The 70027-nt window shown below is 46.4% G+C and overlaps 5 protein-coding genes and 1 long non-coding RNA gene across 10 annotated transcripts in view; 3 read left to right on the forward strand and 3 right to left on the reverse strand.

Annotated features, from left to right (window-relative positions):
• The first annotated feature begins 4489 nt into the window (after window positions 1–4489).
• On the forward strand, window positions 4490–28743 carry nfic (nuclear factor I/C). Of its 2 annotated transcripts, XM_011614414.2 has the most exons (14): window positions 4490–4704; window positions 7279–7449; window positions 7762–7938; window positions 8137–8320; window positions 8751–8819; window positions 10794–10868; window positions 15281–15413; window positions 15531–15646; window positions 16489–16599; window positions 16717–16874; window positions 22800–22986; window positions 24447–24535; window positions 25346–25384; window positions 25562–28743. In XM_011614414.2, the coding sequence occupies exons 1-13, from the start codon at window positions 4702–4704 to the stop codon at window positions 25364–25366; spliced, it is 1494 nt and encodes a 497-aa protein (XP_011612716.1). In that variant the 5' UTR covers window positions 4490–4701; the 3' UTR covers window positions 25367–25384; window positions 25562–28743. The 2 variants fall into 2 exon arrangements, with proteins under 2 accessions (XP_011612716.1, XP_003973843.1); XM_003973794.3 differs by lacking the exon at window positions 4490–4704 and having other exon boundaries at window positions 7258–7449.
• A 2248-nt stretch (window positions 28744–30991) lies between these two features.
• sass6 (SAS-6 centriolar assembly protein) lies at window positions 30992–39727 on the forward strand. Its single transcript, XM_011614413.2, has 15 exons — window positions 30992–31184; window positions 31349–31406; window positions 31624–31703; window positions 31771–31875; window positions 32657–32825; window positions 32931–33008; window positions 33940–34059; window positions 34145–34336; window positions 35484–35678; window positions 35748–35837; window positions 35961–36140; window positions 36958–37039; window positions 37185–37279; window positions 37371–37465; window positions 39216–39727. Exons 1-15 carry the CDS (start codon window positions 31123–31125, stop codon window positions 39502–39504), a joined length of 1890 nt encoding a protein of 629 aa, XP_011612715.1. The 5' UTR covers window positions 30992–31122; the 3' UTR covers window positions 39505–39727.
• Window positions 35613–36951, reverse strand: LOC115247168 (uncharacterized). Its single transcript, XR_003886220.1, has 4 exons — window positions 36784–36951; window positions 36128–36372; window positions 35848–36002; window positions 35613–35751 (listed from the first exon to the last, which is right to left on the reverse strand). It is a non-coding gene; the product is annotated as an uncharacterized lncRNA (long non-coding RNA).
• Window positions 39494–44436, reverse strand: ahsg1 (alpha-2-HS-glycoprotein 1). The gene is made up of 7 exons (XM_029827842.1): window positions 44194–44436; window positions 43480–43590; window positions 43314–43398; window positions 42557–42726; window positions 41540–41656; window positions 40523–40600; window positions 39494–40413 (listed from the first exon to the last, which is right to left on the reverse strand). Exons 1-7 carry the CDS (start codon window positions 44389–44391, stop codon window positions 40036–40038), a joined length of 1137 nt encoding a protein of 378 aa, XP_029683702.1. The 5' UTR covers window positions 44392–44436; the 3' UTR covers window positions 39494–40035.
• An 8543-nt stretch (window positions 44437–52979) lies between these two features.
• LOC101061069 (leucine-rich repeat-containing protein 24-like) lies at window positions 52980–60048 on the forward strand. Of its 4 annotated transcripts, XM_029828681.1 has the most exons (10): window positions 52981–53322; window positions 53455–53660; window positions 54037–54363; window positions 55065–55249; window positions 56004–56090; window positions 56165–56356; window positions 56477–56645; window positions 57417–57679; window positions 58048–58620; window positions 59050–60048. In XM_029828681.1, the coding sequence occupies exons 4-10, from the start codon at window positions 55082–55084 to the stop codon at window positions 59428–59430; spliced, it is 1833 nt and encodes a 610-aa protein (XP_029684541.1). In that variant the 5' UTR covers window positions 52981–53322; window positions 53455–53660; window positions 54037–54363; window positions 55065–55081; the 3' UTR covers window positions 59431–60048. The 4 variants fall into 4 exon arrangements, with proteins under 4 accessions (XP_029684543.1, XP_029684541.1, XP_029684540.1 ...); XM_029828680.1 differs by having other exon boundaries at window positions 52981–53660; XM_029828683.1 differs by lacking the exon at window positions 56477–56645 and having other exon boundaries at window positions 52980–53660; window positions 56165–56210.
• A 3817-nt stretch (window positions 60049–63865) lies between these two features.
• The window catches only part of lonp1 (lon peptidase 1, mitochondrial), a 12273-nt gene continuing 6111 nt past the window's right edge, over window positions 63866–70027 (reverse strand). The window contains exons 10-21 of the mRNA XM_029828539.1: window positions 68942–69093; window positions 68171–68309; window positions 67894–68072; window positions 66950–67037; window positions 66017–66139; window positions 65830–65946; window positions 65610–65750; window positions 65330–65495; window positions 65141–65227; window positions 64913–65040; window positions 64575–64739; window positions 63866–64500 (exon numbers count right to left, since the gene is read on the reverse strand). Of these exons, the coding sequence (XP_029684399.1) occupies window positions 64345–64500; window positions 64575–64739; window positions 64913–65040; window positions 65141–65227; window positions 65330–65495; window positions 65610–65750; window positions 65830–65946; window positions 66017–66139; window positions 66950–67037; window positions 67894–68072; window positions 68171–68309; window positions 68942–69093 (1641 nt within the window). The 3' untranslated portion in view covers window positions 63866–64344. The remainder of the gene's footprint in view (window positions 64501–64574; window positions 64740–64912; window positions 65041–65140; window positions 65228–65329; window positions 65496–65609; window positions 65751–65829; window positions 65947–66016; window positions 66140–66949; window positions 67038–67893; window positions 68073–68170; window positions 68310–68941; window positions 69094–70027) is intronic.

A 70027-nucleotide genomic window follows, 5' to 3' on the forward strand; every position in this document is an offset into this window, starting at 1 on the left:
CTGAAAACAGGATACGGGGGGCACAAAGCTGAAGGTGAAACCTGCTGGATCAGACTGGGTGGCTTTAAAATCAAAGCTGAGATTTATTTTTTTTCCTCTCTGGGCATTGGAGGGAAATCCACTAGGAGCACTGGGCTGGATTAAAGTACCAAAACGAAAAGAATTCAGATTTCACAGAAACCATGGGATAGAAACCATATTAAAGCTGGAGTTTTACTTAACCCTAAGCCTCAGCTGTCCTTCGTGGATGCGCCTCCCTCTGAGGACTCAGATCCACAACTGGAATTTTCTGGATGAGACCTCGAGACGAAACAAACGAGTGGTTAAAACCTGCTAATTGCTTGGCTCATCAAAGACGTCCAGCATGGCTGTCACACCCAGCAGCTGCAATGATGGAAACAGCTCCGTGAAGTGGCAACTGTGTTATGATGTTACTGCCAGGACCTGGTGGATGGTGAGTGTGTCCTTTCATTTCTGGGAATGAAAAAATCTCTGCATTTATTTTGGTTTAAGGAGAACGACCCAAGATTTGAATGGTTCCTGGGTATTTATTCAGGTTACTGTCACTGATGGGTGAGCACCTTCTCACAATTTTAACACAGTAGGTACGTGCTGCTCCAACTAAATTGCACTGCTGTATCAAACCTACACTGTAAAAACAACACAGCAATGACACAAAGTGGGACCTTCTGCACACCAGCACGATGTGAGTAACCTTCAAGGACTGAATGTGGAGGAAGTATGAGGGTGAGAAACATTCAGTTTCGGAAACCTGATAAGTGCTTTCTCTCTCTCGCTCTCTGAATATATAAAAAATAAATAAATAAAAAATCTCTTCCTCGCCCTCCTGGGCGGTGCCTCCTTCCTTCAGACTCGGGTCCTCTACCAGAGGCCTGGGAGTCTGAGGGTTTTACGCAGGATCTTAGCTGTTCCTAGGACTGCGCTCTTCTGGACAGAGATCTCTGATGTGGTTCCTGGTATCTGTTGGAGCCATCTACTCAGCTTGGGGGTTACTGCCCCTAGTGTCCCAATCACAACTTGGACCACTGTTGCTTTCATGCCCCACATTCTCTCTATCTCCTTTTTCAGGGCTTGGAATTTCTCCAGCTTCTCGTGTTCCTTCTTTCTGATGTTGCTATCACTTGGGATTGCTACATCTGCCACCACCACTATCTTCTGGTGTTTATCTACCACGCTGTCAGGCTGGTTGGCCACCACTATTGTCCGTCTGGACCTAGAAGTCCCACAGGATCTTGGCCTGCTTGTTCTCCAGCACTTTCGGGGGTGTCTCCCACCTGGTCCCTGGGACATCCAGCCCATACTCAGTGCAGATGTTCCTGTACACTATACCAGCCACCTGGTTATGCCACTCCATGTATGCCTTGCCTGCCAACATCTTGCACCCTGCTGTGATATGCTGGACTGTCTCAGGGGTGTCTCCACACAGCCTACACCTGGGGTCTTGTCTGGTATGGTAGACCCTTATGGTTGACCCTGGTATGGTAGACCCTGGTCTCTATTGCTCTGGTTTTCAGGGCCTGTTCTTGTGCCTTTTCTTATCCTTCCATGATAGCCCCTCAGGCTCCTCCTCCTTAGTGGGCTTTTGTTGCATGAGGCATTCACTCAGTGGGTCAGTGGGGGCCCCATCAGTTGCGATCACCTTTCCCCTTCTAGATATCATCCGCCCACATTTGTCTAGCCCGAATGACATCCAGATGTCTTTGCTGTAGATCCTAGTAAGGTGAATCAGGGAGTCAATGTCACACTCATTCTTGGCATACAGCTTGATGTCGTCCATGTAGAGGATTTGATACCTTACCAGCCCAATAGACCGCTCCGCTCTCAGAATGCTGGTCTACTTGTGGTTCCCAGAGTTTCTAGGAGTAGAATAGGGGGCCGAGCATTTAGCTACCAGGCCCCCCTGCTATGGAAGCAGCCCCCTGTCCAGGTACGGGAGGCAAATTATCATACTTAGGGGGTCATCTAATGGAGGTTAACATCTTAGCTATGTTGTTATAGGCCAAGGCTGCCGGGGTCCGGAAACATGATCACCTGACAGGCCTCTGTCACCCCACTGGGTCATGGTTTCCTCTCCTCTCCTCTCCTCTCTTTTCCTCTACTTTCCTCCTCCTCATCAAGCAGACTAGTTATGCTGATTCTTGTGTAGTTTTTCTGCCCCCCTTCTCTATCTATTTACAGGTATCGCCGCCTTCTCCTCTCCTCTCCTCTCCTCTCCTCTCCTCTCCTCTCCTCTCCTCTCCTCTCCCTCTCCTCTCCCTCTCCTCTCCCTCTCCCTCTCCTCTCCTCTCCTCTCCTTCTCCTTCTCCTCTCCTCTCCTCTCCTCTCCTCTCCTCTCCTCTCCTCTCCTCTCCTCTCCTCTCCCTCTCCCTCTCCCTCTCCCTCCCTCTCCTCTCCTCCTCTCCTCTCCTCTCCTCTCCTCTCCTCTCCTCTCCTCTCCTCTCCTCTCCTCTCCTCTCCTCTCCTCTCCTCTCCTCTCCTCTCTCTCTCTTTCTCTCTCTCTCTCTACCCAGCCGGCCATCAGCAGGAGGGTTCCCCTACATGAGCCTGGTCCTGCTCAAGGTTTCTTCCTGTTAAAGGGGAGTTTTTCCTTGCCACTGTTGCTTGTCTGGGGTTAGGCCCTGGGATTCTGGAAAGTGCCTTGAAACAATTTTGATTGTATAAGACGCTATATAAATAAAGATGGATTTGATTTGATAAAGATTGAATTTGCTTTGAATTGGCCAACAAAGTCGTGTTCCACAGCTTCATGGAGTTCTGGATGTGTCCTGTTGATATTATACAGCTTTAGGCACTCCAGTATCAATGTGTGATACTGAGCTCCCAGAGAGTCTGCCCTCATGTATTATAAAGACTACAACATGCACTTTGTCCATGTCGTTTATACCTTCAGCTCATAAAAAATGCAAAGTGCACGTCTCTGTTGCATTGCCAGATTTTGTGACAATGGCTTAAATCTGAAATGGTTCTTCTTGACCATTCTAAAAAATCTGTTGTTACTTCTTGGGCCAGTTGTAGTTTCTCAGTATACATATTGTAGTTCGGTGTTGGGTGTCAGAATGTAGTCTTTATTATCAACGCTGCTTTGTAGCACTAAAGACATTATGTTTTTTCTACACGGAGCAAAAATGTTTCTTCCCATTTTCTCTAAATTGTCAATCTGCACAACTTTCCCCCCTTTTTAGACATTTCCTGACGCCGCTTGTTTGGAAACCGCGTTAACACTTTTGAGTAAATGCTGCCGTCTAGTGGGAGGACTCCACTCCACGGGTCGCGCAGTTGACATGCGTTATGGGAGATGTAGGTTATGGTCTCAGTAATTTTTGAACTTCATAGACAGTTACATATTTTAAGTTCTCTTGGAAAACATAAATAAACACGTCGGACTGGGTTCCTTTTTTCTGCAAAAGTTATCAGAGATATTTTAACTGTGATTAATTTAATAAAATGTAGGAGCAGGAGCCACTAAATCCAAAATTTAAGATTAATTTTCTGACATTTGTGTAGTTACATAATTCATATATATAATTAATATATTTTGTTGTTGTTTACACAAATTGTTAAAATCAATATAGGAAGTAGTAACTACCGGTAAGTGAAACTATAGACTTCAGATCTTCATAATATTTAGATTTTTTTATATGTATATTCTAATTTATACATATATAAATTAGAGTATACATTATATATTTAAAATGTAATGTGTGTGTGTGTGTGTGTGTGTGTATATATATATATATATATACTGTATATATGTGTGTGTGTGTGTGTGTGTGTGTGTGTGTGTGTGTGTATGCGTGTGTGTGTGTGTGTGCGTGTGTGTGTGTGTGTGTGTATCCAGGACAGTATCAGGTTTGATGATGATGGGGGCTGCAGCTGCAGTGCTGAGGGTGCAGCCTCTTCCTCCTGCTGATGTGCTGTGTACCTCCTTCTTCTGAATGTTTCTTCAGCCACACAGAATCATGGAAATAACTTTTTATCTGATCACAGGCACAAAGTCGTAGCACAAGTAACAGCAACAGTAATCAAATACAATTAGCAGTATTCATGACAGACAGGCAGTGAGACGAGTCTGGAATAAAGGTGAGGTACATTTGGAACCAGTTATTAAAAATATATATTACAATAGTTACCCATAACTTCCCATTTTGGCTTCCTTAGACTGGCTTCCTGTTTACGTTGAGATCATAAATCTGGACGTCCACCAAAACATACTAGTGATTTTTTTTTTAACATAAGGAGCCTGGGTGGACATCTAACTAGGTTTTATTGGGTGTATTCTGCACTTTCCATAAAAACTTTATTTTTGACAAGAAAAAAAGTCGGTCCTTTAAATAAATGTTTGTACATGAAAATAAAAACAGTAAAATGGAAACGCTCTTCAGTGAAGACCGAGTTAAAGCACCGACTCTGACTCTGAAGTAGAGGAGAAGCGCTCTGTCGCAGCCTGCGTGTGTGTGTGTGTGTGTGTGTGTGTGTGTGTGTGTGTGTGCGTGCGTGTGTGTGTTGGGGGTGGAAGGGTTCTGCCTCAACGGGACGTTTCTGGTGTGGAGCTGCGCATATTTGCTCCACCTGGCTCCCTCACGGTCATGATAATGGGACAACACCGGCCGACAGCATGAGATGGACCGACGGTAGCCTCAGAAAAGCCCCGACTTCCACAGCTGCTGGCTCAGCTTCAACATGGTAGGACCCACCATAAATATAACACTGTCTCTTCCTGCGGGTCTTCCATATTTCCCAAAGAAGCGCAGGGAACAGAGACGCAATGCGCCGCCTCGCACGGCTGTTTTAGACAGAATGGGTGCGCAGAAAGTGGGACAGAAGGTCCGCCAGCCTGCCACTTCAGCTGCGCTCTATTATGGAATGTTTTCTCCAAATAATGGTGGAATTGCGCTGAAACCCAGATTAGTCAGCCGTGTTATGGCGATCTTTTGGGGCAGACTCAGGACCACTGTGACACACGGGGTCCGGCCTGATGTGGACATTTCACACTGTAATAAAAGTCTCGGTTTCGCCCACTTGCTGTCTTCCTTTGGATTCTGGACAGAGCGGAAGCTGCGGCGGTGAGGCGCTTTAAAATTCTGTTGCTATTAACGCCTGTTGGGGGATTACATAAGCCGAATGTCATAAAACACCGTCAGCTGGGCGGAGATTTAGTGTTTCGCTTCAGACGTTAAATATTCTGAGAAGGGACAAATGAACTGCGAGCTCTCCCGGATGTGACTGGACTTTAGATCAACATCGCTGCCCCGCAGAACCAGAACCAGAGTCAGAGTCTCGGTCAAAGTCGCGACATCAGCGCCAGGATCGCATCGATCCGCCAAAGCGGCGTTTGGACGCTTTAATAAAACGGCTGTTGGGGAGCGACGGACGCGGAAGCAAGTTCAAGTTCACCCCGAGCTTCCTTCCGGTGTGCGGGTGAGCGCGCGGGCGTGCGCGTGCTGTCAACAGAAAATGGCCGCAGAAGGAGCCAGCAGATAGAGACAGACAGACAGGCAGGAAGACAGACAGACAGGCAGCAGGCAGACAGAGATGTTAGTTGATGTGGTAATGAGGGGTCACAGTAACACACACACACACACAATCCTTGTGCGGAGCATCAGCGATGGTGTTCTGGTGGAGTCAGCCGTCTCCTCCCTGATGGTTTAGCCCACTGAACCAGACTGGGACCCTAAAAAGGTCCAGGGAAGCTCTGCAACTACTGAGAGTGTAACACAAGCAGTTTATAATATTAAACTCTTTTGCAGTATTTTAATTTTGAGTCTCTGAATTTGGGGTTTTTCTTAAGATGTTAGTCTTCATCACATCAGCATCATCACATTTAGAATAAATCAACACTTTTTGCTACCCTTGTCCTGTCCAGCAGTGAAGCTGCAGCTTCTGGAGGCCTTTTTGTGCTCCAAAGATGTTGCTTTATCTGTCTGTTAACCTCATCCTGCCTCCTCATCATATTAAAACTCTATTTTATCAGTGAACATTGGGCCTGACTGCTGAGAAACTCACAAACGCAAAACAACAAAAACAGTAACAACATAAAGCCCCAAAACCCAGAAGAAACAACTTCTGGCAAAATAACCAACGACTTCAGAAACTGAGCAAGAAAGAATGGAAAAGAAGGAGGATCAGACGTCGAAGTGGAGCAACATACGTGTTGTATGTGCACATGTTCTGTAAGCATTCAGGCCAATCAACACATGCTGATGGTGTTCACCTGTACAGTAACATGGCCCACAGCTTTGGCCTTTATCATTTGGCACGTTTCGGTCCCTGTGCTGTTCCCCCCTTCAGGGTAACAGCTTGACTGCTTTACTGCCCCCCATCATAGGAAACCACCCCTGGACCCACAGTGCAGGTGTGTAGGTTGTAGTTGTAGTTCAGACGCAGGTCAAGAGTCCATTTAAGACAGTCAGGACGGAGGGACAACTAGAGGAACAACCCAGTTCTTCTGCCAGAAAGTCAAGATGAAGATAAAGATTTAAAGGTCCTTTTATACCATCCCACACATCCAGGTGGCCAGGTGGTACAGGTCCCCAGGTGATAGTGGGCCCCAGATGGTACAGGTTTCCAGGTGGTACTGGACACCAGGTGGTACAGGTCCCCAGGTGGTACTGGACACCAGGTGGTGCAGGTATCCAGGTGGTACTGGACACCAGGTGGTACAGGTCCCCAGGTGGTACAGGTGGCCAGGTGGTACCTGGCCCCAGGTGGTACAGGTGACAAGGTGGTACAGGTCCCCTGGTGGTACAGTTGGCCAGGTGGTACCGGGCACCATGTGGTACAGGTCCCCTGGTGGTACAGTTGGCCAGGTGGTACCGGGCACCATGTGGTACAGGTACCTGGGTGGTACAGGTAACTATGAGGGGTGTAGAGTTAAAATGTCTTATGTATATTGACTTGTCCACCATTGAATCACTGGGGTCTGTGGCTGGTTGGGGCCCAAACTGAGCACAGAGTCTTTAGAAAGGCCGGAGGCCAATAAGGGCAACAACAATAGTTATTGGTTAGTTGGTAGTTGGTTTTTGAGCAGCTCTTTGCAATGACTTTGAGGATTAAAAACCTCAAGAAAACTACAAAAGTCTGACTATTTTACACAGCTACACAAATGTACATTCTTACGTGGCCAAAACTTGGTGGACTTTCCCCCATTAATATGTAGAGTCTCCTCATACTGAAAGCGGTCCTGCCTGTTTACCTGGTGATCACCTGTTTGCTGTCTCAGGTTTGTAGTTAGACTCCATGTTTCTCTGTGTCCTTCAGGATGAATTCCATCCTTTTATCGAGGCGCTGCTGCCGCAGGTTCGTGCCTTCGCTTACACGTGGTTCAACCTTCAGGCCAGGAAAAGAAAATATTTCAAAAAACATGAGAAAAGAATGTCGATAGAGGAAGAGAGAGGGGTGAAAGATGAACTGCTGGGAGAAAAGGCGGAGGTGAGTGTCGCAGCTGTTCACTTATCCACACATCAGCATTTAAGCTTCACACACCAAATCACAGCTCGCTCAAGTGCTGACAAAATCTCGTAAAAACATGAAAACTGTATGAGTGTTTGCATCCCATAATAATTTGCTATGACTTATTCAATATTTCATAATAGGGATTGAATTCTGTAACCTTGTGCCTGTGATGTGTGTCTTAACATTGATTAAATCACTTTGTTCTCTTTGGGTTCTAATCTGTAGTTGAAACAGTATTGTGAGCATTTGGGATCGCGCTTGTAGTCATGCATGGTTTTGTGTTGCTAGGTAAAACAAAAGTGGGCAAGTCGCCTTTTAGCCAAGCTAAGGAAGGACATTAGACCTGAGTGCCGAGAGGATTTTGTACTCTCAGTAACAGGCAAGAAAGCTGCCTGCTGTGTTCTTTCAAACCCTGACCAGAAAGGCAAAATGAGACGCATCGACTGTCTCCGACAAGCTGACAAGGTAAGTGAAACTAGCAGACATTGAGTTCCAGCATTCCTGCAAAAAATAAATACAATAAATACGGTATATATACATTTACAACTCAGGTAAATTCCATTATAAGATGCAGTGAATAGCATGGAATCAATCCTATAGCGTAGCATAGCCTAGCTCAGTCAGGCAGAGCATGCGGGCACTGACTCGAGCATGTGATTAAAGGTATGGCGGCTGGACCTGGTGATGGTCATCCTGTTTAAAGGGATCCCACTGGAAAGCACCGACGGAGAGCGCCTGGTCAAGGGAGAACAGTGCTCTAATCCAGTCCTCTGTGTCCAACCCAGACACATTTCAGTGGCTGTCAAGGAGCTTGACCTCTACCTGGCCTACTACGTTCAAGAAAGAGGTGTGTATCACACATACCATAATACTACTGGCTACCATCATTGCTCTCATGTCTCAGTTCTCTTCACACATCTGGAACACATTTCTCTGTATTGTTTCTGTGCAACACAGATGTTTCATTTATGCTACTTATGCTAACGCCTTTCGTGCTACTATTGCGATAACATAGTAGCCTCCAGTATCCTCCAGGTATCTTCAGCTGACAAGTACGCCACATTTATTGCCTGAACTCTTCTTCTGTTTAATATTGTTGTTCAGGAAAATGGTGGAAAAAAACACTTTTAATAAGTTTCATTTAAGGACTTTTTCATTATAATTGATGTTATGTATCTACCACATGTTATAAACTAAACTAAACAATATTCAGTTGTCTGAGGTTTATAACTTAAAATAATCCCTCCCTCTCTCTCTCTGTCTGTCCACTCCCCCAGAGGTAGAACAGACCAGTAGTCCCAGTCACACAGGAGTTGTCCAGGACCATGAAAGCAGCCAGACCTTGGGTAAGGTAACCTTTGCTAACAGAAGTGCCTTATGTACCAGACTGCAGTAAACAACTGTGGTGCTAGCATGAGCCCAGCTGCATAAAAGGGTGGCTGCTCAGAGAATGTTGAGAGGGGAGGCTGAACCAGCCTTTTTGCCCTCTGTGGGTGATGCCGAGGGCTCCAGCTTCAGCCACCAGTCCCATAGATTTATGTCTCATAGTTCCTTCCCTGATGTGTTCAGTTTCATTAGAAAGCTTAGACATGATGATTGACAGCTGGGCTCTGCTCTTGAATAGCTGTGTGGTTTTAAACACACGTGTTCAGAACTGGATGGAAACTCAGAGATTTTATTATAAAGACAGTAGTTAATCAGAAGCGTTTCTCAACACAACGCCATTTTCACAGCTGATGCTGGCTCCCAAAGATGAAAGAGCAGCAGTGTAAGCAGATAGCGTTAGCAGGCCGGCAGCCAGCAGGGCTCAGATTGCTGCAGACAGGCTTCTATAAGGACACACCTGAGACAAGCAAATGGCTTGATGACCACGGTCTTTACTTGTAGCCGTTGTAGAATGAATCCATCATTCCTTAAGTTGTGGAAGAAAAGCAAAGCATCTGTTTTGGAGCAGACACATAGGGCTGACCTCGTTTTTTTCATACATCCATAAGCAAAATAAGTTTAACAACCACTGCTTTGTGCCTCTCAGGAGGCTCCAAGATGATCAGCCTGGTGTGATTAGAGGTGAAGGATAGTTGGTTGACAGGAGAGTGATAAAAGTTCTGATCCAATACAAACTAAAATTGGAAAAGCAACAAGTGGAAATGATGTACTTTGGTGACCCAATCACAGCTCCACCAGTCTTCCTATGGTCTCCAGTTCCTCTCTGCATCACTACAGTTTTTGGGAGGTGCACGCCACATCTGTGCGGCAGCCGTAGCTCATGTAGCACCGACCCAACCCCCTTTAGGCTGGGTAGGCATAAACAGGCCTTTTGCTGTCGGAACTAAGAGCTGCAGCACATAAGAGCTCCAGTGCACAGCCAGATGATGGCGCTGTGGTGGGAACCAGCTTGCTGTTTGCCAAATCATTACACTTAACTGTGCTTCAAAGGCTGACTGGATGGTGAAGATGTCCCTGAAGGTAGCACAGAATAAAGACAGACGAAGATGGCAAAAAGCACATTTTATATTTGTGGCATGTTACTTTTTTATGGATCCAGGATCTGGATAAAAACTTCTTCCATTAGACCAAATGGAAGATGTCACATTGGAGGAATCCAGTGTGGTTGAATTAGAAGCTGCATGCAAACATAGTGGAAACCACAATCCAGACTACCCTGACTCGGCATCGTTGCGCCTATCAACTATCTCTGAAGCTTCATTTTTGTACAGTGGATTAAATTGTGGACAGAATTAGATTTAAATGATCAAATTATGAATTTGTCTTGCGGGTTGCTGAAAGGTGCTGAAGGATCCAGAATGTGTGTTAGCCTAGACTCAGTATGCTCAGTCTGCGTGGAAAATGCTCGAGTAAATGTTTTCATTTGGGGATTTGCGTGTGTTTGTGTGTGCATGTGTGTGTGTGCCTGAGTGCATGTGCTTGAGTGTGTTTTTACAATTTTTATGGGTCCCAAGAAAGGTACAGATAAGACTCCGTGGAAGACAGCAAATATGAGAGGAATAACGTCAGAGATGAGGGTTATTATGCACAAAGCTGGGAGGCCACTGGTCGACCTCACCCACTATTATGGGAAACTTGCACCACGTTGGCCATTAAGGAGACCATTAACAAATCTGATATAGCTCAGGGCGCTACCATGTTTTTAGTTTTATTGATTCCTTTATGTTCCACTTTATTTTCCAGAACAGCTCTAGTTCAGCAACCAAGGTTTCACTGTACAACTAATTAGGTCAAGCAAAGCTTTACCAAACTGTTGAGTTTATTGCTGTTAAACTACAGTGCTGATGCGTAACTGCTGCTGTTTGTTCACACAGATGGTCCAGAATTTCAGGAGAGCTTTGTGACATCTGGAGTTTTCAGTGTTACTGAGCTTGTTCATGTCTCAAAAAGTAAGTCCACGTGCTTGATATTATTGGTAAGAGTCTCAAGTTCCATTAATTTAAGTACAAAGAATTTATAAAGAGGTGGAGTGTGGGAGACATTGGCAAATTGAATCTTACATACTCAACTCAAAGCTAAAAGGCTAGCTTGGGCTGTCGTCTTCCTGTGGTTGGAATAATAATTATCTTTATGCAAACATGGTTAGTCTTAGTTGTATTCATGATGTTTTTAGTTCATTCTGTTATATAGTTTATTTCTGGGAGCCTCATTCACACCAGACACAGGATGCATTGATCACACCGGAGAGCAGCACTTTTCTCTCACTGAGCCTCTATTATATGCTTATACTGGATTTCACCTGTTGATCGGACCATATTTGAAATATGGAAAATGCTTTAAATCAAGTTCAAAAATCAAAACACTGAACAAGGAGGTTATAATCCTACTCAAAAGGTAACGTGTCCAAAATGCTTTTCCTTTCTGCCTCTTCTCTTTAATCCTAGTACATCAAAGCATTCGCTGCCATTTTTTTCCTTGTTTCTCCACTTTGAAAGTTATTTTTTTACATTTTGTTTGGCTTCTCCTTGTTTTCCCCAATATTTTGATGCATTGCCCTTTGATGCATTTGTTAATAATGTAGTTCCTAGTGTCTCAGGCGAACTCTTAAACTCTGCCGGCCTCGTTGGTCTGCATTGTTTTTGTACTACACAAAAATAAATTTATTTCTCTGCCCCTTTTTTAAACCTTGATCATGAGAATCAAACACATCTATACATCCTAGATCATCCTGGAAGCCAGTAGAGAAATTATAGAATACGGGTTGAGGGGATCTCTTTTTAGATAGATAGTGTGCAGCAGTATTTTGAGATGTTACCTTGAAAATGATAAGTTAAAATGATTAGCATTCTGCACCAACAATCAATGTCCCAAACAACAGCTGTGGTCCGGCATAATAAAGGTGCAACTGGAGTTGATTCGTGTGCCCGGCTGGGAATTGTAGCTGGATTGGAGGCAATTTGTGTCTTGCTACAAAGTAATTGTCCATCTAGAGCAATGGCAGAAAAAAGGGTCTCCACGGATAGGCTAAAGGTTAAGCTTGGATAAAAAAAATGCTGAAAATTAGTCATTATTCCCAAATCCTTAAGCACATAAGTTGCTTGGTAGTGGACCAGGAACTCATAACAGGAAAGGTCACCCATCAGTCACCCAGTCCAGAACTGAATACCCAAAAGGTGGTGGTTAGTGACAGTTTGCAGGGTGGATCCATTCACCATTCACAGATGGACTTCTTTTGCTGTTCATGTGGAGCATTTCTCCAAGAGGAGATCAGGCTGCTTGCAGAAATGTTAGTATTCATGAGTGAAGCTGCAGTTTTTTGTTTGTGGAAATCGTTAGGTTGGATTCAAAACAGAGGCGCTTCTGTGACTTTGGACAAAGAATTGAGCAGTGTACGGGGAGTGTTGTAGGGGAACACTGCATGGTTGATGAGATGAGTGATCCTCTCATCAAGGGAGGATGGCCCTGAGCAATTCCATGTAGTGAGTTAACCTGCGAAGGAAACTTATTCTGGCTTCTCGTATTTAGGATCTTTTCCTTTTGGTAATTACCCAAGGATCATGACCAATAGGTGAGCGTTGGAACATAGGGTAAACAGAGGGCCTTGCCTTTTGGCTCAGCTCTTTCTTCACCACAGGCCAACTCAGCATTTGTAATAGTGCAGATACTCCCCTGACATGCCAATTTCCTGATCCATTCTTCCCCTCTCATGAACAAAATCCTGAGCTACTTCAACCCCTCCACTTGGGCTAGTAACTCCTCTCTGACTTGGAACGGGCAATCAAACCTTTTCTGGCCTCAGATATAGAGGTCCTGATCTTCATCCCAGCCACTTCACACTGGGCTGTGAACCATCCCAGCAAGAGCTGATGGTCAGTGATCGAGGCTAAAACATCATCCAGAAAGAGCAGTGCCAAAATCATCAGGCCCCTGAATTTAACTCCACCTGGCTGCTTCTAGAAATATTGACCATATAAATTATGAGGACAATGGTTGACAAAGGGCAACCCTGGGGGAGTCCAACCCTCACCCGAAACGTGTTCGACTTAGTGCCAATGAAGCACGCCAAGCCCACATTCCTACAATACAGAGATCCGATGCTAAGTTTAGTAAGGGTCCATCCACCCCATATTCCCAGAGTGCCCTCCAAAGGCTACTTCTGGGTACTCAGTCATATGCCCTATGACTCATCCAGCATCCGAGCAATGATGAAGAGCTGATCCACTGTTCCACAGCCAGGATAAAAACCACATTACCCCTCCTGCTCAACTAAAAGTCACACTCTTCTTTTCAGTACCTGGGCATAGGCCCTCCCAGGGAGGATGACAAGTGTGATTCCCCCTATAGTTGGAACACAATCTCCGCTTCCATTTCTTAAACTTGGGGACCACCACCTCAGTTTGCCATTTCACAGACACTAACCCTGAGGTCCACGCAATGTTGAAAAGGTGTGTTAACCAAGACATCCCTACAACATCCAGAACCTTAAGGTATCTACTTATTTCATGAACATTGCGTATTTTCCGTCCATGCAGTTTGTCAGTTTTACTGGTTAAATGAAACCATTATGGCCTAACAAAGTGACTGTAGAAAAACAGACTTTTTGCATCTCATCTGGACAAGTCAATTTATTGGAAAAAGCAGTACACTGGAGAGAGAGGTGTTCTATAAATAAAGAATGGTCACAATTGCCAGACTCATCCAAAAACCGCTCTGGACTGGAATAAAAAGCTGGATGGAACCAGATGAGTGAGTGGGAGCAAGTGGCTAAGGCAAGTACCTCAAATCCCTGAGGACCTGGTGAAACTGGTGTTTAGAGAATCATCTGATTTTCAGGAAAGATCTTAAGATCTGGTAGAAGTAACAAGAACCGATCTACACAAGAAACCACGATCCCCAATATTATGCCCCTGACCTTGCCAGTGGAAGCAGTGCTCTTTGTTCCCATTGCTAAACAAGCACTTCAGGAAAGCCATGAGGTAGGGTACTAATTCAATCAAATCATCACCAGTAGATCCTTGTTAAAGTTAAGGAAGAAGGGGAAGATGACGCCTGACATTTCAAACTCCACCATTGCAACTGGAATGGTTACTTATATGTGAGACAACAGATCATGAAGGCACCACTACAACAAAAAAAAATCTATAAATTGCTTGTTAACAACTCACCTCGGTGCATTTGGGTTTGTAGATGTTGTCAAGACAATTTCCTGAAGGTCAAACCAGCATTTCAATGGAGTCGAAAGGGGACCTAAGTGACTTTGAACCTGGCTGGTTGTCGGTGCTAGTCAAGCTGGTCTGAGAAGCAGTATTTTAGAACCAGAAGATCTCCTGACAATTCGTGAAACCTTAAACAAGATGGCTTAGACTCTAAGCCTGTTGCTCTAAGCCTTAGAGCGGCAGAAGACCACACCGCTGGTGGCACTCCTGTCCACTCCAGACCGCCTTCTACTGGCTACTTCCAGCAGGATTATGTACCATTTACAAAGCTCAGATCATCTCAAACTGGTTTCTGGAACATGAGAGTGAGTTCATTATACTCCAGTGGCCTCCACAGTCACCATGGCATGAGGTGGAGCAGGAGATTCACATCATAGATGTGCAGGCAACAGAACTGTAGCAGCTGTGTCATGCTATGGCATTTTATCTTTATCAGCGTCTGTTACAATCAAAATTGTCTCCAGGCCTTTTCCCGAATCCCAGGGCCTAATCCCCAACAATCAACAGTGGCAGGAAAAATTCCCCTTTAACAGGAAGAAACCTTGAGCAGGACCAGGATCATGTAGGGGGACCCTCCTGCTGATGAGGGAGAGATGGGTTGAGAGGGAAAGGAATACATTATGTACAACAAGCTGTCTTTACAATAGATGAGTGGGTCAGTGGGCTTGCGTGTCAGAGGTTAATAGGTCAGTGCACACCTAACACTTCAATATGGACCAAAAACCACTGACAAATGTTTCCAACACCTCGAACACACTTTAAGGCAGTTGTGATGCAAAAGGGGGTCCTATAATTTCCGAGCAAAATGTACCTGATAAATTAGCAGGTAAGGGTGCTTTATGCAATATTTTACTTTTGCATAAAGGCATTTAAGCTACATCGCAAAACGGCAGCAATACAAAGGAATATCAACAAATTTCTTCAAAAAATACTCATAAATATGATACACATTTCACATTTCGTCTCACTAATATCTACTAATATTTATTTTTGCCTTCCTGTTGGTTTGAAATGGGTCACCTATAGGATGTAATTAGAATTTTGCTTAATTTAACAGATTAACATTGATCTGCATCAGAAAGGTTGATCTTATCTGGAATAGTAAAAATGACCATGTTAACCTTCAATTTTCTCCCTTCGTGTAGCTCGGGTAATCACAGTTGTAGGTCCTGGTTTCTCAATGGGGGAGCTGCATGGTCATCTGGCTTATGACCTCAACCCATCTGTCAACCAGCCAGTAGGCCTCAGAAGATCCTTGGCCAGCACCTCTTCCAGCGGGTAACACGCACACACTGAAAAATGTAATATTGTATGAGCAGAGGCTTGACAGCTGTACTGCTGTGGCATTGTAGCGCACGCACTAGTCTGTATTGTTCTCTGTACACGTATCTACAGGAGTAAGCGCCATAAATCTGGATCTATGGAGGATGAGGTTGACAGTCCAGGAGAATATTACCACTCCCCTTCTCCTGCCAGCAGTTCCAGAAACTGGACTGAAGACGTGGAAGGAGGTAACAGAATGTGGATAAAACTGAAAGTGTTCAGTATCTGTACCCGGACCAGAGGTTGATTTTACCAGTATGGATTGTTTAAATTTGCACTGTACAAAATTAAAATTTGAGTAGAAGGAGCTGTTTCTAAAGGTAAAGCTATATGTCATCATTAACAGTTTAGTACCACTGCAACTGAATTTGCTGAAGTACATTTTCAGCTACAGGAGTTTAGTAACGGTACTAGTTCAGTCTGTTGGGAACTGAGCTGAGAAGCAGAGGGTTGTTGGTTCAAGCCCCAGGGCAGACAAACCATGTAAGGTGTTCTGGTAATAGGGGGAGGTGCCACAACACCTTCAGAGCACTGGTACCCTTGAGCAAGATACCAAACCCACATATGCTCATATAAGGTGCTGCAATGAACTGGGGACTCATCCAGGGAAGACCTGCCTTCACCCATTGTGGACTGTCCCCGTGACCCCGAGAGGGATAAAGGGGTTAAGTAGATGAGACAATTTTAGTAACTTTAGGTATTTCAACAACACTGGATGCACAATATGGCTTCTGAAGGTGGAAGCCATGTTGTGTCTTAAAAGGAGACTTGCAGCAGGACTTAGGAGTCAGACTGCAGATATGGAGGACACAGACAAGAGGCACCACAGTTCTTACTGAATTGGGAATTTGACTATAACAAATATAACCACAGCTTGGAACAACGATTATACAAGACAAGAAGAAATGAGGTCAGTAGGCCTACTCAGTTGTGGTCCCAGATCAGGCTTGGGACTAACTAAAACTGGATTTAGAGCTAGTTCCTCTGAGCCCAGCATATTTTAAATGTGGCTTTATGTGCTTTGTTTTAGGTCTGTCTCCTCCTGTGAAGAAGACAGAAGTGGACAGTCCTCCCCAGAAGGATTCACCAAGACTTGGTTCCTTCACACAGCCTCACCGACCTGTCATAGCTGTACATAGTGGTCAGTAACACACACGCACCTACGCACAAACATACACACACACTTTTTGCATGCAACAAATATTCATTTACTGTCTTGTGTTGTCTCCCTCTCGGCCTGCTCTTTCCCTCTGTCTAGGTCTGTCTCGGAGCCCCCACCCCTCTCCATCTCTTTATTTTCCATCAGCACCATACTTCCCCCATGGAGCAATCCGCTATCCTCCTCATCTGGCCCAGGACCCTCTAAAAGATCTGGTTTCATTAGCCTCTGACCCTGTCGATAAACCCCCCAGCTCGGTGAGCACAACTAATTCCAAAGCCATGCTCTAAAATGAAATGACTTTTAGCAAGCAGGTTGTTTGTGTAGTAATACCTGGGTTGAAAGGCAGGCAATAATAACAATAATAGTAATAACAGGTAGGATAAATGCTACCCAAAATTACTCTTAACAAAACAGCACGAGCGATTCATGTCAATGTTCAGCATTGATTAAGAAGACATCAAACCCTTAGAAGCACATTAATAGTCATTAAGATAATACCACTTTTAACAGTTCTCCATGTAGAAAACATTGTAAATGTCTTTACCTTCCTATAATAAATTCTAGGATTGTAACAATTCTTTTTGAGGCAGTTAAATCGCAATACAAATATTTGAGGATTAAAATCGGTCAGATAAAAATGAATGGTGCTGCTCTTGTTAGAGGTGTGACGTTGTCTTTGGACGTCCTTCGTTAGCTCTAACGGTAGAGACACGGATTGGGAGAGAGAAGACGCGCCATCCTCCTGTTTTAAATCAGGTGTGTGGAAACATTTTAGCTTCTCTACGTTAGAAAATGAAAAGGTTAGGCGATAATAGACAAAACAAAGCCGGTGTGCTAACATTGCTACTAACTACAAATATTAACCGCTAAAAGAGTACAACCAGTATATTATTATGTTTAGGGATTTGTTCCAAAAATCCATTTAGTCTTTTTGTTTTCTTATTTACTTTGGATTATTTAATTTGATTAAGAAAAGATGAGAGTAGATATACAGCATTTTGCATGTTTTGCTTGATAAATAATTAAATCTTATTTTGTAAATCCTATTGGATGGTGAGTTAGGCGTATCGTTACATCCCTAGTAATGTTTCATGCCTACTGATGTCAAACACAGCCGTTCTAGTTGCAGCAATGCCATTTGGTCTAAAACAGGACAACACAACAGTATCCCACTTCCTAACTTGACTGTAAGGCCCTCCGTCCTTCAGTCCCATCTCTTTGTTCTGTTACGAGCTTTGTTATGAGCCCAGGCACATCTGTGTTTACAGTAGTTGGAAAGACACCAACATCCAGCCGACTGAAAGAAAAGCCGAGAGCAATCTTCAGAGCAGTTGTCCTCCTTCCACTTTGTTTGCTCTGTCATTAATCGCGATGACATGTAAATCTATCCAAATGACCCTTCTTCCCCACCCTGAGGACCCAGACACCTTTACTAAGATCTATTCAGGTCTTGTGATTGCCCTTTAAAAGACAATAAACCATGGACGATTCATTGGGTCAAACATTTAAACTCCTCACCTTCAGTTGTCCACCACCTGTAAACACACAACAACCATTGCTGCTGTTGCTGTGGGACATTGCATATGGACGTCTCCATAGCAACAGTGGCATTAAAGCCTCATCTTTCCCACTTATCTTCCATCTCTTTCTCCCTGCTACCTCTTCTTTATTTATCTCTTTTTTTGGTCATCCAGCTTCACCCTATCCTTTCTTCCCTAAGAAAAAGCCTCTCACTGGTTACTGGTTTGCCACTTTCCCTCTTTTCCAGCAACCTTACTCTGTTGCTAGGGCCGCTGGGATGGCAGCAGGTTTCAAAAAGTCAATCTGCCTTTATTCACCCCAGAGTATTCCTTGTTTGCTCACTTATGTCAACAGGCTTCAGTGATCAAAGTGTAAAAGTCTCCGTGTTGCTGTACCCTCCCAGTAAACCATATTTGAATCCAGGATTGATTGATAAGCACAGAGAACTGTTATGTGACTGCTATGTGTCTACATACATAGACCTAATTGTTGGTACCCTTCTGTTAAAGAAAGAAAAACATACAATGGTCACTCGAGCAACTTGAAACTGATAAAAGGAACAATAAATAAAAAAGGGCTGAATGTTAACCCATGGAGTGGCTCCATCTGTCTCACATGTCTAGAGGTGCCAACTACCTGTTCCAGCTCCTTCAGATGTTTAATAGGATTGATCTTCATATAGAACCAAATATTTAGAATAAAATGAAAAAATGCATTTGAAAAATTATCTTCTGCTACTGTTTGCAACAAATCGATTCACTTCACTTAGTTGGGACACTGAATTTATTCTGATTAATTGCTTGTTATATATGCATATATTAACTGGAAGACTTTATTTCATGTCCAATTAAAATGGGAAGTTATATCATCAGAATAATTATAATAATAAACATAACAAGTGCCAGGGTTTTTGCTCTTAGCCCTTCATGGGGGTCTTTATATGTGTGTTTTGGGTCTCTATCCTGGTGGTAGAACCATGGCTTGTGACTAGAGACCAGTCGTTGTGATGCTGAGCAGCACATTTCACTCCAGAAAAGATTGATTGTCTTGAGATGACGTATCCTGCTCACATTCAGTCAGATGGGGCAAAGCAACCCTAGAGCATAACCAAGCCCTTGTCTGTGTTTTAGAGTAGGTCCAGTCTTCTCTTCTCTGTAGGCTTCATTTTTGCATCTCTGAACATAGAGCTCATTTGACTTTCCAAAAAACTCCAGTTTTGTCTCAGCTCTCCAGAGGACAGCCGCCTTATCCCAGCTTTCCTTTAACATGGATTTCTATAATTTTCCTTCTAATTTCCTCTCTCTCCTGAATTGGCTGGTTCATGTTCCTCGATAAACAGACAGAACAGCAAAGCCTCATCACCTCTTAGATAGATAGACTGACTGAAGTTTGAAGATACTAGTGTTTTTTACATACAATAAAAGACAAAAAAATAGGGAGAAATGACAACAGCACATGCATACAAGAAAGTAAAATAAATCTATTAATAAAGGTTTTCAGAAGGTCTCTCATATATAAATAAAAACACAACAATCAAAATAGATGCAAAAACTTTCAAAATGTCAGGAGCTTGCAAGTCAAGGTCTTCTACATGCAGAAGGATCAGCTGCCATATTTCATCAAATGTAGACACACAACCTCTCTTTAGGTGCTGGATCTTTTCAAGTGTTGAAAACATGAATACATCTCTGATCCACAATAAATGTGGTAGTAGATGTTGTGATTTCCAGTTTCATAGTGTTGGGGTTAGTGCTGGGGTTAGAGTTGGGGTTAGGGTTAGGTTTAGTGTTGGGGTTAGGGTTGGGTTAGTGTTGGGGTTAGTGCTGGGGTTAGAGTTGGGGTTAATGTTGGGTTTAGTGTTGGGGTTAGTGTTGGGTTTAGTGTTGGGGTTAGTGCTGGGGTTAGAGTTGGGTTTAGTGTTGGGGTTAGTGTTGGGTTTAGTGTTGGGGTTAGTGCTGGGGTTAGTGTTGGGTTTAGTGTTGGGGTTAGTGCTGGGGTTAGAGTTGGGTTTAGTGTTGGGGTTAGTGCTGGTGTTAGTGTTGGGGTTAGGGTTGGGTTTAGTGTTGGGGTTAGGATTGGGGATAGTGCTGGGGTTAGTACTGGGGTTAGAGTTGGGGTTAATGCTGGGGTTAGTGTTGGGGTTAGGGTTGGGGTTAGTGCTGGGGTTAGGGTTGGGATCTACAAGAAAGGAGGAATTACATTTTAGTGATTTATTTATTTATTCTGTTAGTGCCAGCGGGCCATAAATAATACATTGTAAGACTGAAGTTGCGGGCCGTATGAAATCTTACCGCGGGCCGTGATTGGCCCCCGGGCCGGACTTTGGACATGCCTGGTCTAACCCATGAGTGAACATGTCTCAAAAGGTTTTTAAAATACAGACCCAGCATGTATGCAAAGATGAGCATGTCCAAGACACTTAAATAAGAATACTACAATGTTGTAACATTTGTCACAACATGGGTTTTGGAGGACATAATATAGTATTATTATAGTACAACATGTAGTATTATTATAGTATAACATAGTAGTATTATAGTATAACATGTATGTGTGGACTAATTAGTTTCAATCTTTCCTAGAGCTCCCATAGCTTATAATCTACTGAGCCACAATTCAGAAGCAAAGCCTTGTCATTATTTCATTTTTTAAGTAAAATTGTATTTACTATTCATTTTTGTGACCATTGTGGGCTTTTCTTTCTTTCATACATTTTGCTGTGTTTGTGCAGTGTTGGGTTACAAGGACATGAACAAGGTGTCAATTTGTGCCTGAGTTAACAGATGTAGTTAACCTGTGTGGCACCAACTCATTACTCATTGTCACAGCTGTAAAACCACTTTTATGATGGGATTGTAAGGTGAGCCAAAGATGGCCCTACTGACACCAATCTGGATCCACAGTCATGCAGTCTTGGGCCACTGGAGCAGAGGATTGGCCAAAAGCCCATCCTCTTCCTCTGCCTTCCTTTTTACAGTTACTCAGTAAAACTAAAAGTTGAAAAACGGATGCCTATCTTTTAACATTTAAATGGGACTTAAACAAAGTCTAAAGAAGACATTGAATTTGCCAAAAAGGGCAAAAAGTCAGTTAAAAATTATGAAAACCATAGAAAGATAAATACATGAAGAAGACAAAAAGCAAAAGTCAGGAAACTCGCTTTGTATGTTTTAAAGACACACAGTAGGCGTTCTGATGTTCTGTGTGGGGCACTTTAATGCCATCCTTATACCTAAGGTCTTATTACATCTGCAGCAGAACAGTACATTTAGTTTAAACAGAAAAACGCATCCACATCCATCAATAATAGGAATAGAGACAGAAAAAACACAGTATAGCAAAGGTATATTATTATTCATATTGACCAGTGGAGAGCAACGTTAGACCATGACTGAACTTCCAGATTCAGTGACAACCTACAGAATGTAGATGCAGAATATAAAGAATGCAGATCGGTCCACTTTAACATAGTTTCTGTAAAGAAAGAAAAGTTGTTAAACTTCACAGTTACAGTACAGCACAATGCACAGCTTCAGTCCAGTGGATCTATCGCCTCCTGCACAGATGATCCAATTTCTTCATCAGTGAAATCCATTAAATGTTGTTCCTGGAACTTCCTGGTCTTCTGTGAAGTTTCAGCCTCTGATACTTAACTGAGGTCACCTCTCAGTCATTCCACTGCTCATCGGGGAGAGCAGCCACACATGTTGAATCTCCTCTTCAGATTCCAGAAACCAACAGGAAACAAACAGGTCACAAGCAGTTAGAACCCACAATGACTGGTGCAACTGAAAGAGCTCTGCTCTTCCTCTTCAGTCAGTACCTGCTCTGGATTTAAAGTTGTATTGTAGAACATTCAGGCTACACTCAGCAGCCACAGTTCTGTGGGACATCATGTCACACAACAGCCTCCACCTATACAGTCAGGTAAAAGCTTATCGTTACCTTTACACCACTTTAGCTCCAGCAGCCGTTGTTCTTGCAAATTTTGCAATGTGAATGGTTTTATTCAGAGCCAAAGAGAAGAGCTTGACTAGTTGCTCCGTTCGTCCTGACTGAACCTTGACCGCCTCGACTGATTGTGGCTGTAACACATCTCCTACCTTTAGATCTCCTTCCTCTGTGGAACTGATCTTTCTTGTCTACCTGCTTCCACCAACGCACAACAGTCTCCACCTTTATAACCACTGAAACATCTAAATCTTCTGTGATTTCAGAAGTATTCTGCTCTTGAGAGTGAGGTGATGTCACAAACCGATGAGCTACATATTTAGATTTTTTTTAAAAGACATCAAATTTTGACAAAAAAGGTACATAAATATAGTTGAGTTGGTTAAACTATTGTGAAAGTCTCCCTGTTTAAATCACTTATTTGGAAAAAAAAGAATGTCTACTTAAGCATATTAATGTACAGAAATTTATGTAGATATTTATGGTTTATACACACACATGTATATTTAAATGGTTTTAGGGGATTTATTGTATTATTTTGAAATAGTTATATTTAAATCTCAAAGGAAAACATTTACAAAAATGCTCCAGAATGAAAGTGTCGTATGTTAAACACCCAATTAAATTATTTTATTTACTGTTGCAGTTAAAAATATAAGGTATACCACAGTATGCACAAACTGTGTAATTCTTTCTAATTCTTGCAGCTAAATGGCAGTAACCATGTTAAAGTGTCCAGTCACTACATCTCATCTCAGTTGTTGGTACCTCCTGGACCCACGCCCTCCCTGGCTCCTCCACCACCATCTCTCCATCGACCAACACTGCCTGCAGAGTCAAAGGCCACCACCACCACCTCCTCTGAACGTGGAACAAACTCTCCCACCTCACCCAGTAAGTCTCCCAGAGCTTATCTCCACTGAGTGCACAGGTCTGCTCACATAGACACAGTATTTGGACCAATATTGTCCGTCCAGAGCCGAGCGTATAAACGCATAACAGAACACCAGACATGTCAAAGTGCTGCTCTCCACAAACACACATGGTATCATGATGGAGGAAATTTGGCTTTTTTGACCACAACAGATTTTTACAAACCAATGTCAATGACGTAATAATATATAGGGTAATGTGTAAGGTCAGTTGAGTATTTAGAGGATGGGATGTTTCCAGGCATCGTACATTTGTGAGCACCTTTTTTCATTCATTAAAGCCACAAAATCTTTGTTTTGACATCTTTCATTAAAGTTGCTCAGCTGCGATGAACTGGAGACTCATCCAGGGCTGACCTGCCTTTACCCATATGTAGCCCATATGTCCAGCATGATGATTAACTCTTTAATAATGGTTTAAGTTGTTGTAAGTAAAATATTTCGCATTTGGTGAAAAAAGACTTAAATCAATCGTTGTCCCTTAAATCGATCATTGTCCCTCAAATCAATCGTTGTCCCTTAAATCGATCATTGTCCCTCAAATCAATCGTTGTCCCTCAAATCGATCGTTCTTCCTTAAATCGATCATTGTCCCTCAAATCAATCGTTGTCCCTCAAATCAATCGTTGTTCCTTAAATCGATCATTGTCCCTCAAATCGATCGTTGTCCCTCAAATCAATCGTTGTCCCTCAAATCGATCGTTCTTCCTTAAATCAATCGTCCCTCAAATCAATCGTTGTTCCTTAAATCGATCATTGTCCCTCAAATCGATCATTGTCCCTCAAATCGATCGTTGTCACTCAAATCAATCGTTGTCCCTTAAATCAATCATTGTCCCTCAAATCGATCGTTGTCACTCAAATCAATCGTTGTCCCTTAAATCGATCGTTGTCCCTTAAATCGATCGTTGTCCCCCAAATCAATCGTTGTCCCTTAAATCGATCGTTGTCCCCCAAATCAATCGTTGTCCCTTAAATCGATAGTTGTCCCTTAAATCGATCGTTGTCCCTCAAATCAATCGTTGTCCCTTAAATCGATCGTTGTTCCTTAAATCGATCGTTGTCCCTCAAATCAATCGTTGTCCCTTAAATCGATCGTTCTTCCTTAAATCGATCGTTGTCCCTCAAATCAATCGTTGTCCCTTAAATCGATCATTGTCCCTCAAATCAATCATTGTTCCTTAAATCAATCGTTGTCCCTTAAATCGATCGTTGTCCCTCAAATCAATCGTTGTCCCTTAAATCGATTGTTGTCCCTCAAAATCGATCGTTGTCCCTTAAATCGATCGCGTCTCCTTATCAACATGAACGTAGTAACACAGGAACAGGGACTCAGCAGTTTGACATGTCTGCTATAAACCATGACACGATGCTGTTTTTGATGATGTACACTGAGACAGATGTTACCATAAACACCCTCAGCATGCTCCACACCTGGCACCCCCCCTTCCAACTGCCCCACCTTCATAGGAGTGACCCCACAGGATGCAGGTGAACTGTACCAAGCCCAGGTGAGTAAACTGTATTTGATTCTACAAATATGATTAACCTTCAGGATAAATCAACAAACTGTTGCTCATCGGGGGCACAGACCAACCACAAACACACAAACACAGGAAGTTTGGTTGAAAAGGGCTTCAGATGACTTCCAGGTCACAAGGTCAGAAGAAAACCATCAATATCTACTGATGGGAAACTTGATTCTCCTTGCTCTGAAATGAAAAAGGTTCAGAACCCAAATGTCCTGGTTTGGTCACCATGGCCGCATACGTAACAACTGACAGGAAGTGGTTTTGTTAGTCGCTGCTCCAACAGGAAGGTCACATGTCACACCTTTATGGTCACATGTTAGCAGCAAGTTGGGCTTGTTCATCCACCATATCAGAGGCTCCAGAGAGCTGGAAAACTTGGAGGCCAAGTTGTGCTGTTGTGCTCTTCAAATGGTTCCAGAAGCACTTTTTCTTGTCGGCCACAGCCAGTATTAGGCTGGGGTTGGTGGTCCATGTGAAGAAACATCACACCCACACCACCAGTTTGCCCTCCACCCACAGTGCAACCGGGTGCTGTCTGTCACCCAGGTAATCAGCACATTTCAACAACAATCAAATGCTAGCAAATCTAAGAGGGAAGATATGGTACATTTGTTCCATAAGTTATAAAATCTGAAGAATGGGAGTAATACAGGAAATACAGAGGGTGTACACGTGATCCAAGTCAGCTTTGTTCATGTATCACCTGTCACAACAAACGTATCAGCACACAATTGTGTCAGCTCGCGCTTTATGACCAAATCATTTATTTATGTCTTGTGTCTGTTCTAGTCTTGGTATCTGGGCAACTGAGTAAACTTCAGAGGAGAGGTGATTACACTCGATTGTCATGGCAACACACTGGAGCAAAGCACCATCAAGAAATCATCACAGTGAACTGACGTCTGTCTGTCTGTCTGTCTGTCTGTCTGTCTGTCTGTCTGTCTGTCTGTCTGTCCCTTCCTCTGTATCTCTCTCTCTCTATATATATATATGTCTCTCCCCCAGTCTTTCTCATTCTTGAGATCTGGAGTTCTGGTGGGTCCAGATGACCTGAACCAAGTATCTACATCGTGGATCCTGAAAGCCAGAGACTTGTGTTTCTTCCCAGGAGGAGGTTCCCCTGGATGGACGTCAACCTTTGCACTTTGATTCTGGGTCTTCTTGTTAGACCCCCTCCCCCTTGTCCCCGACCATCACAACGCTCGACTCCGCTGCAGGTGCTGCTTCTGATATATGCAAAGATGCCTCCTTTTCTGAACTGACTTCAAAAAATCTTGTTATTATGACAATTTCTTTGCACTTTTACTATGAATGATTTTGTCTGAAAAGGAAGTGGAATTTACACTGCATAGGGTCTCTCTCCTTGGCATAGAAGTTTTTTTTTTTAATTGACAATCATCAGGCTGACTCTATTAAACACAAACACACACACACACACAGATCTTGTAGCTATTAAATCTTGTATTTGAGTAGTCAAGTTGTGTGTGTGTCTGTGTTTGTGTGTTTGTGTGTGTAATCAGCATAGATTTGTACCTTTGTCTTTTGCTGCAAAGATGCAAAGCAATCTTCATTTCATTTGGAATATTTTTAATAATAAGTTGCTCCATTGAGCTCCGTATTTTGAGGGACAGCCCAGCTAAACATCTGAAATCTTCCACTGTATCTCTGATGGCCTGTTGGACATGTGGCATCAATCATTGTGATTGTAATGAGAAACAATCTGATTAGGAAGTGTGATTCATTAAGACGGCACCGATTGACAACTTAAAATGTACGGAACATAAACATTGATTGAAGTAAAACACAGACAGGCCCTGCAGACTAACTAGCACACAGATTGGTTGTATGGTTGGCTGCATGCTGGTTGGCTGTATCCAGTCAGAGCAGTGTTGTGTAGCTCCACCTGTCATGTGCTACACAACTGTGCATGCCTCATTCTGCCCCGTTCTCCCTGGTGGAACTGCATCTTAATGCTGTGGAGATACATCTATGCAATGTCCCAGATCTCACATGGCCGCCGGTCTCCTGTTTCAGGAGAAATATTGCTGAATGTAGAGCCCGTTGCCAAGACCACAGTGGCCCACACGGTCCACATCTGCATGAAAGGAAGGAAGTCTGGATACATCATGGGGCAACAATCTGTATTCATCGTTCATAAAAAGAAATCCAGACAGTGTTTTTTACTGGACCACCACAGATATTTGTGTCAACAAAGAGCAGTGTTGCTTAGAAACCTGAAGCTGAATCCTGACGAGAAACAGGCAGAGGATAGCTGTGGAACAGATCAGCTCATGCCATCGGTTCTTAAGGACTGGTCTCCAAGGAACACGCTGGTCTGTCCTGCTCAGCTCACAGATGGTCATTTAGGTCCAGTAGAGCATGGCTACTTTCCGGATCTGCTGGTGTGGCTGGAGACCAGTGTCCCCGTGTTTCCATGTGTGTGTGTGTGTGTCTGCAACAGTCACATAACAACTACGATATATAGTTTTTTAGACCTTTTAATAAGGCCAAACCGTCTCAAACATTGACTTAAATGTGTCCTTAAGGCCACGTGATCTGTATGCAAAGTGACCACATGGGAGATGTATCTGGTCTGACCGTCGGTGTAGCCTGGTGTTGATAAGAGTCCAACAGGTTTTTACTGAGGCTGCAGACACCATCTGGTTCTTTTGGTAGGGTGAACGTTAAAGTTGGCTTCAAGCTAATGTCTCCTGCATGGTGCTGCTTTGGTCGCTGTGCTGACCTTTAACTGCATGGCTCAACCTGATGATACCTCCTCCTGTCCTGCTTTGTCCCAGCTGCTCCTGCACCTCTCCTCTCGGTCCCTGCAGTCTTTTCTATGTCAGAAGGTAGAGGACATCTCTTCAAATTTAGTAATAGAGCAGTTGTTGAATTTAACCTTTGCACGAGAGCTCATGAAACACATTATGTGCCTTGCATTTGATTAAGAGCAGTAACATCTTCTCAGAAAGTGAGGACACTTTCCACAGTACAGCTTTATAGAGGCTTTAGAATTTTCTAGAAAAAGGCTGCATGATAGCTCATCATTAACCAGTTCACAGTTTTGGGTGAACTAATGTTCAGCTGGTACCAGTTTGCATGTGAATGAAGCATTATTAAACGTTTGACTCTCTGTTGCCATTAAATCAAAGCTTGTGTCGAAGGAAAAGCAGATGTTTCGCTCATACATGCAGCTTTTGCCTCTATTCACAAGCTTTCCTACCAGCGTTCAACCATTATATTAGATGTTGAAGGTCTGGAAACCCTGCAAGATCATCTAATATTCATTCATTCATTCATTTATTCAGTTGCCCAGTTCCTCCTTACAGCACACACACACTCTCTCACACACCCACACACACACTCCAGAGCTTAATCATGTTTTGTTTTTCAATGTTGTGACTCATTAACAAACTGTAGAATTTTGGTGTTTTTTCTATGTCAATTAATTGACTGTAACAGGTTTTGGGTTTTGTTTTGTTAAATCATACTTTACTGATAAAATCCAAATCCATAGCTTTGGTACATTTAAGACAACAGTATACAAACATGGGAATCATACTGAGCATTTAAACTCAGCCAATCATATATATGTTATTTCCATAGACATTTATGGTTTTTGATGTTCTTTTTTTTTCTTTTATGGCTCAAAGTATTTTTTACAATCGCATGGCTGCAACTCAAATGAGGATGGACAGATGATCCTAGAAATGGTTACCTTGAGTGTGCATTACATCAACATGGTGTTATAAAAGCTTTATTAGGAAATAAATGCAGTTGAACCACAACTGGCATCTCAGAGGGTTTAATTGATCTGGTGGCGTTTGTGAAGGACGCAGGACTGGATTCCAGCGTGAGCTTTAATGTGAAAACCTGGTGATCTGTGTAGGACATCAGTGATCTGGAAGTTCCCTAAGGTGTGGCACAGCCTGACCTGTGTCTTCAGCTGCAACCAGCAGCTCTTCACAACTGTCGGTGGTGTTCATACCAAACACCTCTGATGTGTGTTTCATCTTCTGGGCTCTCCTACTAATGCCACAGATGACATAAACATGGATACACACTCTAAACAGGATGCTTTTAATGTTGGACTTTAACTTCATTTTAGCTGTTAGTCACTTTATTTTGTGTGTAAGACAGCAGTATGTGTAACATATAAACAGTCATTAAAATAAAACTTTTCTGAATTGTGTTCAATATTTTCCTTTAACATGTTGTGATGTGACATACGTGCTGGGCGTACGTGGGGCTCGTTGACAGGACGCCACTCAAACATCTTCGTCACCCGGATTTAACTTTCTTTCATCAAAGTTCTGATGTGCTCCAGAAAAACGTATATTTCAGTTGTTGTGGCAACGATGACACAGGTGGACAACAACCTGCTGATCATCCTATATTTAAGAAAAAGGCTGCTTCATAACAACAGTCTGCATGAGTCATATTAAAGAGCATCCATATTCAAGATGCAGACCATTTCCTTTCTATCCCCCTCCTCCTCCTCCACATGGCCCAGCCTGCACGGCTCTGTAGGCTTTGGACGTTGCACATGAAAGGAGGTGGAAATGTGCACCGTCCTCCTTTATGTACCCCATCATTTGGGCCAGTATTAATGTACAGTTCTGCATATGCTCTCCTTTATGGTGCAGGTGAAGCTGCTTTAGAGCTGTGGGACACAAATGCTGGAGCTAGTGGAGGATGAAGGGATCTCCAGAAAGATAAGCATGAAACACTCTCTTCCATATTTAAAGCCATAGCATTTGATTATTTTCAGTTTTTACAATTTGAGAGTGGAAAAGGTAAAGAAGGAGAACCCCAGGAGATCTGAGCCTTCAGATATTAGAAGCATCAGACCTTCATCAGCCTGTTAGGGTCATGGGTCAAAGTTCATCAGATGCTAATTTCAAAGCTTGATTAATACCCAACAATCAGCAGCCCTGGGTTCCTCTCAGCAGCCCTCAAGATCCTTGAAGATGAAAATGATGGATGTCCACCACAGGAGAAGACTGTAAGAAGACAGACCTTCACAAATAGGAGCTTCATGGAAGAGTCACTAGAAGAAAACCTCTCCTGCATCCTCACCACCACACCCAACATCAGAAGTTTGCTAAAGAAGATCCTGACCAGCCTGAAGCATTTAGGAATCAAGCCCAGTTTCCTGACCTAAACCTCATTGGACATCTGAGGACAGACCTGAGAGGAGCAGACGGCCCAGGAACCTGACAGAACTGAAGACTTTGGTGAGGAAGAATGGAGCAAAATCCCTCCAACAAGACCTGAAAGACTCTTGGCTGCTACAGAAGCCTTTACAAGCTGTGATACTGGCCACAGGGGGGCGCTGCCGGGCAATAACAGAAGGGCACTGCTAGTCACCAACAGGGGGCGCTGCTGGGCACCGACAGGAGGCGCTGCTAGTCACCAACAGGGGGCACTGCTAGTCACCAACAGGGGGCGCTGCTAGTCACCAACAGGGGGCGCTGCTGGGTACCAACTGCTGTATACTGTTGGTTTAAAATATTTTAAATGACCTTTTTTATTAATTTTGAAACACTTATTTATAATGTATAGACCCCCTCTGCTGAAACTGGATTTGAAAAAATGGCCACGACTTAGTTACGTGACAAGATGATTCACCTTCACTAGAGGGATGTGGAGCTGTCGGTTTTAAAGTTATACCATTTGTAATTCAGGAATAAAGGTAGCTTAATTATAACCTGCCGTGAGGATGCTGTTTTCCTATGCAACTTTCAATCTAATCCAGCCAAACAATGATGCAGATTCCATATAGCTTTAACTTATTGTAAGTATCAACATGTCAAATATACTTATGTCCATAGTACCATAGTACTGCCTATGGTTTAGGCCTTCCAGCTGTTGGTTGATGAAACCTATGACTTTCTGGACATCATCGTATTCCTTGTGATTATTTTGAGAACCTGGATTTAGTGCACCTTTTTAAGAATAACTCCATATCTAACTGCAAAGTGACCTAAATAAAAATACAATGGTATCAATTCAAACTTGTCCATGTTAACAACCAGCAGTCTCTGCATGGAAATGAGTGCATTATCTCATGGCCATACTTTATTGTTTTTTAAATCCAATGTCACCTGAGGGTCTCTGTAATAATGATGAATAATAATCTTTTTTATTTTTTACTTGTCCTGTTCATCAGCTTGGTCATTCGAGTGGATTATGGATTTTAATATATAGATTTTTAATATACCTTCTCCCTTTTCTGACTGTGTTGGAAAAACTGTCAGACCTACCAAACATGATGAATCAGTTGTAATCAGTCATAACTTTTCACTGGTCTTTGTGGTCAGGATCAGCTCCTGTAGTTACCAGCTCCGGCCACCAACTTGTGGTCGCATGCTGGTTCCCCTCCCGGCCAGCAGGGGGCAGTAAAGAGCGCCGCGTTTCCGAACTTGACAAGATGCTTCCTGTTTCCGTTTCTAGTGTCATTCGGTTGGCGGGTGACAAAGCGCCAAATCCAAAGTTACTAATAAAATATTATTACGGCAAGCGATTCGCTTTGCTGCATCAAACACCTCTTATCTACTGAAAACATGGAGGAGCTTTTCAGCAAAGTATTACAAATAAGCGTGAGGTGCAGAGACAGCGAGGAAAGGTAAGAGTCGTTACAGACAGTCACATCATACTTGCTGATTTATCATCTCAGTGAACAGGTCAAAAAAGTCTAACCTTCGGTGTCCAGCCCGCTGTGTCCCTGCTGTCTGAGAGCATTTATCACTGTAGATCGTATTCTTAGTTGATAATACCTATATTTTACAGAAAAACAAGCATCCGTATCTCCATTGACCTCCATGTAACAAGTCCAGTTCACAAAAGAGTGAGTAATTTTGACACTTTTTGGTTGCTTGTTTGTCTCTACTAGCAGCAGCGTCCACATTTACACAGTCGCCAATAGATTTAAGAAAAAGAGCCACTTTTTTCAGCAGGAGTGGACTAAACCCATTCAGTCCCATTCTCTTAATTTAAAGGTTGTATTTAAAGGTTTGCTCACTCCATTGTGGATCTGAGACACCCGTCGTCTTTGTTTCTCTCAGGATCTTCGAGTAAAACTGACAGATGATAAAGACCCCTTTTTTCTCTTCAAACTCTCTATATCAGAGGAGGATTTTCAGAGGTATGTCTAGATAAACCTACAGGATGGGCATTGCTGCCACACTGTCACTGACTTTCTTTCGTCCTAGTTTAAAAGTCCAACAGGGTCTCCTGGTGGATTTTGCATCCTTTCCTCAGAAGTTCATTGACCTGCTTAATCTCTGCTATTCGGAACAAGAGTCAGAAAACCCGAGGTAAGACTTGAAAATCCTGATGACTGGCCAGCGCGTCCTGGTGTGTATCAGGATTGTTCAGCATTGAGTGACAGTAAATCTGTACTTCCTCATATGTTGGACAGTTGTGAGTTAGGGCAGCATTTAAACATACAGGTTACATGGATTGGCAGATTTCCAGGGCTTGAGTTCCATCTCCTCCTACATCAGGTTTTTAGTTCTGCCACTATCGACCTGTTGGTCTCACCCTTGCAGAGATCACCTGGGGGCAATAGATGTTTGCTGTTGTATTATAAACACACCTATATCTGTGCTACACGGCGCCCTAATTCTGGAGCAACTGGGGACCACGTCGTCACCCACAGATACGAGAGCTCCTGCAACGTCCCAGACGTTGTATGCCACCCGTCCTGGGTTCACTACACACATAATAAATATCAAGACGAGACATTATCTCATTCTATTTGATTATTCTTGTTGCTCTAAATGCAGCAAGACTATCAGCTGAGTGGAGGGTGAACAGACCTGGTGATGAAACCACATTAAAACAGCGAAGCAGCAATAAACACAATATCAGATGGCTGTTGCTGCCAACGATAGGTGGTCTGAAACCAGAATGGCACTTGGCTTTAATGAAGAAGAGGAAACTACGAAGGCCGGGCACGTATTTGTGAGCGTCTGTGTGTCACCACCATACCTCCAAATATCAGGCTTTAGAGCAGAGAACTTTAGAAGCCGAGAGCCTGTTTTAGTTTGCGCAGCTGCAACTAGGTGCTCAGGCTTCCGTGTTGTGTTCCCACAGGTTCCTTCTGCACATCTCATGTCAGTCGTCAGTGCTGGATGGCCCCGTTGCCCTCAGTGTGGTGGAGACAAACGCTTTCAAACACCTGAACCACTTGTCTCTACGGTTGGTTCAAGGCTCCGACAAAGAGATTAAAGAATATCTTGCCCTGTGTCTCTCATCTCTAAAGGTTCCCACATCTCCGTTTATTCATTAAAAGCACAATTTTGTGTTACAATTTAAATCGTTTCGAGTGTCCCAATAGACTGAGCAAGTTTACATCCCGTTGTTTCAGGCTGAAAAGCAGTTGCTGGAGCAGAACCTCCAGAAGACTGAAGACAACCTGTCCAGGCAGTTGTCTTATGCTCAACAGGTGAGTCTTGTGTCACAGAACCCACCAACTGGCCTGTTGACAACGACACTTTCCATGTTTCCCACACGTCTTCCACGTGTATTCCTTTGCATTAAAATCATGGTTAGCATCTAGAAGCACCAGAGCCTGCAATGAGGAAGATGGCCACGCTGGCGGAAGGACCGTTGGGAAGCCTTCTGCAAATGTTAGAGAACGTTTCTGAAACCTTCCTGTTACGTCTGTGATGACTGCAGACGCCCTCCTGCAGGTGGTGGAGGAGGAGAGACGGAGGGATAAACTGTGCAGCCACAGTTTACAGATGTGCTATTGCAGATATGCTGTTCAGCGTGTGTAGCTAAAGCTGGGGAGAGGTTCACACATCTAGAACCATGGAGAAAGAGGAAGCAGTTGGGTGGGTCCTGTTGTTCTCTCCAGCCTAATGCAGCCTTGCTAATCTGATGCTAATCTGATAATCCTGCACTGCAGGCGTTAATATAACTCTAATAATGGATGGCTGTAGCCTTATTATTCACTCGTTTCAAGTATAATTTTAAAAAGGGAGAGGACGTCCGGCACTGAATAGTTTGGAATTAAATCAATAAAGAATTAAAGGAGTTCTGCTTTAGATAAACAAATGCATGGACTGATTGATTCTCAGTCTTCCACACATGGAAAAAATGTGAAGGACAGACCTGCTCGGTACCATATATGGATCAAATATGGTACAATGAGGGTTTCTGTTCCCGTGGAAACGCCTCAGCTTTGTTAGGGTTGAGCTGCACGTCTCCACAGCAGAAAGCACAGCACCGAATTGTTTTTCTGATCTTGAAAATGACAGGAATGTGCAAATGTTAGTCATGGAGAAGGGTGCACATTTTGAGAGGGTTGGTGAGTGTGATCCAAGTACAGAGCCCTGAGGGACACTCGTTCATCCTAACAAATTCTCTCGCAGACGTTAACTGAGAAGACCAAAGAACTGGAGAAACTGCGCTCCGAGTGGACGAGCCAGAGCAGCCATCTGTCCAGCCGCCATTCTCAGGAGCTCCAGTCGGAAAGAGAAAAGGCCTCAGAGGCAAGTCGGGCCGTCGTGAAAATGTTCACACGTTCCCGTGTCACAACTTTGTGTGCATCACGCTGTCCGTGCTGGCTTCCTCCAGTTACAGAGCAGACTCCAGCAGCAGAACGAGCAGCTGCGCCACGAGCTGGAGAACGCTCACAGGAAGAGCAGCCAGCAGCTGCAGAGCAGGCTGACCGAGGCGGAGTCGTCCTGCAGAGAGCTGACGGAGAGGAAGTACAAGAACGAGTCTGTCATCAGAGACCTGAAGATTAAGCTGGTGGGAGCGGAGGAGGTGAGCTCACAACAGGCCTGGGTGGAGCACCAACTGGGTCTGAGCAGCAGCAGCTCAGGGTTCCTTGTGCATGTACCCAGCAGTTCTAGGGTTCCTCTTTAGGAACGAGAACTTATATTAGTTATTTGACTCAATCTTTATTTATATAGCGTCTGTTACGATCAAAATTGTTTCTAGGCGCTTTCCAGAATCCCAGGGCCTGACCCCAAACAAGCAACAGTGGCAAGGAAAAACTCCCCTTTAACAGGAAGAAACCTTGAGCAGGACCAGGGTCATGTAGGGGGACCCTCCTGCTGATGGTCGGCTGGGTAGAGAGAGAGAGGAGAGGGGGGAGGACGGGTAGAGGAGAGGAGAGAATAAGTAGAGCATAGAAATACATACAGAAATATACACTATATAACACTATATATATATAAAATAAGCTGCCAGTAGAGTTGAGTTGAGTGGGTCAGCGGGGTTGGAGGTCCGTAGATTGGCATGCAGCTCTGAAGGCGGCGATACCTGTAGATGAATAAGGGGGGGGGGGGACTACACAAGAAATAACATCACTAGTCTACTTGGTGAGGAGAGGAGACCATGACCCAGTGGGGTGACAGAGGCCTGTCAGGTGATCATGTTTCCGGACCCCGGCAGCCTTGGCCTATAGCAGCATAGCTAAGATGTGACCTAACGATTAGACGACCCCCTAAGTATGATAATTTGTCTGTCTATAATAGTAACTGGAACTACAGAGTTAGTGACAAAAAGCTTTTTCAAAGAGGTAGGTTTTAAGTCTGATCTTAAAAGTAGAGATGGAGTCAGCCTCCCGTACCTGGACAGGGAGCTGGTTCTACAGCAGGGGGGCCTGGTAGCTAAATGCTCGGCCCCCCATTCTACTCCTAGAGACTCTGGGGACCACAAGTAGACCAGCATTCTGAGAGCTAACCCTACTGTATGAAGAGGGAACGACATGAGCAAACTGGTATCTATCAGATAAATACGATCTAAACCAGTCTAGTGCTGTCCCTTTAATCCCAATCACATGTTCCAGTCTATGTAACAGGATGCTGTGATCAACTGTATCAAAAGCAGCACTGAGATCCAGCAGAACCAGCATAGAAACCAGTCTGTTGCCTTGGAAACAATGAAGTGGTTAATGTGTGTTCAGGAGTGCCAGCGTGTGAAGCAGCAGCTTCTCTCTCTGAGGAGGGAGAACGGTACCCTGGACACAGAGGTGCATGAGAAGGAGCGCTTGGTCAACCAGCTGCAAATGAAGGTGGCGGTTCTGGAGCAGGAGGTCAAAGATAAAGAGCAGCTCATGCGCCGCACCAAGGAGGTCCTGGAGGCTGCGCAGCAACAGAAGGTCACAGCCCTGATTAGAGCAACAGCATCAACAGATCGCCACGCTCATCACTTCTCAATCTTTCTGTAGGAATCTGTTGAGGAAAATGTCGAAAGTAAAGAAGTTCAGATTAAAAAGCTTGAAGCCACAGTGAAATCACTGTCTGAGGAGCTGATTAAGGTTGGTTTACCAGTTCACCAGGTGGGCTGTATCAAATCTATATAATCTGTTGGCTGCAAATGAGCCTCCTTCACCGGTGAGTGGTCTGAAACTGAAGCTGCGTCTTGTGTCCCAATTGTGCAGGGTAACGGCATCATAAAGAAGCTGCAGGCAGAAGTTCGTGCTCTAGTTGGAAAAATCAAAGTTAAAAACACTGTGACCGTGTCTCAGGAGAGGGTCCTTAAGGACACATCAGACAAACTGCAGGTGGTTGAAAAGGAGCTGGAGAGCACTCAGAAGCAGCTTCTCACCAAGGACGAGCAGGTACGTTGAACCAGGCCTGTTCCTAGACGCCACTGAGAGCTCTGAGCTCTGATCATCTGGCTCAAGGGAGCTTGCAGAGTATGCAGGGTCCAAGGATAGAACCAATGACCTTTGTGTCTCTGGCGTGACCACGGTGCCTCCGGTCCCTTCAATTAGAACAGGGGTGTCCAAACTCTTTGCAAAGAGGGCCAGATTTGATAACGTGAAGATGCCCGGGGGCCAGTAGATCCTTCTGATGTTTTTTTAACCAGAAAAGTTACATGCAAATATACACTATTATAAAACAATTTTCATTGTCACAATTCTCTTTATTTTTCAAATGGCAGTGTAACCAAATATAAGCCACTCAGGCAGACGTGAACAACTTTTAAAACACAATTCTGCCTTTAATTCATATCTGGAGAGTCAGATAACATTGAACACTGAACTGTATGGAATACCTTAAATTTCCATGAGTTTGATAAATGTAATGCAAAGTTGTCTGTTATCATTCAAGTTTAAAACAAGTAAATTTTGCTCTTGTCTTTTACAAGATCTACAAGAAAGGAGGAATTACATTTTAGTGATTTATTTATTCTGTTAGTGCCAGCGGGCCATAAATAATACATTGTAAGACTGAAGTTGCGGCCGTATGAAATCTTACCGCGGGCTGTGATTGGCCCCCGGGCCGGACTTTGGACATGCCTGAATTAGAACCTTCCCTGTAGAGTGCCTTGCTCTCAAAGTGGGGGGTCCAAGAATCTTTCAGAGCTTCTCCTGTTAAAGCTGGTAAAGGTTCTTTCTCTGAATTAGCTTCTGTTCTAATCTTGTTCTGCAGGTTTTAAAGCTGAAAGAACAGTTGGAGACGACATTACAGAAGTTAAATGAAAGTAAGGAGGTGTTGAAAACCAACGAGAATGGTAAGACCTCCTCTATTTCTTGACCTCCAGGATTCTTGATGTTAATTAAAGATAAATTCAACTGATTCACAGAAGAATCAGTCTTTCTCATGTGTTGGTGTGACTGGAGTTTTGGGGAATTGTGAGATTCTTTTTCCTCCCACAGTTATAAACTGGCTGAACAAACAGCTGAATGAGAAGCAGCTGTCCATAACAACGCCAAAGCCTTTGGACAATCCTCCCTTATTAACAGGACTGAGGGTAAAACATCTTTGCCTGCTGTTGCACGACCCAATAACGGTGCCTTTAAAGTGATACTATCCTTTTGAAACTTGGACTTTTCCACTTCCAGGCGCAGTTTTATCCGCAGCCAATCAAAGCTGGTGCTCCTGTGACGCTTTCTGATGTCTCAACTGCTGAGCAGCCAACGGTGCAACCAGGCAAAAGGCAGGAGTGGCTTTTTTCTTTCCACGTGCCCAAAATACTTCTCACTCTCATCCCCCCAACGAGTCATTAATTTTCTTTTGTTTCAATATTTTGCGCTCATTTTTCACATACAGTGGGACCTCTACTTACAAACGTCTCTACATGCGAACTTTTCAGGTTACGAAGCGTCAACCGGAAAATATTTCCTCTTGTTACGAAAGAAATTTCAGGATACGCAGGTCAAAAATATGCTACCGCTGCAACTTGCAGCTCGCAGAGTTTAGCGAACACAAACTTGCTTGTAGCTGCTCTGCCATTGGCTATTGCCTAGCATTTTTCTGTCATCCCATTGGCTAGGAGGGACGTCAATCTGTACAAGTTTGTGTGTATCCCAGCGTCGCCTTCGTTTCACTTTTGTTAATTGTGGGTGTTCGTATGTTTGCCCATTAGATGGCGGTGTTACCACAAGTGTTGGCCAACGTAAGATTAGCCTGTAATAAAGTTCATTTTGTTCCTGGAGAAGCCTTGCACTGAATTCCTACACTTACTGTGCGGTAATCTAATTGTAACATGTATTTGTTACATGTTTTGATGTATTTTTATGATTTATGAAACAAAATATGTCCAAATTTTTGGGGGCTTGGAACGGATTTGGGCATTTACATGGAAAACGCGTCTCTACTTACGTAATTTTCAGGTTACGAAACAACTTCTGGAACTAATTAAATTCGTAAGTAGAGGTCTCACTGTAGTTACCAGACTTCACATTAGTTGGTGTTCGGTGTAATACCGAGACTGACCAGTGGGAGACGCCAAAGCGCCCACACTGATGTGCTTGATCGGCAGCGTTTCTGCCTCTCTCGGGACAAGCAACTTAATAAAGTATGTAAAGTAACAGTAGGATGAGGACCGGACCTTCTCAAATACTGGACTAACCTGTAACTGGTACAGTCCAGTTTAGTGTCATTGGTAATGGTGAGTGTCTGCTGTAGCAATACTCTATGCCTTGTATATATCTCTAAGAGAGACGAGACGAGTGTATCCTTTCTATTGTTTTAATCACACACACGAGTACTCCGCAAGCATGTAAAACATACCACCAAAAGGGGAATGGGCGTTACCCTAAATGTGTCCCTAGTAGTTACCAACATCGGCACATTAGTTCCACTTATTGGTTCCTACCAATATTCCTACATCTGCCAAAAGGAACACTCAAAACATTGAAGAGAGTTGTACTGTACATATATTGTACTGCAATTTAATACAAAAAGTATTTTATGCTGGTGGAGGGTGTCTTAACTGAACATTCAACAGTTGTTAAGAACAGGTTGTCTACATGTTTGGTGAATGTTGGGGTCACGTCCACCCGTCCTTCAGCTCCCCTTTGCCTGCTTCCTTCTTTAGCAACCCATTTATGTAGCCCTGAACCCAAATACATCAAGTGATTCTTAGAGTCCAACTGAGCAACTGGTTTGTGACAGGAAAAAGCTCATCTTGGAGACAACAGAGACCAATGTACGCATTACTAGCTAACTTAGCATCTTGCTAGTTAGCGTTAGCTTGTAAAGTCACACACTTAACCCAATTAGCTGCCTGCAGTGTGACTCACCTGCGTGACCCTACCAGCCCTTATCCAACTGGACATCCATGTGCTTCAGCCAGTGCTGGCTGAAGTCTACCTAAAATACAATCATACTGTTGGATATAAGGGCGAAGAAGAAGTGAAAGAAAAGGTTTTTCTGTCTCAGCTCTTGTATGTTTCTGTCCTCAGAGGAGAATGTGCCGGTCTGGATTCTAAATACTTCAGCAGGAGAGACGACAGCGTTCCCCTCTACGGGCTGCCATCGAACCAGCTTCACAGAGGTAATCCCATGTTTTGTTATTTCAGATTTCACCTTCCCACATCAGCTAAGATAGAAGGCTCATTTATGGTGACTTTAATACATCCTTCTGTCTGGGACCAACCAGTTGGCACCACTCAGGAGTTCTTAGTCTCTTTTAATATATTTATATTAATTAAGAAGCATAAATCAGATGAACAGTCTTGCGTTCAGCTTTGATTGACAGATTTCTTTATTTGTTGTTTTGATTTCAGAGTTTCCTCCCCAGACAAAGTCAGCCGTAAGTTCTGCTTATTTCTCTTCATGACGTCGGCCTGAGATGCTGCTGCCAGAGGAAACATCAGATCTTTACTGTAATTGTGTGAATATGCTTTTGTTTGGTGGTTGTGAGGCCCTGCATGGTGGGGAATCCAGTCCCCTTCACCACTTTCAGCCTCCACCATCGTTCCCATTTTCTATTGTGGATTGTTTCTGGTAATAAAGTTGATTATTTATTAGCAGCTCTTCAGTGTTGGTGCTGTTTTACCATGGTTGTTACTTTGTATTTTACAGCTCTGCCAATGTTCTGAGTCTTGGCCCTACTCTGTGAGAGCTCTAATGCTCCTACATTCATTCAATTAAAAAGCTTCAGTTCACTTCAGAGAACATCAGCACTTCAACCATTCATTCTTTAGAATTTCATTTTTAATGACATTTTGTCATAGGGTCTTTTTTTTGTACGGGTTATCAAACATTTGAAATGGAAGCCTTCTATTTCTTCGGGCCGAGTGGCATACAGCCAGGTCCCGGCATTGGGAGGACACGACGTTGAGGCCAGGGGCAGATGGGGTGGAGGGCTGGGTCGGCACGAGTCATCGGAGGGAAGCAATGGAAGCGAGGGAAGGGAGGTCGGTGAAGGTGCTTTTCCTGGGTTGGAGGGGGTCTCTGTGGAGGACCGTGACCGTGACCGTGGGCAGGGGGGGCAGGGGGACCGTGACCGTGGGCAGGGGGGGCAGGGGGACCATGACTGTGGGCAGGGGGACCATGACCGTGGGCAGGGGGACCGTGGGGAGGGGGGACAGGAACACAGTTTGACGGAAATGGCGGACAAATGGGCTCCTGCTCACCAGGACCCAGGACGTCTGTGTTCTGTCAGGATAAAGAATATCTGCTAAATGAACTCTGAATACATCCGATATATAATCTGCGTAACATTCTGCATGAAGCAGATGAACAAAAGGGCTGAAGGTGGACTCACCTTTGCGGGGTAGAATTCACACTCAACTGAATAAAGTCCGTTCATTTGGGAATAAGATGAACGGCAGAAAGCATGTTCCTGTAGAGACACCAGCATGGAGAAAATGTTTAATCCTAAACTTACAAAAGCTCTTCCAAAAGTCCAGGTAACTTCACAAGACCTCGAAGAGCTTGCGGGACCTGGATGAATGAAGCCTTCAGGACTGCTTTGTCTGCCCTGATTTCATGGATAAATCCTGACCGGTCCCAGTACAGAACCTTGTGGAACTCCAACTCTAACACAAACGAACTGGTATCTACTGTATTTTATGAATATGATCTGAACCAGTCTCTGTAACAGGATGCTGTGATCAAATGTATCAAAAGCAGCACTGAGGTCCAGCAGAACCAGCTTATAGACCAGTCCATGATCTGAAGCTATAAGAAGATCATTAGTAATTTTAATAAGTGCTGTTTCTGTGCTGTGACGAGCTCTAAAGCGTGACTGAAACATCTCAAACAGGCTGTTCCTCTGCAGGTGCTCCAGTAACTGAGTCACCACCACCTTCTCAAGAACTTTAGAGATAAAAGGAAGGTTGGATATCGGCCTATAATTTGCTAATACGTCAGGATCACTTTAGAGGTCGTCAGCTTGTTGGCCACACAACATGTCAGCTGGTAGGGAGGCATTATTACTGTTAACAGCGATGAAGCTGAGGAAGTCTTCGCTATGAACAGAAGGTGCGACTCCACCAGGACTCTGTGAGTAGGCAGTTGTAGCCTGTTTATAATCCACCGGCCGGAACAAACAACTGTCTTCAGACATGATATAAAGTCATTTTCAGCACCTATACAAATATTAAAGTCATCCATATGAATGACTTTATCTCCTCTGTCAGACAGAAGCTCACATTTTTGTTGGAGCTTATATATTAATATTAATATTAATATTACGAAAATTCAGCAGGAAAACCAAACAAAAACAACAAACATGCATGGAAATCCGGTTGCGGAGGTTTGGACATGGAGGCGTACTCACAGCTCTGTCAGGACACATGGGTTTACAGGCTTCGTGCATGATCCTGGACTCTCTAGGGCAAGGGGTCTCCACCAGAGTAAACTCTGCGTAATAGTGCATTCCTGCTGACATGATATACTGATACACACACACACACACACACACACACACACACACGTTTAATCTAACATGACCCATTCTCACAGTCAGAAAACATTTAAATCCTTTCACTCTTTTCACATTTTGTCTTCTGGCTGTGTCATAAAATCAGAAAAGTCAAATATTCCATCAACAATTTACTGTTAATACTCAAAAAGGAACAAAAATTCAGGGTTTTTATTCAAAAAACTAAACTATTTCATTGACAGGAGAGTTGAGACCCCTTGTTGTGACGGTGCACCTTCACCTATCAGGCTCTTCCAGCTCTTAAGCTTTTGATCTTAGATGTTTCTACAGCACATCGACTGGTCTGGTTTGGAACGACAATAATATCAGACTGAAAACCAGAAGAGCTCAGAGGTAGATCCTGTGTCAGACTGAAAAAGAATCTTCATTCAGAAATGTCTTCAGAAGAACCTGATCCAGAAGAGACCAGGACCAAAGTTCACCCTCCAACAAGATGATGAGGCATAGCACAGCCGCAGCTGCTGGGCTCTCTGCTCCACCAGCCAGCCAGCCAGCTCAAAAACATCTGGACCTCATCGTAGGACCAGGGATCCACCCTACTCGTAGCCGATTTTTTATTGATTTTGTAAAATTAAGAAATACACCCCGTCGCTGTTGGAGGCGTTAAAAATGAGTTGGAGTTTTCTCAAAGCTCTCCTGACACGATGGTGACCTCGATCCTCTGACCAACCAGAGTACAGCCGAGGCCTGCGGGCTCTAACTCATGAAAGGGGGGAGGGGGAGTGGTCTGGACTCCTGTCAATGGAATATTTTGTTGGAAAAACACGTTTTCACAGTCCGTCCTCCTCAGCACAAGTGCTGTCATTAAAAAGTGGAAATTGTGTGTGTGTGTGTGTGTGTGTGTGTGTATACCGCAGTTTTAATCCGTCCCACTTCTTGCAGGACAAAGACGTGCTCATTGCTGGTATTCTTGTTAAATTCTGTCACAGCTTCACGGATGGATTTCAGTCCTTCTGGATCATTGAGGGGGACCAACGTGGGGCAGTCGGGGCAGATCCTCACCATCTCCAAATTAGTCAGTTCTAAACACACACGTGTACACCAGCAGTGTGAGGACAACTGCAGTTCAAGGTATCCAAATTACACATTTTTATCAGAGGAGACGGTTAAAGGCATAAATGCGTCTCCATTTTCTACATTTATGAAACAAGTGTAATAGAAATGGAAATAAATACAGGAACACAATCCTCCTGGTTGGGGACTCTGGACAGGATCACAGATCTCCTGACAACATCACACATGACTCTTTTGGTCAAATCAAAGATGAACCTCTACGTGACTGGTCACTTTGTAAACAGTTCTATTGACCTTTGACCTTTTCCAGATATTCCTGCCCTGAAAGAGTTACTGTAAGGCTCTGACCTTTGGTGCGTTGACAAAAGTGCCTGTCAACACAGGACCTGGACTGGAGCACAGAACATGTGAGTTGACCCTCACGAAATGTCCGGGAGACTTTTTTAAGTTGCGGAACTCTACATCCCAGAGCCAACACATGGGAGCTGAGTATCTTTTGCTAGGAGCGTCCCAAACTAATCACACAAACGCTTTTATGGCGAAATATGGCTCTGTAATATGTACACAGGCGTCAGGAAGCAGAAAACAAGCTGACCTTGTCGTGTCTCACAGGTGTACCTGGTGACTTTGGCATCGTTGTCCTTCACAGTTATCAGGACAGAGCAGTTGGCCACCACTGCCTGCACAGAAGAGACATTTGTCTTCACCGTCCCACCTGAGCAGCAGGTCAGCAGCATCAGAGGGTGGTGGTGGGGACTTACCCGCTCACCCAGGCTGCGTTCACGACACTCTTCAAAGTCTCTGGGGCTGATGGTGTGGCACGCCGTCTCCTTTAAGAACAGCTGCAACATGATGTCACAGCCGTTGTCGACCTGGACACGAAGCAGCAGCTGGATTATTCCGACACACACATCGGTTGGACATGTGCTGACTGGATGATCTGATGTCACCTCTGTCACCCCACTGGGTCCGGTCCTCTCCTCTCCTCTCCTCTCCTCTCTTCTCCTCTCCTCTCCTCTCCTCTCCTCTCCTCTCCTCTCCTCTCCTCTCCTCTCCTCTCCTCTCCTCTCCTCTCCTCTCCTACCTATCCTATCCTCTACCTCTCCTCCCCTTCTCCTCTCTCTCTACCCAGCCGACCATCAGCAGGAGGATCCCCCTACATGAGTCTGGTCCTGCTCAAGGTTTCTTCCTGTTAACGGGGAGTTTTTCCTTGCCACTGTTGCTTGTTGGGGGTAATTGATTGATTGATTGATTGATTTATTGATTGATTGATTGATGTGTAAAATGGAAAACTGAAGGATCTCCAGAGATGAGAAGGTCCTGCGGCCTCTTAAATGAAACCCTGATCTCAGAGTATGGTGACACCCCAGACTCAAAGATATTTACTGGCTAACAAATGGAGAATAAAGAGCATATTTGAGTCATCCTGAGGGAATTAGCAGCAGATAGAAGTGCTCCATCTACAGCCAACCTACCATTTTCAGGTCAACTTCAGTAACTTCATCGATCTTGAACTTGTAGCCATGGTCATGGTTCTCGTTGATATGGTGTATTGCCAGATGTCCAGCCGTAGCATTGTTGACTTCAGTGCAGGTCAAATTTTCCCGTACTGGAGCAGCACTGCATAGCTGCAGTACTGAAGAGAGCAGCGCCACACTCAGCAGCAATCTCATAGTGGACGGATGAGAAGATGAGACGCCGCGCCGCCTCACCGCCTTTATAGACATGGGACATTGCACAACGCTGGTTTCAACGTTTCAAGGAGAGCTTAGGTCAGCAAGCAAACAACAAACAAAGACTTTAAACTTGACTATTTATTTGGAAATATTTACTTTTGATGAGTTGCCTCATATCTCTGATTTGTTCCTTCTGTCCTAAGAAAAAGCCAACAAAGCAAACAGACAGGAACAACAAACAACAAAAACTGAAAAGCCCCCTCCCCCATGGCCCCACAAGAGATAATGAAGATGCAGAAAGAGATCATTTAACAGATCGCACTCCTCAGACCACCGTATTACAGTATCATAGTGGAGGGGTTTGCACCCCCCCCCCCCCCCCCTCCCCCTCCCAATGATCCTCAGTCCTCAGGCTTTAGGGCCTCCAAGGGGCCACCCAAGGTAAACCTCCTGGGTCCTGGTGACTGTTGAGGTGGAAGGTTGTGACCAGCACCAGTGGCGCCAACACCAGTGGCACCAGCACCAGTGGCAGCAGCACCAGCACCAGTACCAGCACCAGTGGCACCAGAACCAGTACCAGCACCAGTGGCACCATCACCAGTTGCACCATCACCAGTTGCACCATCACCAGTACCAGCACCAGTGGCACCAACACCAGTGGCACCAACACCAGCACCAGTGGCACCAGCACCAGTGGCACCAACACCAGCACCAGCACCAGCACCAGTGGCACCAACACCAGCGGCACCAACACCAGCACCAGTGGCACCATCACCAGCACCAGTACCAGCACCAGTGGCACCAACACCAGTGGCACCAGCACCAGTGGCACCATCACCAGTTGCACCATCACCAGCACCAGTACCAGCACCAGTGGCACCAACACCAGTGGCACCAGCACCAGTGGCACCAGCACCAGTGGCACCAACACCAGTGGCACCAGCACCAGTGGCACCAACACCAGTGGCACCATCACCAGCACCAGTACCAGCACCAGTTGCACCATCACCAGCACCAGTACCAGCACCAGTGGCACCAACACCAGTGGCACCAGCACCAGTGGCACCATCACCAGTGGCACCAACACCAGTGGCACCAGCACCAGTGGCACCAGCACCAGTGGCACCAACACCAGTTGCACCATCACCAGCACCAGTACCAGCACCAGTGGTACCATCACCAGTGGCACCAGTACCAGTGGCACCATCACCATCACCAGTACCAGCACCAGTGGCACCATCACCAGTGGCACCAGCACCAGTGGCACCAACACCAGCACCAGCACCAGCACCAGTGGCACCAACACCAGCACCAGTGGCACCAGCACCAGTGGCACCAACACCAGCACCAGCACCAGCACCAGTGGCACCAACACCAGCGGCACCAACACCAGCACCAGTGGCACCATCACCAGCACCAGTACCAGCACCAGTGGCACCAACACCAGTGGCACCATCACCAGTTGCACCATCACCAGCACCAGTAACAGCACCAGTGGCACCAACACCAGTGGCACCATCACCAGTTGCACCATCACCAGCACCAGTAACAGCACCAGTGGCACCAGCACCAGTGGCACCATCACCAGTTGCACCATCACCAGCACCAGTAACAGCACCAGTGGCACCAACACCAGTGGCACCAGCACCAGTGGCACCAGCACCAGTGGCACCAACACCAGTGGCACCAGCACCAGTGGCACCAACACCAGTGGCACCATCACCAGCACCAGTACCAGCACCAGTTGCACCATCACCAGCACCAGTACCAGCACCAGTGGCACCAACACCAGTGGCACCAGCACCAGTGGCACCATCACCAGTGGCACCAACACCAGTGGCACCAGCACCAGTGGCACCAGCACCAGTGGCACCAACACCAGTTGCACCATCACCAGCACCAGTACCAGCACCAGTGGTACCATCACCAGTGGCACCAGTACCAGTGGCACCATCACCATCACCAGTACCAGCACCAGTGGCACCATCACCAGTGGCACCAGCACCAGTGGCACCAACACCAGCACCAGCACCAGCACCAGTGGCACCAACACCAGCGGCACCAACACCAGCACCAGTGGCACCATCACCATCACCAGCACCAGTACCAGCACCAGTGGCACCAACACCAGTGGCACCAACACCAGCACCAGTGGCACCAGCACCAGTGGCACCAACACCAGCACCAGTGGCACCAGCACCAGTGGCACCAACACCAGCACCAGTGGCACCAACACCAGAACCAGTACCAGCACCAGTGGCACCATCACCAGCACCAGCACCAGTGGCACCAACACCAGTGGCACCAACACCAGCACCAGTGGCACCAGCACCAGCACCAGTGGCACCAGCACCAGTGGCACCAACACCAGCACCAGTGGCACCAGCACCAGTGGCACCAACACCAGCACCAGTGGCACCATCACCAGAACCAGTACCAGCACCAGTGGAACCATCACCAGTACCAGCACCAGTGGCACCAACACCAGTGGCACCAACACCAGCACCAGTGGCACCATCACCAGTACCAGTGGCACCAGCACCAGTGGCACCAACACCAGTACCAGCACCAGTGGCACCAACACCAGTGGCACCATCACCAGTACCAGCACCAGTGGCACCAACATCAGTGGCACCAACACCAGTGGCACCATCACCAGTACCAGCACCAGTGGCACCAACACCAGTGGCACCATCACCAGTACCAGCACCAGTGGCACCAACACCAGTGGCACCAACACCAGTGGCACCATCACCAGTACCAGCACCAGTGGCACCATCACCAGTACCAGCACCAGTGGCACCAACACCAGTGGCACCATCACCAGTACCAGCACCAGTGGCACCATCACCAGTACCAGCACCAGTGGCACCAACACCAGTGGAACCATCACCAGTACTAGCACCAGTGGCACCAACACCAGCACCAGTACCAGCACCAATGGCACCATCACCAGTACCAGCACCAGTGGCACCATCACCAGTACCAGTACCAGTGGCACCATCACCAGTTGCACCATCACCAGTACCAGCACCAGTGGCACCAACACCAGCACCAGTGGCACCATCACCAGTACCAGCACCAGTGGCACCAACACCAGCACCAGTACCAGCACCAGTGGCACCAGCACCAGTGGTACCATCACCAGTGGCACCAGCACCAGCACCAGTGGCACCATCACCATCACCAGTACCAGTACCATCACCAACACCAACACCATCACCAGTGGCAACATCACCAGCACCAGCACCAGCACCAGTGGCACCAGCACCAGTGGCACCAACACCAGCACCAGTGGCACCGACACCAGCACCAGTACCAGCACCAGTGGCACCAACACCAGAACCAGTACCAGCACCAGTGGCACCATCACCAGTACCAGTGGCACCAGCACCAGTGGCACCAACACCAGCACCAGTGGCACCAACACCAGCACCAGTACCAGTGGCACCAGCACCAGTGGCACCATCACCAGCACCAGTGGCACCAGCACCAGTGGCACCAACACCAGCACCAGTGGCACCAACACCAGCACCAGTGGCACCATCACCAGCACCAGTACCAGCACCAGTGGCACCAACACCAGAACCAGTACCAGCACCAGTGGAACCATCACCAGTACCAGCACCAGTGGCACCAACACCAGTGGCACCAACACCAGCACCAGTGGCACCATCACCAGTACCAGTGGCACCAGCACCAGTGGCACCAACACCAGCACCAGTACCAGCACCAGTGGCACCATCACCAGTACCAGCACCAGTGGCACCAACACCAGTGGCACCATCACCAGTACCAGCACCAGTGGCACCATCACCAGTACCAGCACCAGTGGCACCAACAGCAGCACCAGTACCAGCACCAGTGGCACCAAGACCAGTGGCACCATCACCAGTACCAGCACCAGTGGCACCATCACCAGCACCAGTACCAGCACCAGTGGCACCAACACCAGAACCAGTACCAGCACCAGTGGAACCATCACCATTACCAGCACCAGTGGCACCAACACCAGTGGCACCATCACCAGTACCAGCACCAGTGGTACCATCACCAGTGGCACCAGTACCAGCACCAGTGGCACCAACAGCAGCACCAGTACCAGCACCAGTGGTACCATCACCAGTGGCACCAACACCAGCACCAGTGGCACCATCACCAGCACCAGTACCAGCACCAGTGGCACCAACACCAGAACCAGTACCAGTACCAGCACCAGTGGCACCAGCACCAGTGGCACCAACACCAGCACCAGTGGCACCAGCACCAGTGGCACCATCACCAGAACCAGTACCAGTACCAGCACCAGTGGCACCAACACCAGTGGCACCAACACCAGCACCAGTGGCACCATCACCAGTACCAGCACCAGTGGCACCAACAGCAGCACCAGTACCAGCACCAGTGGCACCAACACCAGTGGAACCATCACCATTACCAGCACCAGTGGCACCAACACCAGTGGCACCATCACCAGTACCAGCACCAGTGGTACCATCACCAGTGGAACCAGCACCAGTACCAGTGGCACCATCACCATCACCAGTACCAGTACCATCACCAACACCAACACCATCACCAGTGGCAACATCACCAGCACCAACACCAGCACCAGTGGCACCAGCACCAGTGGCACCAACACCAGCACCAGTGGCACCAGCACCAGTGGCACCAGCACCAGTACCAGCACCAGTGGCACCAACACCAGAACCAGTACCAGTACCAGCACCAGTGGCACCAACACCAGTGGCACCAACACCAGCACCAGTGGCACCATCACCAGTACCAGCACCAGTGGCACCAACACCAGTGGCACCATCACCAGTACCAGCACCAGTGGCACCATCACCATCACCAGCACCAGTACCAGCACCAGTGGCACCATCACCAGCACCAGTGGCACCATCACCAGTACCAGCACCAGTGGCACCAACACCAGTTGCACCATCACCAGCACCAGTACCAGCACCAGTGGTACCATCACCAGTGGCACCAGTACCAGTGGCACCATCACCAGTACCAGTACCAGTGGCACCATCACCAGTACCAGCACCAGTGGCACCAACACCAGCACCAGTACCAGCACCAATGGCACCATCACCAGTACCAGCACCAGTGGCACCATCACCAGTACCAGTACCAGTGGCACCATCACCAGTACCAGCACCAGTTGCACCATCACCAGTACCAGCACCAGTGGCACCAACACCAGCACCAGTGGCACCATCACCAGTACCAGCACCAGTGGCACCAACACCAGCACCAGTACCAGCACCAGTGGCACCAGCACCAGTGGTACCATCACCAGTGGCACCAGCACCAGCACCAGTGGCACCATCACCATCACCAGTACCAGTACCATCACCAACACCAACACCATCACCAGTGGCAACATCACCAGCACCAGCACCAGCACCAGTGGCACCAGCACCAGTGGCACCAACACCAGCACCAGTGGCACCGACACCAGCACCAGTACCAGCACCAGTGGCACCAACACCAGAACCAGTACCAGCACCAGTGGCACCATCACCAGTACCAGTACCGGCACCAGTGGCACCAACACCAGAACCAGTACCAGCACCAGTGGCACCATCACCAGTACCAGCACCAGTGGCACCAGCACCAGTGGCACCATCACCAGCACCAGTGGCACCAGCACCAGTGGCACCAACACCAGCACCAGTGGCACCAACACCAGAACCAGTACCAGCACCAGTGGAACCATCACCAGTACCAGCACCAGTGGCACCAACACCAGTGGCACCAACACCAGCACCAGTGGCACCATCACCAGTGGCACCATCACCAGTACCAGCAGTGGCACCATCACCAGTACCAGCACCAGTGGCACCAACACCAGTGGCACCATCACCAGTACCAGCACCAGTGGCACCATCACCAGTACCAGCACCAGTGGCACCAACAGCAGCACCAGTACCAGCACCAGTGGCACCAAGACCAGTGGCACCATCACCAGTACCAGCACCAGTGGCACCATCACCAGCACCAGTACCAGCACCAGTGGCACCAACACCAGAACCAGTACCAGCACCAGTGGAACCATCACCATTACCAGCACCAGTGGCACCAACACCAGTGGCACCATCACCAGTACCAGCACCAGTGGTACCATCACCAGTGGCACCAGTACCAGCACCAGTGGCACCAACAGCAGCACCAGTACCAGCACCAGTGGTACCATCACCAGTGGCACCAACACCAGCACCAGTGGCACCAGCACCAGTGGCACCATCACCAGCACCAGTACCAGCACCAGTGGCACCAACACCAGAACCAGTACCAGTACCAGCACCAGTGGCACCAGCACCAGTGGCACCAACACCAGCACCAGTGGCACCAGCACCAGTGGCACCATCACCAGAACCAGTACCAGTACCAGCACCAGTGGCACCAACACCAGTGGCACCAACACCAGCACCAGTGGCACCATCACCAGTACCAGCACCAGTGGCACCAACAGCAGCACCAGTACCAGCACCAGTGGCACCAACACCAGTGGAACCATCACCATTACCAGCACCAGTGGCACCAACACCAGTGGCACCATCACCAGTACCAGCACCAGTGGTACCATCACCAGTGGCACCAGTACCAGCACCAGTGGCACCAACAGCAGCACCAGTACCAGCACCAGTGGTACCATCACCAGTGGCACCAACACCAGCACCAGTGGCACCAGCACCAGTGGCACCATCACCAGCACCAGTACCAGCACCAGTGGCACCAACACCAGAACCAGTACCAGTACCAGCACCAGTGGCACCAGCACCAGTGGCACCAACACCAGCACCAGTGGCACCAGCACCAGTGGCACCATCACCAGAACCAGTACCAGTACCAGCACCAGTACCAGCACCAGTGGCACCAACAGCAGCACCAGTACCAGCACCAGTGGCACCAACACCAGTGGAACCATCACCATTACCAGCACCAGTGGCACCAACACCAGTGGCACCATCACCAGTACCAGCACCAGTGGTACCATCACCAGTGGAACCAGCACCAGTACCAGTGGCACCATCACCATCACCAGTACCAGTACCATCACCAACACCAACACCATCACCAGTGGCAACATCACCAGCACCAACACCAGCACCAGTGGCACCAGCACCAGTGGCACCAACACCAGCACCAGTGGCACCAGCACCAGTGGCACCAGCACCAGTACCAGCACCAGTGGCACCAACACCAGAACCAGTACCAGTACCAGCACCAGTGGCACCAACACCAGTGGCACCAACACCAGCACCAGTGGCACCATCACCAGTACCAGCACCAGTGGCACCAACACCAGTGGCACCATCACCAGTACCAGCACCAGTGGCACCATCACCAGCACCAGTACCAGCACCAGTGGCACCATCACCAGCACCAGTGGCACCAACACCAGCACCAGTACCAGCACCAGTGGCACCATCACCAGTACCAGCACCAGTGGCACCAACACCAGTTGCACCATCACCAGCACCAGTACCAGCACCAGTGGTACCATCACCAGTGGCACCAGTACCAGTGGCACCATCACCAGTACCAGCACCAGTGGCACCATCACCAGTACCAGCACCAACACCAACACCAGCACCAGTGGCACCATCACCAGTACCAGCACCAGCACCAACACCAGCACCAGTGGCACCATCACAAGTACCAACACCAGCACCAACACCAACACCAGTACCAGCACCAACACCAACACCAGCACCAGCACCAACACCAGTGGCACCATCACCAGTACCAGCACCAGTGGCACCATCACCAGCACCAGTACCAGCACCAGTGGCACCAACACCAGTACCAGCACCAGTGGCACCATCACCAGTAACAGCACCAGTGGCGCCAACACCAGTTGCACCATCACCAGCACCAGTACCAGCACCAGTGGTACCATCACCAGTGGCACCAGCACCAGTACCAGTGGCACCATCACCATCACTAGTACCAGTACCATCACCAACACCAACACCATCACCAGTGGCAAAATCACCAGTACCAACACCAGCACCAACACCAACACCAGTACCAGCACCAACACCAGCACCAACACCATCACCAACACCAACACCAGCACCAGTGGCACCATCACCAGTACCAACACCAGCACCAACACCAACACCAGTACCAGCACCAACACCAGCACCAACACCAACACCAACACCAACACCAGTACCAGCACCAACACCAACACCAGCACCAACACCAACACCAGTACCAGCACCAACACCATCACCAACACCAACACCAGCACCAGTGGCACCATCACCAGTACCAACACCAGCACCAACACCAACACCAGTACCAGCACCAACACCAGCACCAACACCAACACCAACACCAACACCAACACCAACACCAGTACCAGCACCAACACCAACACCAACACCAGCACCAGCACCAGCACCAACACCAGTACCAGCACCAGCACCAACTCCAGCACCAGTGGCACCATCACCAGTACCAGCACCAACACCAACACCAGCACCAGTGGCACCATCACAAGTACCAGCACCAACACCAACACCAGCACCAGTGGCACCAGCACCAACACCAGTACCAGCACCAACACCAGTGGCACCATCACCAGTGGCAACATTACAAGTACCAACACCAGCACCAACACCAGGACCAGCACCAACAGCAGCTCAGCTGATGTAGGCGATCCTGGCTGAGGACACCAAAGTCTGGAAAGATCTCCTCAAGTCTCATCATTTTACCTTCACTTTGAATTCAGTGTTTATTTCTTATTTTAATGTGGTTTGATTGAGGTTGTTCTTCTGTGCAGTTTCCTCGTCCATTGCTAAGGAACAGGAAAAACATGAATTATCAATATTTCATTCTTATCATAAGAAGCTACTGCATGAAGTTGTGCTGTCCTTGCTGATGCTCTTCGTAGCAGCGGCTCAGGTGGGTGGGCTACCGAACTCCCTTACACGGCCTGTGTCAGAGCTCGGGCCCCATTGACAGGAAGACAGCTTGGTTTCGAGTGGAGGTCGGACTTGACTCGGTTTCCCCTTTTCTCATAATCTTTGAGGACAGAATTTGCTGGTGCAGCCTGGATGCTGAAGGGGTCCAGTTTGGCAGCCACAGGCCAGTATCTTCAGGGTTGGTGCTGTGGTTCAGCTGAAGTGGATCACCTGGTGCAGTACCTCCAGTGAGCTGCAGCCCAGACAGCCTCCATCACCTTCTCCTGGCTGCCTTCATACACGTTTTCATCTTATGGGAGCCTTCTCATTCCTTCTGGGGTGAGTAACTATGGCAACACTGCTCAGGAACCATTAAGCCATCTAATAAAAGCCATGTTGATAAAGGATAGCAGCTGTGTTATTTTCAAGACTTCATTTTCACTGAGATTTTTGTACATTTTTTACTTTGTGTTTTCTTTAGCCAGCAGAGCTGGAAAATATTTAATGTTTACCAGCAGCCAAAAGTCACCAAGGATGATTACTTCTTAAATTGTATTAATTGCCAGCTATGGCTCAATAGCCGTCCTGTACATGTATTTTGATGTAATTTCTGTATCAGCCCACCACCCAACACCTCGACCACTCGCACGCCTCTGCGGGTTTATTTTGAAATATTTTCCGACGTGTTTGTTGCTGTTTCCGGTGACATTGGCAGCTTAACTGTGGTCCTCCGGAGCAGAGATGTTGGCTCAAGCTTCCCGGGGATGCAGCAGGATTAAACCTCTGGGTGCAGACCGAGAGCCGAGCCTTCAGCGCAGGTGGATGACGGCGGCGAGGCTCCATCATTCTGCCCGATGATCGTCTTCTTGTCGCGCCATTTCCGCTGCCTCCATCGGGCCTTCTGTCCGCGGACTGCATCGGGCCCACGGTGCTCCGTTTACGGACCGTGCACACACCAAATGCTGTGTTCTTCAACGCCAATAAAGAGAATCGTTTGAAGGCTTCGGACCGAGAATAAGAAGTCGTCTCTTCCATTGTTCTGGTGAGGTGCTTCTTATTCATCTGTTCTCTGTGCAGAAATACCTGGAATGGGGTTGTTACCTGTTCGTTAGTAACATTAATGGTTAAGAAATTGAATCGGATCAGCATTAAATGCGCAATAGGCCACTCGAATTATTTCATATGTAACATGACGCCAACGCACCGCGTCCGTGCGCATAGGTTCGGGACCCACCGACGCACCTGTCGGTCCAACCGCGCAGCCGTCAATCAAAATTCATGTAAATTCAAATTTCTTGTAACTTGGTTCTGGTTCCGGGTGTTTCCAGCGGACACTGAGTTTCCAAATGTGTGCTTTTGGCCTGTAAGAGGAAACCAACACGCACGCATCATAACCCGGTTCCCGCGCGCCCCCCCTTGCTGCACCAGCATGTCCCTCACATGAGATGTTTGCGCCCTGCTTTGACCCTGGGGCCTCGAGATGATCACCTGCTCTATCTTCCTGGTTACATTGAGTACGCGTTCAACACTCATGTGAGAGGAGAAATAACACTAAAAACACACAAAGTTGTTGTGATGCAGTTTTAGTGCGTCGTCCTCCAAGAACCTGGTGAACGTGAACCTCCTTCAGCCACCAGCAGCCCCTCGCGTCCAGGCCTTGGAGACGATGTCTCAACTCATCTGTGTTTCAGTCTAAATAAGGCAGCACAAGTGACCTATTGGTGACTCTTCCTTCCTGCTCAGGTCTGCCTCTGGATGTGATGGCTGCTCTGCTGGACTGTCTCCTGCCCGTTCTTTTGCTGTCTCTCTCTTCTCCGAGCCGAGCGTCTCCTTCTTGTCCCCTGAACTGTCGCTGCTACAGCCTGACTGTGGAGTGTGGCTCCACGGGCCTGAGGGGCCTCCCCAAAAACATCCCCCCGTCCACGCAGGTGGGAAAGAACACATTCGCTCACCAAATTTTGCACCTTTATTACATACTTAATAACAGCCTTTCTATGGTTTTAGCCCAGTAGGTTTTTGCTAAATGTTAATTAATAAAGCTTGGTCAATGATGCCTTCACCAGCACCATTCTCATCACTTTAAAAGGGATTTCTTTGTGACTACAGGCCCCGAGTGTAACAAACGAAGGCAGATTATTGGTAAACTGATCCTGAACACAGGAGAATGTGAAAGGTGACCCTACAGATGCTACTTAGCTGTCTGTTTTCGTGAAGGCATGGATGTGTCAACATCCAAGTGTGAAACAGAGCTGCAAAAATACTGTCAGTTTTGAGCACAGCAGCATCAATAATGGTTCCTTTCATACAACACAACATGTGACAGGAGCCTGTGTTCTATTAAAATACCATCAGCTTTGTCCTGGAGCTTTCCAAAGGATCCAAACGGGACTTCGACTGCCTCTTCTTTGAATACGAACTAACCTGCTTCACAGGTACTCGGAACACAAAGGACAGATGGAGCCTCCACCTTCCATCATGTCGAAATGCTAAAGGCTTTTAAACAGGAACCAAAATGAGACTCGGAACAGTCAAAAATGCGCCGTTCATGCTTCTATCTGAAGCTTCACAGCACCAAAGGCAGCTTGCTCAGCAGGAAACGGTTGGAGAAGAGTCTGCTGAGACGTTAGCCGTTGGGAAGCGAGCGGAACCTCTCTGACATTTACGCCGTCTTTGTCTCCACAGTCAGTCTTCCTGCAGGACAATGTGATCAGTCAAATCCGTCAACTCGACCTTTCAGTGCTGACACACCTGCACTACTTATACCTGCAGGTAATAAACACACACACACACACAGCAGTGATTTGGTCCTGATAGCAGCTGACGTTCTCTCCCTCCCTCTCTAGAACAACACCATCTCAGCAGTGGAACCAGGCTCTTTCAAGAACCAGGGTCAGTTGCTGGAGCTGGCATTGAATGGAAACCGCATCCACCTTTTAACAGCTGACATTTTTCAGGGACTCGAACATCTCCGCATTCTTTATCTAGCACGAAATGACATCACACGCCTGCTGGACTACACCTTCCGGGGCTTACAGGTGAACCAACTGAGGGCGCGGCGGAGCTGTGATTTCGCTGTGACGCGTTAAACGGTAGCTTCAGCACAGGAACCAACTTGAGATGAATTCATAGAAGATTCCACCCTCTGTGTCTTCCAGCGCCTGCAGGAGCTCCACCTGCAGCACAACAATGTTGAGGTGTTATCAGACCAGGCTCTGGTGGGTCTGACCTCTTTGGCTCTTCTAGACTTGAGCAAGAATAATCTTCACACCATGGGCCCGGCGTCGCTGCAACCTCTGGTCAGCCTACAGGTGCTGCGCATCACAGGTGACCGTGACTCTGAACAAGGCGTCACCCTTCTGTATAATATCAATCAGCCTAATGAAGTTAAACCTCCTGGCGTGCGACGCCTGTGGTTTAAAAGGCTGTTTGATCTTAATTCTGGAAAAATGAATTCCCTGAATTTGATCGTTTTAGCGGCTTATCTAATCAGATACGTAAGGTAATCCCCATGGAGACATGCAGGAGCCTTCAGGGAAGCTGTGGCTCTGCTCTGAGCCTGTCACGGTGTGTGGGCTCCTCACTCAGAACCTCCCACAGTCTGGACCCATGTAGAAGGTTCGATAAGAACCAGCTGTCCCACACATGTTGCTGGTGTGGGACTGTCCACTTCACCTTCTTCCTCTCACTTGTGGAGATGTGTGTGAAATCCTCAGCCTGGAGTTGGGACTCTTCTCTGTCCCCTGAGAACCAGGGCGTCCAACTCAGAGGTTCTGGTGGACGCAGATGTTAAAGGTCAATGTCTTACAGCCTCAGTTGGGACACGTGGGCTGGAAAAGGCGAGAACAGACAGCTGACTCAGACCAAATCAGCAAACCCGAGCTAGCAAAAGGGATCAGTCACATTTGGAAGTTGCAGCAACATTTGAGAGGATGAAATTGAGTTTTGGGAGATTCTAAATACAACTGAAGGTTAAAGACAAGCTGAGAGAGACGCCATTCTGTAGTTGGAGGAAATTGAAGCCCCTCAGGGTTTCATGATGTGTGTATGATCCCTGCCTACCAGGAAGTTCTGACCTTGCGTCCTGCTCTCTTGCAGACAACCCGTGGCGCTGTGACTGTGCTCTCCACTGGCTGAGGGGCTGGATTGATGAGGAGGGTCAGCGGCTGCTTAGCTCTGCAGAGCGCCGTCTGGTTTGTATCGAGCCGCCGCGCCTCTCCCACCTGAGCCTGGTGGAGATCCCGCTGAATAGCCTGGTGTGTATCCCACCGCTGGTGCAGCTGGAGCACAGGAGGCTAGCTGTTCGTCTGGGGGAGAGCATACGGGTGTCCTGCCATGCTTCTGGTTACCCTCGGCCACAGGTTTGAACCCACTACAACAGCTTGATGCTGATCAGCTTGTGCGTAATGAACCGATAAACGAGTTTAGCCTTTTGAATGCTGAAATTATTTCGATGACTTAATGAAAAGCTGCGGGAAAATCCATCTTCCAGCCTCTTCTAGTATTCTTCAGGTCCAGGTCATATATGAATGACAAGAAGAAGATTTGTCCATTTGTTTGTGTTTTTATTGAGCCGATCATTCCCATGAAAGCTGATGATGATAATAAGGGAAACGTGGCAAACAGATAACAACAGTTAACACGCGAGTTTTTTTATTGATGCTCGGTCAGCAGGGGAAAAAAAAAGACTTTCATTGCGCTGAGCGTGACCTGCCGGTCGTCTTTGCAGGTCACCTGGAGGAAGGCGTCCCAGGGGAAAACAGCGCTGTCTCCCAGAGCCCTGGTGCAGGAGCTGGACGCTGGAGACGACCTCACAGGCAGAGCGGAAGACCACGAAAAAGGCCGCGTCCATCTGCAGAAGAGTGAAGTGGAGCGCTTTGACCCTGACACTGGCAGCGGAATGTTGTTCCTGAATAATGTGACCGTGGCTCACGCAGGCTTCTATGAATGTGAAGCCTGGAATGCTGGGGGCATGGCCAGAGTAACCTTTGAGCTTGCCATCAACTCATCCACATCCTCCTCCTCCTCCTTCTCTTCCATCTGGGCCTCCTGGTCTCAGTTGTCCTCACCTTTCTCTCCTGCCTGGCCCCGCAGAAGGGGCCGTGGCCCTGTTTCGGGGTCAGATGTTAGCCGGGAGCCCCTATATGCTCTTGGTAGCATGGCCTTTAGCTCCCTCGGAGCTGCCACCCAGACTGCTATAGCTGTGGGCATCTCCCTCCTGACTCTGACGGCTCTGCTGCTGGTTGCAATGATCTACAACCGGCATTATCAACGAGAGAAGGAAACCACCGGAGCGGTGAAGGTCTGTCTACTGCTGCATGCCTGTTAATGCAAGGTGTAAGAACACAGGGATTTTCTGCAATTCATGAATGGTCCTTCACCACCATCACTTCCAGATGCTGCAATACTAACTGGGCTCAATTAGATTAGCGGGAAGAACAGCTGCATGTCTGGGTGACGGTCCGAGCAGTGATCTGAGAGGGCTCAATTAGCCAAGATGAGGCAGGAGAGTAAAAGCTGGTCTTTGTAATCCAACTAAATTACACCAAAGCAAGAGCAGCTCCGTTATTAAAATATTTTGTGGTGTGTGAATGTACTGCGACCAAAGTAACTGATAGAAATAACGTTAGAAGGCGCGTAACTAGGCTAAAAAGCATGAAATTACCACAAAGCCTCCATTTTCCTGATTTTCCTGGAAGGTGACGTGATGAACCCTGTTTGTAATCTGCAGGAAGACAGCATCCTGTATGTGAATGACTACTCTGATGGCCCCACCACCTTTGCCCAGCTGGAGGAGTACCGGGACGAGCACGGCCATGAGATGTACGTCCTCAACCGGGCTAAGCCCGTGTTGCCTGACGCTCTGTCCGCCGCCGTCTCCACCACTAACCTGGGCTGCCACGCTCCATCTGACACGTCCAGCCACACGCTGAGTCCCACTCTGGCCCCCAGCAAGGAGCAGCAGCAGGAGGGTGACATCCGGACCATGAAGAGAATGGCCGGCGAGGGAGGGGAGGCAGAGCCCGTGATCACGTCAGAGGCCGAGGGGATGTTTCTTAATCACTCCAGCCTCTTCATGGACTCTCAGATCGCTTATGAGATCCACTGCTGAAGGAGCAAGGGAAGGCTCTCATTGCAACTTTGCCTGTAAAACATCATCTCCAGTCAGTCTGGCGGCCCCCCGGAGGGGGCAGACGGGGGTCTTTCTCGCTCCGTGAACTGCGAATGCTCCACATGTGCCCTGCTGGTGACCTCAGGCTGACATTAGAGCAGCTGGCAGCAGCAGCCTGGAGGCCTGCGTAGACTTTATTCTGAAACTCTTGTCATTGTGCACAAAACCAGAGTTGTCCTAATCCTCTAAAGTGTCGGGATGAGGTGTAGATCTTTAATATCTACATTTTTTATATTTATATTGGTTCCTATTTCATTGATAGCCTTCATGTGTAGAACATCCTATAACGTTAGTCTGTAGAAAGCTGCTTTAGCTGCTTCCTCCACTTGTTGATTTTGTTCCTTCTGATGTTTGACACCCCCAGATCCAGAGGAAAAACAACTTTAAACTTTTTCTTCTGTGATGGAACCCCAGTGTGGTGCTGCTTCCATCCATCGTGGTTGAAGACACGGCTCTTCTCTTTGTTTCTTCTGTCATTGTGTCGGTGGTCATTGCTTGTGACAATAAGCTCCTTTATGAGTCTGAGTAAAGCAGAGAAACGTGTGCAAGTGAATGAAACAGCAGTTATCATTACAGCACCAACACAATCCTGCTGGATACCCACACAGGGTCTTCAATCAATCAATCAATCAATCAATCAATCAATCTTTATTTATATAGCATCTTTTACAATCAAAATTGTTTCTAGGCGCTTTCCAGAATCCCAGGGCCTGACCCCAGACAAGCAACAGTGGCAAGGAAAAACTCCCCTTTAACAGGAAGAAACCTTGAGCAGGACCAGGCTCATGTAGGGGGACCCTCCTGCTGATGGGGGGCTGGGTAGAGGGAGAGGAGAAGGGGCAGGACAGGTAGAAGATAGGATAGGTAGGAGAGGAGAGGAGAGGAGAGGAAACCATGACCCAGCGGGGTGACAGAGGCCTGTCAGGTGATCATGTTTCTGGACCCCGGCAGCCTTGGCCTATAGCAGCACAGCTAAGATGTGACCTAATGATTAGACGACCCCCTAAGTATGATAATTTGTCTGTCTATGATTGTAACTGGAACTACTGAATTAGTGACAATAAGCTTTTTCAAAGAGGTAGGTTTTAAGTCTGATCTTAAAAGTAGCGATGGAGTCAGCCTCCCGTACCTGGACAGGGAGCTGGTTCCACAGCAGGGGGGCCTGGGCCTTTACTGGGCCAGAGGTAGGAAACACCGTTTTGGTAGTTAAATCGCAGCAATTGAACTGTTTGAGTTCCATGAAGATGTTTCACCTCTCATCCCAGAGGCTTCATCACTTCTAGCTGACCCCATGGTGTCAGGGGGAGTTTCAACGACTCCCCTAATGAGGGGTGGGGAACCAACAACCAGGTGACGGAAGCTCCAAATGTGTTCATGGCTCCTGAAGAGGTGAAGAACCTGGAACTCCCCAGCAGTCAGTCAGAACTGATGAAGCCTCTTAGATGAGAGGTGAAACATCTTCATGGAACTCAAAAACTCCAGTTGCTGTGATTCAACTACCATGACCTGGATGACTGAGAACCTTCACAGCCGGGAATCTTCTCCGTGCTCTTGAGCTGCAGCAAACCTTTAGGTGACATCGATGAGCCATCCTGGGGGAGTTGGAGCGCCCGGCCACCTCTGCCAGCTGCATTAGTCAAAGACGAGCGGTCGGAGCAGATGAGGAGAGGACTGATGCCAGGGGCCTCCACCCTGTGAAGCCCTTCCTGCACCTCCCTGTTGCCCCTCTCGTGTGCCTGGTTTCTACTCCTCTGCTGCTTAAGTGACCAATAAACCCAAAGGATTTAATGCTATAATATGATCAACAAGTGTTGCTTTAACTTTATGGAGCACATTTATGAAATAAAGTAGAAACCAGCACAACACAGGGAAGAAACCCAAACAGAACCATCTAGATTCGAATGATCAACCTTTCATCTCTTAATTGTTTACATTTATTAAGGCCCCTCATTTTCCTTCTGCCCCCCACCCACACACACCCACACACACACGCTCCTCACAGAAACAATGACCATGAGCTGTGTTTCATCTACTTCAGTCTTCATTTTTAAACCAATACAGTAAAATATTACTCTCAAAATATTATTTATCATTTATTGTTTTTCTGGTTTATTTTTAACTTAAATGTGTGACATTGCAAATTGTGACTATGTTCCTATATGATATTACACATAATTTTGTGACCGAATCGTATCTAATTCAAACTGCTGGACACCAAAGGACGATGAGCAGCTAAGATAAATGTTGGTGGTCAATGGACCGATCAATTATTGGGACAAGTATATCATTATACTATCATAAACAGAGGATGAAATACCTTTATTTTCATAAAAGACCATGTAATGCTTAAAAACAGGAGATACAAATGTTAAGCAGCGGTTAGAGAAGGCTGTAATCCAGGCATGTCCAAAGTCTGGCCCGGGGGCCAATCATGGCCCGCGGTAAGATTTCATACGGCCGCAACTTCAGTCTTACAATGTATTATTTATGGCCCGCTGGCACTAACAGAATAAATAAATCACTAAAATGTAATTCCTCCTTTCTTGTAGATCTTGTAAAAGACAAGAGCAAAATGTACTTGTTTTAAACTTGAATGATAACAGAAAACTTTGCATTACATTTATCAAACTCATGGAAATTTGCGGTATTCCATACAGTTCAGTGTTCAATGTTATCTGACTTTCCAGATATGAATTAAAGGCAGAATTGTGTTTTTAGAGTTGTTCACCTCTGCCTGAGTGGCTTATATTTGGTTACACTGCCATTTGAAAAATAAAGAGAATTGTGACAATGAAAATGTATTTTATAATAGTGTACATTTGCATGTAACTTTTCTGGTTAAAAAAACATCAGAAGGATCTACTGGCCCCCGGGCATCTTCACGTTATCAAATCTGGCCCTCTTTGCAAAAAGTTTGGACACCCCTGCTGTAATCAATAATCTCTTCCTACGTTCTTTCTGTTCTGATGTTGCGCACAGTCCCCAAGTGCTTTTGTTTTGGTAGAGATGAAGCTCCACCACATCATCTGCTCAACTTTAAAGCAAAAAACACCCAGTTGTCTTGATTTTGCAGTGTTTTGTGATCCTGGAGTCCAAATATGTGTGTGACTGTTACGACAGTGTCATTATCAACTATCAAGGAACGAATTTCAAGCCCTGTTAGTGGAAGCAGGTCAGGGTTCCTCTGCAGTGTCTTTAGACCTCAGAACCTTCACAGGTCTCTTGAGCTTTGGACAAATCTGTTAGTCGGGTTGAGAGGTTCGGTTCTTGTTGAGGTGACCATGGCCTCTGCACGTCAGCCTCCCCAACAGGCTGCAGTTACTGGTGCCCAGTTTGTCCTCTACCCCTTCAGGTCTCAGCAACATCGCAGACGCAGGTCGTCCTTGTCCTCAACCTCTCAGGTCACTCTGGAGGTCATCTTCTTGACAGCTCAGAGGCCTGCAAAGGTTTGGGCTCCCTGCTCAAAGTTCCTGTTAATGGGAACAGTTCAGTAACAGGTAGCTGGTGGATAAACATGAAACTGATCTGAGCCCTCAGAGAACTGAAGCATCAGACCTTCATCAGCCTGTTAGGGTCATGGGTCAAAGGTCAGCTGATGTTCATTTCAAAGCTTGATTAGGACCTAACATTCCTCAGAGCAGCCGTCTAGAACCCCGAAGATGAAAATGATGGGCGTCCACCGCAGGAGAAGACTGTAAGAAGACAGACCTGCACAAATAGGAGCTTCATGGAAGAGTCATGAGAAGAAAACCTCTCCTGCATCCTCACCATCACATCTTTCATCAAAAGTTTGCTAAAGAAGATCCAGACAAGCCTGAAGCATTTAGGAATCAAGTCCAGTCTCCTGATCTAAACCTCATTGGACATCTGAGGACAGACCTGAGAGGAGACTGCCCAGGAACCTGACAGAACTGAAGACTTTGGTGAGGAAGAATGGAGCAAAATCCCTCCAACAAGACCTGAAAGACTCTTGGCTGCTACAGAAGCCTTTACAAGCTGTGATACTGACCACAAGGGGCGCTGCTGGGCACCAACAGGAGGCGCTGCTAGGCAACAACAGCAGGGCACTGCTAGTCAAGAACAGGGGGCGCTGCTAGTTACCAACAGGGGGCGCTGCTGGTCACTGACAGGGAGCGCCGCTGGGCACCGACAGTGGGTGATGCAAGGCACCAACTATGCTGGGGGCCAAACTTTTGCTGAGGGGCCTTTTGATTTTCTGTTATTATGAAAATGTTAAAGATGAAATTAAAAACTGATTTGGGTTAAAATCTAAACGGAATGTGTGATGGGTGAGATGTTCTTATAGAACCTTGGACCAGGGACCCAAACAAGGTTGCTAATTGGTTTGATTATTTTTAAGAGACATCACACCCACTCAAGACAAAGAGATTTATTACAAGTCCAATTTTAAGATGCTGCTTGGCAGCAAAATTACACCAACTCCTGCTGTCTGCTCATGTGAAGATATCATACTGTTCCGTTTCTCACCATCATCTACCGAGCACGTAGATCTCCAGCACCGCTGCCTTTAACCTTCCAGTCCAGTGATGTCATTTCCTGCCATGAAGGTCTTCCACGTTCATGATGGTAGAAACACTATTACTCTGCATCAAAGTCATCCCAAAGGTAGCTGGACAGACCAGCTGGTACAATTCTCACAGCAGCAGATTAAATCCATCCATCCATCCATCTTCTACCGCCTTATCCCATCATGTTAAATCCCATATATACATGTATCCAAAAAGCAATAAAAGACTTTAATGGTATTAATCCTCAGGAGTTACTGTGTTGGTGGTAATAAACAGGGTTCATAGAAATCCATCTTAATCAGCACAAGTACCAGGAAAAATCTGGCTACGACTGGTTCTGAGGAAAGACGATTTGGTAGATCTGGCTGTAGTGATCCACAAAGTGTACCTCCAGGCCCTCTGTGATGTAATCTGGCAGGTCAGAGAAGTCTTTCTTGTTCTCAACAGGCAAAATGATGCAGGTGACGCCAGCGCGCCGTGCCTAAAAAGAGGTAAACTATTACACTCTGTGTGTGGGGGTGTGTGTGTGGGTTTGTGTGTGTGTACTGTACTTACAGCTATAGTTTTCTCTTTGATTCCACCTACTGGGAGAACTTTGCCAGTCAGGGAAACTTCACCAGTCATGGCTACATTCTGACGCACCGGGTGGTTGATTGCCAGCGACAACAGGGCTGTAACAATGGTACAACCAGCACTTGGCCCATCCTTGGGAGTCGCTCCCTGAATAACAAACAACAGTTGTGGACAGTGAAAAGTGCTGCTGTCCCTCCAGTCCAGAAATACTGGACCTCTGGTGTCTTGATAGAGGTTTCAGTTCTGTGAAACTGGACTGAAGTATTGAGCTGTGAGCGAAGAACAAGGACAGACATCACGGGCAGTATGATGGCGGTTACCTCAGGGACGTGTAAGTGAAGATGTGAGTTGACCAGAAAGTGATTTTCAGGTTGTTTGGTCATCAGAAAGATTCTAGCGAAGGTTGAAGCTATTTTTGCACTTTCCTTCATGACATCACCCAGTTGACCTGACGATCAGAATAAACACCATTAATATGGTTTCCATGAGGGCAGAACAAGCCCGATTACCTGAGGGGGGGGGGGGGGGGGCTGGTGACTTAGACTGACCTGTAACTTCCAGTGATCCTTCTCCTTTAGAGTCTGCTCCTACTAACGGACGCCGCAAAGAGGTCTCTATGAACAGCGTGGAGCCTCCTAGTAAGAGGACAATCGGCTGCAAATCACATGTTCAAGTACTTGTGTACGCACGTGCGTGTGAGAGTGTGTGAGTGGGTGTTATGCACGTGCATTTCTTACCCATAGCAGTCCACGCCAGCCCCATCACCACTCCTGGAGGCGTGTCCTGGTACATTCGATCCACTGTGAAAATAGGTTTACCCACGTAGTCCTGCAGGTTGTTGGGGGTAACGGTCACGGCGGTTTGTTCACCACTCACGATACTGAACGCCACCTTACGGAAAACCTGGAAGAGAACGAGCGACATGAGCGTTACTCTTTTCCCTCCTTCCCCTAACAGGAGAAGTGATCCAATGATCTCTGGGTTACCACAGAAGGGGATCACTTTCCAATGGTTTACCTTTTCTACTTGTTTCTGCAGGTTTCTGACGCCGGACTCCCGGCAGTACTGTTTGATGAGGAGAGCGAGGGCATCGGATGAGATTGAGGCCTTTTGCTCAGTTAGACCACACAAGGTACGAAGCTGAGGGACGAGGTAGCGCTGCACAAATAGTCAATTCAGATGTTAGATATGGATAAAAGCCATTTTTGAGAGAATTAGCTTCGGAGGAGCTGGTAACCTCTGCAATAGCAATTTTTTCTTGAGCCACGTATCCAGAGATGTTGATCATCTCCATCCGATCTCTGAGAGGCTCTGGGATGGTGTCAGTCACGTTGGCCGTGCAGATAAACAAGACCTTAATTGGAACAAAGCGTGAGCAAAGGAGAAATCTGGAAGGTGGAATAGCACCAAACACACATGCCTACCTTTGATAGGTCTACGGGAACGTCCAGATAATGGTCAAGGAAGTTGACATTTTGTTCAGGATCCAGAAGCTCCAGCAAGGCAGAGGATGGGTCACCCTGGTATCCACGACCTATCTTATCCACCTAGCAAAGAGGGGTATGGAAAAAACAAGAATCCCAGCTAAGAAAGGGGATACATATCTAAGTGAACCCTGCCGGGATAAAGGCCTGTACCACTCTTTTCCGAAGGTAACACCTTTATTTAAGCGGGATACTCACTTGATGTTAATTGGGCTGTTTTTTTCCCCATTTCCACCTGACCAAGGACGGCAAACGCCCAATTATCTTATGTCTTATAAGACTGTCTTCTAAGGTATTCTGTGGGCTGAGGTGTGTTAAGAGTGAATTTGTCCCAATAATCCACTTCAAAACCGGTCAGGCCTGACAATCGTACATATTAAACTTGTTCAATATTTACAAACAAAAAGCTTCGTGAAAAACGGCGACCCCCGAACCACCATCGTTCCCTCTTGTTTGTGCTCTTCAATGTTGCATGCTGTGTTTTCCAGTTGTCGCCATTTCAACTCTTCATTTTTGTTAGATCACATGTGATGACGCCAGATTTCTGGCTAACAGGATGAGATTCTAGATCTAGATTCAGGATCTGTGTGTGATGTGCTGTGTTGAGCGATCTAAACTGTTCCATGCTTGATTCTCTTAACTTCACATTTGCATCTGTAGCAGATCAAAAATCTCTTAGGATTTTGAAAACCCTTGCGTGTGAACCCTGCTCATTCCACTCTTTCAGGCAGCAAACTCCAACTTCCACATGAATGATATTTTCTTTAAAAGTTGTGGCATATAAGTACTTATCAGGTTGTGTGTGTGCGCGTGGAGTGAGCCATATAATCTTGCAGCGGTAGAGTCGGTTAACGGTAGCATGGCCACACTGACCTCATCTATTAGCACCAGAGGGTTCTCCGTCTTAGTTTTCTTCAGACACTGGATAATCTTCCCTGGCATTGCTCCAACATACGTCCTCCTGACCATAGCAAACCATTTAGAGATAAGAATTAATAAATCAACATATAGTTATTGTTCCTTCAGATGTGTTCTCTGGAGGGTAAACAGTTAAGATGAAGATTATTAGGTTAAAACAGAAGTTGCTGTAATGGCTGTTTTAACAGCTCTTGCAAATTACCAAGACATTTGTCCCTAAAGCAGGAAAAGACAGCTACCGTATTTTCACGACCATAAGGTGCACTTAAAAGTCTTAAATTTTCCCTAAAATAGAGGGGGCGTCTTATAATGCGGTGCATCTTATGTGTGCACTAAGTTCCAAATCTGTAAATGCTGGATTTGTGGATGAGGATTGATCAAAAAATAACATGAGTACATTGCAAAATACTTCAATAAAGTACAACCAAACTCAGTTTTGCTCCCACTGCCTTTTTAAAAACACACGCTAGCATGCAGGTTTCAAGCTAGCGTACCGGTATGTTTTACCATGCCCACACCCTGTGACCCGCTGCGCCTTATATATGTGTTAAATACAGAAATAGCACCCGTAACTGAGACTGCTGCTTTTAATACGGTGCACCTTATGGTCGCGAAAATACAGTATATTAAATGTGGGTATATAAATGAAGAAAATGGAAATGTCATCTAATAATATTAATTACCGTAATCTCTGGACTACAGAGCGTACCTGATTAAAAGCCGCATAATCTAGTCCAGAGAAATTACGGTACATCTCAACTGAAGGTTCCACAGGTGATGCTAAACCATCATTATGTGAAAGGCAAATTAGCCAAAATCCTGTTAATACAGCATGGTGCCCTAACACGCAGGCGTCCTAACAACTCAAAGGTCCAGTGACGTGTGTACAGACTTCTGACCTGTGCCCTTTAATTTCCGCCACATCTGTCATGCCGCCAACACTGAACCTGAAGTACTCTCTGTTCAGAGCTCTGGCGATGGATCGGGCAATGGATGTTTTTCCAACACCAGGAGGGCCGTAGAAACACAGGATCTTTCCCTGAGTGGAGCCACGTAACTGGCTCACTGCGATGAACTCCTGCATAACAGAGACAGGAAAGGAATCAGGATCTCTTTATATAAAAGCTTCATAGCTTCTAAAGGACCATTCACATTTTAACACTAAAAAGCACTAACCAATATGCGTTTTTTCACATCGTCCATCCCATAATGGTCCTCTTCTAGCACCTCTTTGGCTCTGTCCAGTGATAAATTCTCTTCACTGTTGGTCCCCCAGGGCATGCTCGTGAGCCAGTCCAAGTAGTTCCGCGTTACACTGGAACACACATCATGGGGGTCAATCACCAGAATATGGACGTCACCAAATGGCGCCATGCTGTGGCAGCCCGTGGTGATTCGTCACGCGTCGCATCATTATTACTTTAACTCTTCGTCTCAAGATTAGAATCGGGATGATGGCATTTCTATTATGCTGCTACTGCTCCCAACAGGCAAAGGAGGCCTTAGAAAGCAGTGATCATCTTCCTTTCTTTCAACCAGTCTGTAAAATCAACAGTAAACTTCTTATAAAAATAATCATTATTAAATACTATCTTTTGTAAATGCTGCCAATGTCTTTTGAAGTTAAACAAAAGAAGTTTTTATCACCTACAACTAGAACATGTTAAATCATTTTAATTAAAGCTCAGTTCATATATGCGCTGCTTGAATTCGCTCCTGCTATTTTTAACCTGTATTTATTGAGGACAGAATGCAACAAAGCCACTTAGCGACGCTTTCATACAGAAAATGTGAAGTGATGCAGTGCAGAACTTTCCTGCAGGTGACCCAGAAGGCAGCAGTCCCCCAAACAAGTTGTATTACACTTCACTTTTTGGGTGAAACAGTTCTACTAAACATCAGTGGTCACAATGCACTTAAATGAAGAACCTTCTGTAGGTGACCTACTTGAACTCTGATGAGTGGTTGTCCAGCAGTCCCAATTTGTTGAGTTCCTCATTGATGACCTCCATTATGGGCTGTGGAACCGTCCTTTCTTTGAGTCTCTCTCTGAACTTCTCCTCAATAGCTTCCTTATCCTCCTTTTCTAGTCCCAACTCCTGCAACCACACGAGCAGTCAGCCTGAAACTGACTGGAAACATACATGATTTGCTGGTCCACAGTGTCTGGAGGAACCAAACTGGAGGAAATGAGTTGAGCTGAGACCAGAACCCAGGAACAAAAATCAGGCTACGAAGGCTGTAATATATAAGTTATACAACACATTTAAAAAGTCTCACAATATGAACACTGGTGCCAGAAAGTGAAGATATGCTGCATGTTAAAGAGCCAAATTGGATGATTCTACATTCCATTTAGTCCAAGTAAGAAGGAAACGGTGACTGTAAGCCTAAAAGTTCTAAAGAAAATGTAATGTTTTTGCAGTACCTATATAGGCACTGAAATAGACTCATTTATGGCTGGACAGTATCCCCGTTTCATTAAATACTGGTATGTTATAGGAGGAGGCCTTAAAAGTTGGCCACATGCATGCTTACAGGGGCTTTCTGCTTATAATACTATGAACAAAGTATGAAAAACACGACTACGTTGGGAGGAGGTCACCAGCAGGAAGTAAGAATTTGTAACTAAGGTCAGATTTCCCAATTGGAAAGTCGGAGGATCCTCAAAACCCCCGAGTTGACTTCCAAAGATGGCTGCCCGAGAGTGACCAATGTAGGAGATCTTCCACCTGCAGCCTTTGAGGAAATGCTGCTAGAGTACAATCTACATTTTCCATGTGTGACGTGCCAACGACGGCATGACAGCTAAATCTAGGGCTCGGTAAATCAGAGCCAATAGCTTGATGAATCCATTGCTTGCATTATTTTTTATTTTTGTTATTCCGAGGTTTCCATCTGTGGACCCGCTTATGAACAGAGACATGACTTCTGTAAATCGGTTCAGTGCACTTCCCTGCCAGGGTTGGCCTATTGAATGACGCTTACATTTCTGACATTTGGGTAAAGTTGAAGTTACCAGTGTGGTGCGGA

The sequence above is a fragment of the Takifugu rubripes genome, chromosome 20 (genome assembly GCF_901000725.2).
Source record: "Takifugu rubripes chromosome 20, fTakRub1.2, whole genome shotgun sequence".
Classification (NCBI taxonomy): domain Eukaryota; kingdom Metazoa; phylum Chordata; class Actinopteri; order Tetraodontiformes; family Tetraodontidae; genus Takifugu; species Takifugu rubripes.

Bases quoted from the DNA above. Each gene is read 5' to 3' on its own strand.
- ahsg1 (XM_029827842.1), bottom strand. From the start codon at position 44,391: ATGAGATTGCTGCTGAGTGTGGCGCTGCTCTCTTCAGTACTGCAGCTA. The intron at 40,601-41,539 runs GTGAGTACGCCT...GTGTCTCTACAG, and splicing joins CCATGTGTCCTGACAGAGCT to GAACATGCTTTCTGCCGTTC. The intron at 40,414-40,522 runs GTGAGTCCACCT...TTATCCTGACAG, and splicing joins GTGAATTCTACCCCGCAAAG to AACACAGACGTCCTGGGTCC.
- LOC101061069 (XM_029828680.1), top strand. From the start codon at position 55,082: ATGGCTGCTCTGCTGGACTGTCTCCTGCCCGTTCTTTTGCTGTCTCTC. The intron at 56,357-56,476 runs GTGAACCAACTG...TGTGTCTTCCAG, and splicing joins ACACCTTCCGGGGCTTACAG to CGCCTGCAGGAGCTCCACCT. The intron at 56,646-57,416 runs GTGACCGTGACT...GCTCTCTTGCAG, and splicing joins ACAGGTGCTGCGCATCACAG to ACAACCCGTGGCGCTGTGAC.
- nfic (XM_003973794.3), top strand. From the start codon at position 7,258: ATGTTTCTCTGTGTCCTTCAGGATGAATTCCATCCTTTTATCGAGGCG. The intron at 7,939-8,136 runs GTAAGTGAAACT...ATGTGATTAAAG, and splicing joins GTCTCCGACAAGCTGACAAG to GTATGGCGGCTGGACCTGGT. The intron at 10,869-15,280 runs GTAAGTCCACGT...CCCTTCGTGTAG, and splicing joins GCTTGTTCATGTCTCAAAAA to CTCGGGTAATCACAGTTGTA.
- sass6 (XM_011614413.2), top strand. From the start codon at position 31,123: ATGGAGGAGCTTTTCAGCAAAGTATTACAAATAAGCGTGAGGTGCAGA. The intron at 31,704-31,770 runs GTATGTCTAGAT...CTTTCGTCCTAG, and splicing joins TCAGAGGAGGATTTTCAGAG to TTTAAAAGTCCAACAGGGTC. The intron at 36,141-36,957 runs GTACGTTGAACC...CTTGTTCTGCAG, and splicing joins TTCTCACCAAGGACGAGCAG to GTTTTAAAGCTGAAAGAACA.